This window comes from Squalius cephalus (genome assembly GCF_949319135.1).
Source record: "Squalius cephalus genome assembly, chromosome: 3".
Lineage (NCBI taxonomy): Eukaryota > Metazoa > Chordata > Actinopteri > Cypriniformes > Leuciscidae > Squalius > Squalius cephalus.
In genome coordinates, this window is record NC_137124.1 from 28,035,022 (window position 1) to 28,098,200 (window position 63,179).

Genomic DNA, 63,179 nt, shown 5'->3' on the forward strand with positions numbered 1-63,179 from the left:
AAGAGGGGAAAAAAATCATTCATCCATAATTCATTGTGTGTGTCCCACCCCCCTTCCGGCACGACAGCCCATCCTAGTAACAGGAACCTAGCAACAGCAACAACTCGCCACTCGGCTTTCAGCCTATGGGGAACTTTCAAATCTCATCAAATTCAACCAATAGGGTGAGAGAGGAGAGGAGAGGAGTGAAGAGGAGAATATGTTTTTTCTAGACAACTGCTACACAGTCAGGGTGTGTTCCAATCGTCCAATAGTGCCCTGAAAAGTGAATTTCAAGAGGGATTCATCTTAAGTAAACTTCATTTATTTACGTACTGAACATTGCAACATTTTCACCAAATAAAAGGTTTCAAGCAAGTTGATTTATATTTACTGATTTATAATGTTTTATTAGACTGGGTAAACCCAGCCCGATCTGCCGGCATTTGATTTCGCCCTGCAGCTCAGACTGGAAACCTGTACATTCTTCTATCCTGCTTCCGTTACAAATTTGCGGGGACCAATCACAAACTGGCTTATCCACCTGGCGTGCTATTGGCAGGTTTAATCCAATCCAATTCCTTTTAACCTCTCGACGATACTCAATGGCTTCTTTAGTTTAGGAAACAAATTGATCGAGTGGGTGTAAATACCACTCACTTTCGTGTTTTTTTTGCACAACCTGCAAAAATCGCTCGATGCCATTGCTGCTTTTGCAAATCGCTGATCAGTGCTACAAACCAACATGTTTGTTGACACGTTTCCTGCCTGGAGTTTTCGCTGCAAAGTACGTCACCTGGATCGTTGGTCTGATTGGTTGAAGGACTATCCAATTGCATACAGAGTCATTTGAACTATGCCCGTTGATCACGCCTCTTGTGCAGTAGAAAATACAGAGCAGACTCCCCAGACTAATGTTCAATCTTAAAAGATTGAGCTTGGTCTGGTGATAGCCAGACTAGTGTTTTATGTTTTAAATTGTAAATTATATACATATTAATGTAATTACTATGTTATTATATCAATGCCATTTATATAATTATATATAATATTTATATAATAATTGTATGCATAGTATATAATGGTTATTTGCAGTACATAATGTCATCATACTCAAAACAATTAATCTGTAGCATTTCCAGTGTTTGATGACTTTGCAGGACATTCCAAACTAAAGGCTAAAAACATTTGAAAAAGAAAAATATCTACTGTATTTTGTGAAATTTACCTCTGGAAGCAAACCTAAAGTTATAAGTAAGACATAAAGTTCATCTTTGGGTTGATAGGACCAATATAAATATGTTAGTATTTTCACCCCAAAAAATGGTTTTAAGCCAGTTATTTGTATCTTTTGCTGTAGTGTGTCATTAGGAAATATCAGTTTACATTTCCAAACATTCATTTTGTCATTAATTGTAATAATCCAGTGAAAATTTTGTATGCACAAGAAGCCGGTATCCTCCACACAGAAATCTGATCTCACCATCATCAAGTCCATCTGGGATTACAAGAAGAAACAGAAAAAATTGAGACAGACTAAATCCAGAAGAACTGTGGAAACGTCTCCAAGACACTTGAAGAAACCTTCCTGCAAATCTACAGTACTGTGAAAAGTTTTAGACACTTGTGTAAAATGCGTGAGGATGATTTCAAAACTAATGTCATAAGTAGATTTTTATTGATTGATTAGCTTCTATTAACTAAATCAAATGAATATTTGGTGTGACCACCCTTTGCGTTTAAAACAGCTTTTGTCCAGGTACACTTGTACATTTTTGCAGGTCGGTTTCTTCAAACGTCTTGGAGACAAGGCCGCAGTTCCTCTGGATTTAGTCTGTGTCAGTTTTTTTCTGTTTCTTCATGTAATCATAGATGGACTCGATGATGGTGAGATCAGATCTCCTTGTGGATACAAAAAAAAAATTGGTTTTCAGACTCTTTGTGCATACACAAATCTCACTGGATTATTACAATTAATGGCAAAAGGAATGTTTGGAAATGTAAATTGGTATTTCCTACTTACACACTACAGTAAACTATATAAATAACTGGCTTAAAACCATTTTTTTGTGAAAATACTAAAATGCCTAAGACTTTTGCACAGTACTGTATGTATTTTTTTTATAAATACTGGTTGAAATATTATATCATCTTATTGTAGGACTATTTAAGATCTTACAGGAACACACAACGCTAGTACAGAATAATGAATTCTGATAATTTATATTTTTCTGGACCACTTGACCTGTTAAAAATATGTCATTAACCATATGACAAGAATACCAGAACAACGCACATCAGCAATTTCCCTCTCCAATGAAAATTAAAGCACTGCATTTGTTAACTGAATGTGAATATTTCTGAAGACCCCGAAATGCAGGCCTCTTCTGATCAGCCAGACAGCAGGGGAAAAACAATGATAAATGCAAATATCAAAAGGCATTAATTATAAAAGGATTATAAATGTGTACAGTATCTTGACAAATGAGGTTCCATGCAGTCACACCCATCCTGTCTATCCGCAGGTGGTAAAGTTGAGGTGTACAGATGTTACAGTGTACACTAGTCCATCAGCCAGGACATTAATAAAGAATCTTGGTCAGTTGATATTTTTCAGAGGCAACCACACATCTAAACAGCAGGGAGAGTTTGTTCACTATATTGGGTTCCAGCCAGTGTAACTTTGATCAGATTTTATCTATGGTGTTTTTGGCAACCAGCTGTCGCAACTGGTGCTAGCCAAGCAGTTGCATGCAGTCATTACTGTCCCTGTCTTACAAGAGATATTTTACACCATGAAATGTGGAGCTGGCCTGAGGATTTTGTGGATTATAGACTATTGTAGCCTATTTATTTTGGTCATGTTCTCTCTGTGCAGTAAAAATCCAGATTTCTGTAAGAAAATAAAATGTTAGCTTTAGTCATTGTGGCGAGGACCACCAAGAAGGTCTAATTTTTAAAGGTGACCCTCCAGGTTATCTTTTTACACAACATCAGTTTGATCCTTTTCAATCCTGGCAAGTTGTATTGTCCTGGTACAGTATAATGTACAATGGAAAGCTGATTGTACAGTGGAGAAAATAATTATTTGATCCCCTGCTTATTTTGTAAGTTTGCCCACTTACAAAGAAATGAAGGGTCTATAATTTTTATGGTAGGTTTATTTTAACGGACAGAGACAGAATATCAACCAAAAAATCCAGAAAAATCACATTATATATACTTTATTAATTGATTTGCATTTCAGTGAGTGAAATAAGTATTTGATCCCCAAGCAAAACATAATTTAGAACTTGGTGGAGAAACCCTTGTTGGCAAGCACAGAGGTAAGATGTTTCTTGTTGTTGGTCACCAGGTTTGCACACATCTCTGGAGGGATTTTGGTCCATTCCTCTTTACAGATCCTGTCTGAATCCTTAAGGTTTCTTGGCTGTCGCTTTGCAACTCGAAGTTTCAGCTCCCTCCACAGGTTTTCTATAGGATCAAGATCTGGAGACTGGCTAGGCCACTCTAAGACCTTAATGTGCTTCTTCTTGAGCCTCTCCTTTGTTGCCTTGGCAGTATGTTTTGGGTCATTGTCATTCTAGAAGACCCATCCACAACCCATCTTCAGTGTTCTGGCTGAGGGAAGGAGGTTCTCGTCCAAGATTTTACGGTACTTGGCCTCTGTCCATCAGCCTCAATGACGAAGTCGTCCTGTACCCTTAGCAGAGAAACAGCCCCAGATCATAATGTTTCCACCTCCGTGCTTGACTGTAGGGATGGTGTTCTTGGGGTCATAGACGAGTTGAGTTGATGCCAAAGAGCTACATTTTTGGTCTCATCTGACCACAGCACTTTCTCCCAAGCCTTCTCGGAATCATTTAGATATTCATTGGAAAACTTCAGACGGGCCTGTACATGTGCCTTCTTGACCAGGTGCTCAAGTGCACCTTGCGGGCGCTGCAGGATTTCAATCCATTGCGGAGTAGTGTGTTGCCAATGGTTTGCTTGGTGACTGTGGTCCCAACTGCCTTGAGATCATTAACAAGCTCCTCCCGTGTAGTTCTGGGTTGATCCCTCACCTTTCTCATGATCATCCGTACCCCATGAGGTGAGATCTTGCATGGAGCTCCAGACCGAGGGCGAATGATGGTTTTTTTGTATATCTTCCATTTCCGAATAATGGCACCAACAGTTGTCTCCTTCTCACCAAGCCTCTTGCTGATGGTCTTGTAGCCCATTCCAGCCTTGTGCAGGTCTACAATCTTGTCCCTGATGTCCTTTGACAGCTCTTTGGTCTTGCCCATGGTGGTGGAGAGGTTGGAATGGAAGATACAGATTCTGTGGACAGGTTTCTTTTATACACATTAACGAGCTGACATTAGGAGTACTTTCTTAAAGTGACAGGGCTAATCTGTGTTTCACATGGGCACATAACCAATCTGTGGGAGGCAGAATTCTTGCTGGTTAGAAGGGGATCAAATACTTATTTCACTCAATCAAATGCTAATCAATTTATAACCTTTATATAATGTTTTTGGTTGATATTCTGTATCTATCCATTAAAATAAACCTACCATAAAAATGATTAACCCTTCATTTCTTTGTAAGTAGGCAAACTTACAAAATCAGCAGGGGATCAAATAAGTATTTTCCCCACTGTATTTTAAATGAAATAAAACTAGCTGAAAGACTTGCAAACAATATTCAAAAACATTTATGCTAATGATGAACAAAGATTTACTATTAATGTGCTGTTCATGAGAGACTTGGAAAAACAGAGAAGCAATGAATCACATTTTAAACTAATGTATTTTGATAATTCCATTAGAAAAATTTCCTCAAATGCATGAAACTCTATAGATTACTGGAAAGGTATTCATGGTCTGGACGCACATCAAGGATTTGACACTTTCAGCGAGATACAGACAGTTTTAAACTGTGTTCTATAATAAAGCATATGGAGAGTGCATTTACAAGACTCAAAAAACGATGGAATCGGGACAGTCAACCACCAAAGAGCTTAAAAAACGTTAAATCACAAGTAAAGCAGTGACGTACTAAAAGCAGTGCTTCAATCATAGTAAAAAAAAAAATGTAAAAGACGTTGTGACAAATGGCAGTCCTACAACGAATGTCATTTTATATAAAAAAAAAAAACATTTTGTTGAATTCCAGTGTATTATAAAAATTATTATTATTATTATTATTATTATTATGTTAATTGTCAATGATTTCAGATTTACTGACCCCAGCTAGTAAGAGCTGTGTGAGTAAAAAAAAAAAAACTCACTCCCCTGATCTCAAGAGGCGCTCTACCAACTGATGCTAGAAACTGTGGTTTTTAGCCTCCTGAGCGCCCACCTCCCACGGCGGACCTCCCAGATCTGGCTTCGAGGCCCGCACAGAGCAAGGCAAGTAGGACCCTGAGGGGTTATGTGAATTTTACAAAAAAGTTGGTTGTCCTTTAAAAATATTTCAGCTGCTCTGTTCTAAGTATATGGACCACAGCTGAATACGGTTGTCACTCCTCTTAACTGAGTTCTGATCACAGATATTTCAGTAATTCACAGCAGTGAACTGCAATCTACAACTGAGTTTACTCCCGAAAAGTCAGGTATAGTGACAGCATAAGTTATTTATTATGATGTTTGCATAAAACCTGCGTTGTTATGTGTACAGAATTAAATTGAACTAAACACCTAGTTGCTGCAGTGACGTGACTGCTTTGGACCTCATTCTCATTTGTAGTTTATGGTGGCTGTGAGAACTCAAAGCGTTGCTATGGTTATCATGTCAATTATCGCAATTTCGTGAGTGACTACTGTTTCATACAATAATTGAGTCTATGCATGATCACTTTTGCTTTTATCCCCAGTGGCAACTGCAACTTCCCCACAATTGTGAGAGAATTAAGCACAAAATGAAATTGTTAGGAAGTGTCACACAACAGGACAAAGCGATATTGATATATGCTGAAGGTTTTTAAAGCTTTTGGAACTCATTATGTTATGTTTTAATATAATATGGTTGGTTGTTTGTGATCATTGCGCTATTTTAGAAAAGTAAAATAGCAGACACAACTTTTATGTATTTGATCAAATCATTTGAATCAATTTTGCATATTGGTTTCCTAAACAAATTAAAAGGAAATCTATGAAATAGTGTAAGTTATAGAAAGAAAAAACTCCTGTCAACTTTGAACCTTCTGGTCATCGGACAAGATCTTTCACTCCTTCTAATGCTGTAACACACAACAGAGTTCCCCAATCCTGCATAATGCGCTAAATGTTTAAAATCCTTTTAGGTTACACTTTATTTTGATGGTCCAATTTAGACATTCTACTAACTATACGTAACTTTGCAACTACTGTACATGTCATCTAACTCTCATCAGAGTATTAGTAGACTGTAGTAGACTGTTAGGTTAGGGATAGGTGTTAGGGTTCAGGTTACCCTGGTGAAAAAAATATATATACTAAGTATACTTGCAGCCAGACTAATTATCAGTATACTTCAAGTGTGTTAATGATTAGTTAACTTGAAGTGTGCTATTTTGAAACAACTAATTTTGTACTAAGTATATTTTAATTGTAATTAAATTGTAGTAAAGCATAACTGTGTATTTAGTGTACTTTTGTATACTAAATTTGACCAACTTCGAGTATACTTAGCATACTTTAAGTATATGCCTGTGTAGGGACTAATTACATGATTAGTGATATTAAAGTATACTTTATTCATTAGACACTCATTTCGAGTGTCTTCGAAACATACAAGCAATATACCATAAGTGTATATATATATATATATATATATGTATTTTTTTTATGTTTGGCGTTTTCGTTTTTAGTAGGATAGGACAGTAGCTAGACAGGAAGTGAGGTAGGTGAGAGAGAGAGAGAGAGAGAGAGAGAGAGAGAGAGAGAGAGAGAGAGAGAGAGAGAGAGAGAGAGAGAGAGAGAGAGAGAGAGAGGAGGAGGGACAGGATCAGGGAAGGTCCACGGATCTCGAACTCAAGTCTCCTGAAAGTTGTATTGTGAAAATAGGTAAAAGCATGATCGTAATATACTTTTAATATATTTAAAGATAGTACAAGTATATTTGCAATGTACTATTGAAAAAGGGAATATATTTCAAATACAATAAAGTATACTTTTTTTCACTAGGGTAGTAAATAAGTTGACATGTAGTTGCAAAGTTACTTAGTCAGTAGAATGTCTGGAAGGGCATCAAAATAAAGTGTTAGCAGATATTAAGCAGAGACAGTTTACGAATACTCAATGAGAGTTAGTTGACATGTAGTTGAAAAGTTATAGTTAGAATGTCTGAAGTGGACCAAAATAAAGTGTTACCTCATTTTATCTTTTAAGATAGCATTTAATCTTCAAATATTTTATTTCCCTGAAGCATACTGAGAAATGTTGAGTCACAGATCAGACTTCCTATAGCAGTGTAGCACTTTAGCTGTTCCTCCACATCGTGAATTGAGCTGTGGCCACGGCAGGCCGTTTCCCCTTGGATACATAAAACAGCAAGCTAATTACTGTGTTAAACCCATTCATAAATCATGTCTGCTCATATTGAACTAATGCCTCATGAGATGCTGTGTCAACGTTTTCTTTTGCACGAGTGTGTTAACTACGAGACATGCAAAAACAAATTAATGCAATGCTTGCTATTAAGGATCAGTAAATAAAAGCGTAACTGAAGGCACAAGCACAGATAACACTATTTAGGGAGTTTTTAGGGCCTTTGTTTCATGAGTTGGCTTAATGGCTTAATGAAGATGAACATTATAATGTGGTAATTTGGGTACAATCTTAACACTGGTTAAGGGAAAATGACTTTACAGACTTTAAGCCTGTATTTTTGCTGACTTCGTTTTGAATACTGTATGTGCTAAAGAAATTACATTTAATTTATTTATATTTTTCTTCAGCTAAAGTGACAATATTAATTAATGATTTTCTCATCTGTGTGTGTGTGTGTGTGTGTGTGTGCACATATCATCTGTCTTTCTTATTGGTTGTTCATTTTGGGTAAAAGAAAAATGTGTGCATCCAGTGAAATCTTTAAAGGAACACTCCAGCGTTTTTTTAAATAGGGCTTATTCACTGTCTTTCCTACATTTAGATAGGTGGGCAAACGCATTTTTGTCTCAGTGCATGCACTGTTTTAGTTTGGCAGCGCCGCCGCTAGCTTAGCTTGGCATAATGAATGGAATCCTTTGTTGCCAGCTAGCATGTCGTGAGTAAAAGTGATAAAAAAATAATTACTTCTTGTGGCCTGCGTATTCACAAATAGCAATGCAGATTAAGACTCTGTGATTTCCTAGGCAGATATTGACTTGGGACTATATTGGGGTGAAGCACAGGTGAAGCACTGCTACATGGGCACAGAAATATCACGCAACACCTGAAATCCCCCCACGTTGAGAATGGTCATCTATGGCAGTACCTTGTCCCACTCGCCACAGCACAGACACTCTATTTCAGTCGGCATAGGTTGGCATATTCCCCCACACTCACATCACCAGTCAGGCGCGCTGGAAGCTGTTTCATGCGAGGGGGGCTGAGGGCTGGGTTGAAAAATATGTGACGTCATTATGTTGTGGCTGACGACAAGACATGAAATTTCTCTGTACTGTATACATGTTGTAGCCATTAAAGAAAACATTTTTAGTTTCACATTTATGTTTAAATATTATAGGCTAATGTTATTTTTTAATTTAATAAATGTTGATTATGAAAGTGAGCATGCAGCATGAGAAAGATAATAATACATCATGAGATGCGCAATATGTCTGGAGACATGGAGTGGGTAAGACATGATTTTGACCACTTCATTGAGTTTTGCTTTGTAGAAAGACTATTTTTAAAAGATTTTCGTTTTGTATAAATTGTATCTTAATTTTGATCAATGTTTTATCAACCAATTGCCTGTATTTAATAAATAAGAAGCAAATATGTAGCAGACAATGTAATAAGGCGCAGGCACGATCACTTGCATTGCACGTGAACTGGAGAGCGCCGAAACTCAGCTTGTGCCTCACAGATTTGTGAAATATAGGCTATCTTATAGAAGGCTTGAAATGTCTACTTTTAAGCGAAACTATTCAAAACGAAAAGAAATAGGCTACTCTCTGATTATGTAATCCATATGAAATGTGCATTTCTCTCTGGCGTTCATGGCGAGTCCGCATCGTCAACTTCATCTTTGCAGCGACACAGAAAACACCAGTTTATTAATAAACAATTAAATGTCTCCTTGCTATTTTTGACACATTCATACTTTTGCCGGTTCTTTGTGGCAAGCTTTATGCGTGCAGTTGTGCGCCTGAGTGCGGCTATATTATGTACACGCTCATTATCCTGTATATAGCCTATTTAAGCAATTAAATTAATATAAAGGGGCGATTTGTCCACTAATGGCTTAAATGAACAACTACTAGTCGACTAGAAAAAAACTTCAGTCGGAGGCAGCCCTTATTCCACATATTTTCGAACTAGCAGGCCATTCTGGGTTGAGCGAGCGGAGCGGAATATTCAGAAATGCGCTCGATCTCCGCTCACATGCTCCGATCGGAACAAAGCATGACAAATTCAAACTTTATTTCATTTTCTCCGTAGCTTGAACACTCACTACATTAGGCATAAGAGTGTTAGTTAACACTGTCCTTTTTTTTATTTATTTTTTTACGTTTTTAAGTACAATATTATGTTAGTCCACAGCCCCCCACCAGGGGGTGCTGATGCTATGACGAGGGGGGCTGCAGCACTGTCACCAGTTCGTGTTGGCTCTCATCCTCACGTCCTCAGACTGTTGAGCGATCGCAACGTCCTCTTCCTGTCGTTCTATTTCCAAAGCACGCAGCTCCTCTTCTGAAAACTCTGGTTCATAGAGGTATGGTTCTGGATCTTGAGTGTCAAAGAAGTCACCCTCTTCATCTCTCACAAAATCCGCCATGTTCATCGCCATTCACTAAATAGCCAGCTACTATTCACGCCTGTATGTTGACGGAAGTTGGGGGGGATTTCAGGTGTTGCGTGATATCTCTGCGCCCAAGTAGCAGTGCTTCGTCTGTGCTTCACCCCAATATAGTCCCATGAAAATATCTGCCTAGGAAATCGCCTAGTCTTAATCTGCATTGGTATTTGTACTCGTTGTGAATACGCAGGCCACAAGAAGTAATTTTTTTTATTTAATTTTTTATCACTTTTACTCACGACATTCTAACTGGCAACAAAGGATTCCATTCATTATGCTAAGCTAAGCTAGCGGCGGCGCTGCCAAACTAAAACAATGCATGCACTGAGACAAAAGCAAAAGCACTGTTGTCCACCTATCTAAATGTAGGAAAGACGGTGAATAAGCCCTATTTCAAAAAACGGTGGGGTGTTCCTTTAAGATATAATATTTGGGTAGGTACAAGGAAGCATCTGGACCACTGATCTATATAATGACTGGATAGCTCATGACGTTCTAAACTGCCAGTAGGCAGTGAAGCCACCGGAAGTGTTCGAGCGGCCATCTTACGATTCCATACCAGCAGAGGGCTCCAATGCCCATTATACAGAGATTGGTAGCTCTGACGGCACTTTTAAGATGACCCGCTGTTCACAAAAGGATGTAGAAAAACTGCCCACAGGTTGTAATTCAAGCCCTATAAGTAGTAATTTATATGCAAAATTGTCGCTATGCCCGTGTTGTTTTCTCCGAGGCAAGAGTATGCTGCTGCTTCTTCAAAAAACAACGATAAAACAGTAAACAGTAGCCTATAAGAAACCTCAGAGCAGCAATAATCACAATTAAGTGTCCAATAGCGACACCATTTGACAGCTTCAAAAGAGCTTTGTGCAGAGTCCGTTTACCGTTACATTAACCCATACAATTTGTATTATGCATTTCCTGAACATGTACTTGCTAATCAAACACTTTATATGAACAAACTACTAATCTATAAAACACAATCGGTCTTCCGACCTTTTACTATTGTGTCAATTGATGTTGATAGGCAGTGAGAGTGCGCGCGCGCAGCCGGGGCTCTCTCTCTCTCTCTGCTTGTGCTTATGCGCCCTGTCCACTGATCTAAATAATTACGACGACTTATTTGTTCCCTAGTTTTAATAAATCGTGGACACGTTGAACTAATTCCCTCCCTCATTTTGATTTAACGAATTACAACATGGCCACAATATAGTAAAACGAGGGAACAAATTAGTATAACGACTAGTGTTCTGTACAGCTTTTTATTCCTTTTGCAAAGAAATTGCCGTTTTTTAATAAGCAGGAAAAAATTCCGACTTTAAACAAATACCCATTTAAATGCTTAGGATGTTTGTGTTGTGAGAATGTACAGGGAGACTTTAGATTTAAAAACTGTGTCTGGTTAGGCAATGTTTTTTCAGTCAAATCATAAAAATTCCTATTGATTCAATAGAACGCGTGAGCTCACTAATACCAATATAGCGGCGCGGTGGCTTCACTTTTTATGACGTCATGAGCTATCCAGTCATTCTATAGACCTTATGCGCCAGAGAAACAAGGGCGCCGCCATCTTTAGAATATTGTCTCTGAACTTCCGTTTTTGCGGTCGCTCTGTATATTCCTTTACTGGTATATTCCTATGGCATTGCTGTCCAGGAGTAATTAGCTTTTGAAGTGGATTTACTTCATGTAAAGTTAACAAAAGTTATCATGAGGACTGTAATGTTTAAAGCAGATGACTTAACAAATGTCAGTCGACCGGGAAGATTTTAAAACGAGCCGTTCATTAATAAACACACAAAATCGCTGTGAAAATACAGACCGGAAGTCAAAAGACAATGAGCGCAGTGCTGAAAAGGGGCGGGGTTACATAAGGTCTATATAGATCAGTGATCTGGAGCTGGACACTGGTATAAGTGTAGCTCAGACCTGTTACAGTGTGATTAAAACTATACAGAGACTGTTTCTTTTAAAAGAGGTTTCACATGGAAAACATCATGTGTGTCTCTATGCTAAAGAGATCTGAAGATGGTTGAAACCAATTGGGGTTATAGTGTAGAAGCATATTATCCTCAGGCATAGACAAAAGAAAGGTGGGGAGAAAAGAGACTAAGCAAAAGAAAAGAAAAAAGACTCTGGAGGATAGGAGAGAATGGAAGCAAACAGGAGTAAGAGAGAAAGATCTCACCGGAGAGCTGTGTGTTAGAGCATTGTTTACCTGAGATGGGTCGATGTGTGGGAGGTGAGGGGGCAGACTACTCTCTGTATCTGTCTTTCCCTCATTCTCCATCTCACAAAGGCAATGTTTTTTTTAAACACTGTAAGCCTACGGCAGTTATTGCTATCCGCTGACCAGACTGTCTTAGTCATCGCCCAGTTTACAACAGGAGATCATTCTAAATCAGAATTTAGATTATGCCAAATGCCTGTTGGTATACTTTAAGTGGAGCACAATGTTTGTCAATAGTGTACAGAAAACATTTGCAAAAACTTTTACTCTTACATTTTAATTATCGTGCTGTGGTACCAAATGCTGCAACTGACCATCCAGAATCATGTATTTAAGAGAGCTGTAAGTCATGAGAGGCAGTGTTTAATTAATTTAGTCTGGAGAAAATATTCTTTCTTGAAGAAGCTGTTCAACTGTTCAGCTGTAAAACATGAAACCACCAGAGGGTCTTATTTTAGGTAGTGTCAGTAATCATAAATTCATGAAATAAACGCTATATGAAAACTTAGGTATATACAAACTTATTAACCCTATAGCCCATATAGACCTTACCTTAAATATGTCATGTCAGTAGTATTAAACCAAGTACTATATATGTTGTAAAATACTGAACCAGAATACTGCAGGTAACCCTGAGAAATATCAGCAAAATGCTTTGAACAAAAAGTGAACAAATTAATTAAGATTAGGATTAAGATTATGATTAAGATTAAGATTATGATTATGATTATGATTAAGATTAAGATTAGGATTAAGATAAGGATTAGGATTAAGATTAGTATTAATATTAGAATTAGGAATAAGATTATTATTAGGATTAAGATTATGATTAAGATAAGGATTAAGATTAAAATTTGGATTAAGATTAGGATTAGGATTAATATTAGGATTAGGAATAAGATTATTATTAGGATTAAGATTAGGATTAAGATTGAGATTAGGATTAAGATTAAGATTAAGATTAGGATTAAGATTAAGGTTAGGATTAGGATTAGGATTAGGATTAAGATTAAGATTAGGATTAAGATTTCAAGATGATCAATCAAGTCATCAATTCGTGGGGTAGGATAGGAGTCAAATTTGGACACAGAAATTCAGGGGCCATATGTATGAAGCCACTCAGAGTAAAATTTTAGTCTTAAGTCTGTCAAAATTCTAAGAATGACATAATTTTACTCTTATTCCTAGACTTAAGAATAAGTGTGATTCATAAAGGTTCCTAAGTGATAAGACTAGGGGCTCGTTCTTCGTACGTTGCTTATTACATCCGAGATCAAATGACACATCCAAGATGATATCATCGCGCTAATCATGATCTGGCTAATTCGGTTCTTCAAACGCACCTGTTGTTGATGATTAGTATGGCTGGATTGAGTTAAAGGGGCTATGTATCGATAGTAGAGTAACTGATCAGGAACGCTGCTATTGGCTGCTCACAATGGCCAAAGAGCGCGCTCAGTTTTTCTCTGCGGCAGAACAAGAGCTTTTGCTGGAAGGCTATGCAGAATTCCAAACCTTCATTAAAACGCCAGGGAACAGCTCGAAAGCTGCAAAAGCCAGGAGAAATGGCTGGTAAAAAGTTGCGGACAAATTAAATGCGTAAATACTGACTATATTACATGTTTTTATCATGTTATTAAAGTATATATTATGTACACTTTAAAAATTGAATAACTACTTTATCATCTCTGATAGAGCCACCAGGACCCACTAGAACATGGGAACAAGTAAAAGTAAAATACAAAAACATTCTACAAAATGGTAATCTTTACTACTCTACTACTGTTCCTAGTCTCTTTCAAAAAGGGACTCTTTAAATAATGTGTCTGCACTACAGATAGAGTTGCTACAAAAGGAACTTCGGAGTAAGTACTAATACACTTTCACACAGAACACTATTGTTGACCTTGCATAACTATGGGCCCTATCTTACACCCAGCGCAATGCAGTGCCATGCATGACGCAAGTGTTTTTTGCTAGTTTCAGTCCGACGCAGTTATCATTTTCACGTCCTGCGCCACGTTGTTTAAATAGCAAATGCATTTGCGCCCATTTGTGCGCCCATGCTGGTCTGAAAACGAGGTGTGTTCTGCCGCATTGTTGGCGCGTTGCTATTTTGAGGTAACATGCTCTTTAAATAACAAATAAAATACTACGCCATTGACTTTAGACCAGGTTTCAGTTGGTCAATGGCGTAGTATTTTATTTGTTATTTAAAGGGCATGTTAGTAATGTGAGCCTATAGGAGGGTCCACAACGCGTGAACACTCTGCTTATTACACACACAGGGACCCGCAGAAGCACACAAACCAAATATTTAAAATAAAAGGATTACACTGTAAAAGATTATTATTGTGTACATAAAGATATGATGGAATCCGGCTTGTCCCGTAGATGGTCTGCTTGCGCACTTTTACCTTGCGCACGAGCAGTTCCGTTTGCACTCTGGAGACGCGTTCGGTCTTTCCACTATCAAATTCCGTCATGTAAATAGCAAATCTGCCATGGCGCAAGCACAACTGGCATTTAAAGGGAATGGGAGATGAGACTCTGATTGGTTTAACGCACGTAAAAGTGCTGGAGAGGTCTTCTAATCTAGTTAGGAGTAACAAGATGGCAGCATAGAGGAGGCGGCCACGCACTTTTCAACGGAAATATGATGTACTGGAGTTAAATGATGACGGAGTTGATCAAACGATAAAAGTTTGATCATCAAGGAATTCTTTTTGAAACTAACCTTTAAGACATTTTATAGCAATGAAATGAAATGAAAGTAAGAATACATTTTTGTCGACTGGAAGAATGCAGCAGTGCAACAGTGATGACTTGAGCTCATCATCATTTCACAGTATGGAGGGTCTGAAACAGCACTATTGTGAGTGATACTGACAACACTAAACATACAGTAGTGGCCAAAAGTGATGTGCAGAGGTTTTGTGTTTTTTTTTTAATGACCCTACAAGTTTGCTTGAACCATCAAATTACAGGAAAATATTTTTACATTATATATTTTAAATATTTTAAAATATGAGGTAAGAACAAAACACTAAACTTAGTGAAGGTACATAGGTACTTAGTGGCACATAGTCTTAGAGCTCAAACATGACAATCTGGGGCTCAGGTCAGGAAGCAGACAGACTGGCTAAACCGACTGTCTGCTAGCGGCCTCGCGTCACCCAGGTCAGATAAATCCCATCACATAGAGCCTCTTTCACCTAGCTATCATCATATAGAGACTGTGTCTGTTCCCCGAATTTGGAAATCCAAAAACCGTTTAAACCCATCTAAGGTTAAAAATTTAATTGATGTTCAACAAATAAAAAACAGCTATAATACAGATGAGCAAATGCTAAAGCTTGGGTTGCTGAATATTCGATCGCTTACTTCAAAAGCACTCATTGTTAATGATATGATTTCAGATAATAACCTAGATGTGCTGTGTTTGACAGAAACCTGGCTAAAACCAAACGATTACATTACTTTAAATGAGTCCACCCCGCAAGATTACTGTTATAAACATGAGCCTCGTCTGAAACGCAAAGGGGGAGGAGTTGCTGTAATTTATAGTAATATTTTCAAAACCACTAAGAAATCAAGTTTTAAATATAATTCTTTTGAAGTGTTAGTACTTAATGTAAAAATATAGTATAAATGATAAATCACGTTTGAGATTTGTGCTGGCTACTGTATACAGGCCACCAGGGCAGTTAGTATTGGCTGCAGATAAAGTACTAATTGTTGGTGATTTTAATATACACATAGATAATGAAAAAGATGCATTGGGTTTGGCATTTAAAGACATTGTAAACTCTATTGGAGTTAGACAACACGTGTCAGGACCTACTCATTGTCGTAATCATACTCTAGATCTAATATTATCACATGGAATAGATGTTGATGCCGTTGAAATTCTGCAGCAGAGCGATGACATCTCAGATCATTATCTAGTCTCGTGTAAACTTCATTTAGCCAAGGCTGCAAAGCCGACTCCGTGTTTCAAATATGTTAGACCTATCACTTCTGCCACTAAAGATTGCTTTATTAATAATCTTCCTAATCAGTTTCATCATCTCAGCATCCCGGATAGCTTAGAAGAACTCGATATTGCAACAGAAACTTTTAACTCTCTCTTTTCCAGCACTTTAGACACAGTTGCTCCGTTGCGCTTAAAGAAGATTAAAGAAAATAGTTCAACGCCGTGGTACAACGAGCACACTCGGGCCCTTAAGAGAGCAGCCAGAAAAATGGAGCGCAACTGGAAGAAAACAAAACTAGAGGTATTTCGCATTTCATGGAAAGAGAGCTTGATTGCTTACAGAGAGGCCTTAAAAGCTGCTAGATCTGCTTATTTTTCAAACCTATTAGAAGAAAATAAACATAATCCTAGGTATTTATTTGAAACGGTGGCTAAACTAACTAAAAAGAAAGCTTCAAGCACCGACGTTTCCAAGCAGCACAGCAGTAATGACTTTATGAACTTCTTCACTTATAAGATTGATAATATCAGGGAGAAAATTATAACTATGCAACCGTCTACTACAGTATCGCATCAGGCAGTGCATTGTAGTCTCCCTGAGGAAAAATTTGATTCATTCGTTGCTATAGGAGAGGAAGAATTTACTATACTCGTTAAATCATCTAAATCTACAACATGTATGTTAGACCCTATACCGACTAAGCTACTGAAAGAAATACTTCCAGAGGTCATAGATCCTCTTCTTAATATCATTAATTCATCTTTGTCTCTAGGATACGTACCAAAAACCTTTAAGCTGGCTATGATTAAACCGCTTGTTAAAAAAACGCAACTTGATCCTACAGAATTAGTCAATTACAGGCCGATCTCAAATCTACCTTATTTGTCAAAGATATTAGAAAAAGCAGTGTCTTCACAACTGTGTTCCTTTCTTGAAAGAAATGATATCTGCGAGGATTTTCAGTCCGGATATAGACCGTACCATAGCACTGAGACAGCTCTCATTAGAGTCACAAATGATTTGCTCTTATCATCCGATCGTGGTTGTATCTCGCTATTAGTGTTACTTGATCTTAGTGCTGCATTTGATACTATTGACCACAACATTCTTTTAAATAGACTCGAACATTATGTTGGCATTAGTGGAATTGCATTAGCATGGTTTAATACTTATCTGACCGTTATCAGTTTGTAGCAGTAAATGAAGAGATGTCTTATCTATCATAAGTTCAGTATGGCGTACCACAAGGCTCAGTACTAGGACCGCTGCTGTTCACTCTGTACATGCTAGCTTTCATTGTTATGCCGACGATACTCAGCTGTATATTTCTTCAAAACCAAACGAAACCTACCAATTCACAAAATTAACGGAATGCATAGCTGATATAAAAAATTGGATGACTCGTAATTTCCTACTTCTAAATTCTGAAAAAAACAGAGATTCTAATTATTGGACAAAAAACTCCAACAACGTAATAACCTAGAATACTGTCTAACACTTGATGGCTGCTCTGTTAAGTCTTCGTCGTCGGTTAGGAACCTGGGTGTGCTCTTTGATACCAATCTTTCATTTGAAAGTCATGTGTCTAGTATCTGTAAAACTGCATTTTTCCATCTTAAAAATATATCTAAATTACGTCATATGCTCTCATTGACAAATGCGGAACAATTAGTTCATGCGTTCATGACCTCAAGGCTAGATTATTGTAATGCTCTACTGGGTGGTTGCCCTGCACGCTTAATAAACAAACTACAGCTAGTTCAAAACGCAGCAGCTCGAGTTCTTACCAGAACCAGGAAGTATGACCATATTAGCCCGGTTCTGTCAAAACTGCACTGGCTCCCTATTAAACATCGCATCAATTTTAAAATATTGCTGATCACTTACAAAGCACTAAATGGTTTAGGTCCGCAGTACTTGAGCGAGCTCTTAACGCATTATAGTCCTTCACGTCTATTGCGATCTCAAAATTCCGGCCAGTTGGTAATACCTAGAATATCAAAATCGACTGCTGGCGGTAGATCCTTCTCCTATTTAGCACCAAAACTTTGGAACAGTCTTCCTACCATTGTCCGGGAAGCAGACACACTCTGTCAGTTCAAAGCTAGACTAAAGACACATCTCTTTGATCTAGCATTCACATAATACATTATAGACTTCTATAATTCAGTGTTAGGCTGCATAGATTAGGTCAGCTGGAACCGGGAACACTTCCCATAAATCCTGATGTACTCGTTACATCATAAGAAGAATGGCATCTACGCTAATTTTAGTGTATTTTGTTTATCCCGAGGTTTTCCCGCAGCCTGCCGGATCCAGGCCGTATCCAGATCTGATGAAGGACCTGCGCCTGGACCCGATGACAACGCTGTGCTGAAGTGCCAACTAGTCTCTCCCTATGGAGGATCCCTTTACCACTCTACAGATAAAGCGTCGTCGGGAAACTCAATTCGCGTATCTACCCCGAATTGATAAAATAAAATAAAATTCTGTATCAAAAATTATAAGGAAACACCAGTACTTTGTTTAGGCTTGGTTTGTAGGGAATTCCAAACCTGCGCACATATATTCAAACGCACATAACTATAGAACCAATTCTTAATGCGCATGTGACCGCCATCAGCGTTTCTCACAGGTTCGCGTTTAAAATCTGTGTAGAGAGAATGGTGTCGTCTTAGCTGCCCCTAATTTAATAACAAATGATTGTTGCGACGGAAGCGAATCAATCAAAACTAACTTTAGCTGGAAAATAACTTTATTAAAGAACCGCTATAAAGCCAAAACAATCTCTGTTACCTTAAATTATACGTTTATCTCTGTAAAGCTGCTTTGAAACAATCTACATTGTTAAAAGCGCTATATAAATGAAGATGACTTGACTTGACTTGAAGGTATTTATCTGACAAAATTATTTCAATTCAAGTCACGTATTTTCTACAGCGCTTTTTACAATACAGATTGTTTCACATGAGATTTACATTGATTACAGGAAAATAACGCAACAAAGTTAGTTTTGGCTGTACAGCAGCTCTAGAAGAAAATAGTGTCATTGTCCAACTTAAGTAGGTTCAGTGTTTTTAATTTCCATTGTAAAAATCATTAGTTATATATTTATATATTTTTTCTATACAGCCACTCTAGAGAAAACAGTGATGTCATCGTCCAGCTCAGTTTAGTTCTCAAATAATAGTCAACGCTGGCAGATCAATAATATTGTTGAATATTAAGTGACAAAAAAGGGCAAACTACAGCTACAGGTTTTAGGAAAAGTAAAAAGCTCACAGGAGAAAAAAAAAACATACATTGTCTACAACATAGTCATTTATTAATATTTAATTTTCTTCTCTTGTTTTTTTCATGTGTTCTTAATTTCTTTGTATGACAGCCTGGCTAAAAATTATGTCTGTACAATTTGGAATGTTTGTGTTATCACAAATAAACAATTGACTCTAGGCACAACTACACAATATGCTTACAAAATCTTTAACACATTTTGAATACTATTTAATAAAGGGTGAATCTGACAATTTTCCTTTGCCTCACTTTTCCACAGGGGATTCCACAGCATCAATACTAATTTGTGATAATTTTGCACAATGCAATTTTTTTTTTTAAATATTAAAGTTTCGGTGTCTTAATTAAATGATTTTATTATAATACATTAAATGATTGGTGTCATGCTGCAGTGACCTCACCCTTGCGGTGTTTGGTGTTTTAAGCCCCCAACGGCGCCTTCCAGGCAGCGAGGGGATGGGTAGGTTTAAGGTTGAGGGTAGGGTTAGCTGCCTCTAAGGAGCCATTGGGGGCTTAAAACACCATCGAGCCACCCTTGCAGGCTCACTATTGGCTTATTCAGTGGTTGAGGGCGGCCATTTTGGGTTGACATCATTGTAGTCCTTAGTTTGCAGCACTTAAGTCCAACTTCAGTCAGCACTTAAGATTCAGTCTTAGACTTTGTAGACTTTGTTTCTTAGAAAGTTGCTTTTAGTTTATTTATAAAAGTCTCCTACTCTTAGGGCGTTTTCACACCTGAAAGTCCACACCAAGGTCCGAACCAAAGTTCATGTTTTGATACATTGTATACATTCGGTTAGTTTTGGTTTGGTTTCACATTGCAATTATGCGAGAGCACTAAAGAACTTTACATGACATACTTGCGTCCTGTCGTCATCATCTATATGGGCTGCATCTTGACATTGATTGGTTTGTAAACGGACGTGCGTCTGACGTCAGTGTGTTGTCAATTCGCCGGGTAACTTTGACAAGAATGAATGAACAGACGCATATCGTTGCCACTATACTTTTATTATTATGGCATTACTCCCTGCAGCACCAACTATACTCGAGGCTAGTTCAAATTCACCAAATGAACGTCCTCGTTGTGCAAACATTTATCGTCGCCGGCAGGACGCTGGACAAATGTGTGTGTGTGTGTGTGTGTGTGTGTGTGTGTGTGTATGTACTAAGAATTTTTTGACACTTAAGTCAAAGCTTAAGACTATTCTTAAGAGCATTTCTTAGAAGTTTTATATATACGGGCCCAGATATCTGAAGTCCACACAAAAGCGTAGACTTCCATCTTTTTTGGAAGCGTCATTGTCTTGTACTTCTTCCTGAGCCTGCCTATATGGGACCAATCACTGAATCCTCTTGCTGCAACATCCCAATCACCCGATGGATTTCTACTGGGCCCATACACTCTTCTACAAGAGATTCATCACCATGTGCTGCTGCAAAACTGAGTTTCTCTAAGTTTCCTAGGCTTACCTGGCTGAGCTTCCAAATCTGCCCCAAAGTAAGGTAACATACTCAGGTCCTGAACATCTGCCTTTTGTTTCTGAGCCGTAGCCCGGGTCAGAGCTACACTGCGTTCCTTACCAATGCTTTCATTGCCATCAGTGAGTAGATCTACTAAAACAGGTAAGTCTTTGCCCAAAATCATTGGATATGGGAAACCATCCACTACACCTACCTACACCTACCGCCTGCCCCTGTACATTAACCTCAATACTTGCAGTGAGGTACTGCCTTTCCTCTCCATGAACACAACATATCTGTTCTACAGATGTATGACTCCTCAAAACTACAGGTACCAAGTCAGCTGCAATGCACCAGTGATTGCTTACTTCCTGTGTCTACAAGTGCCCTAACCTTTTGTCCATTAAGAACTAAATCAACATAAAACCTAGCTAACTAAATCAGCTAGGTCTTGGAACGGTGCACACATTGGCCTTAGTAGAAGACTTTAAACCAGGGCTTTGTTTGACAGAACCAACCTTATCACTCACAGACTTGCCTTCATTGATGGCTCGATCTGTAGTCGGGAAGGAGTGCTGGAGCTTGTTTGGGTCTTTACTCTCCTTCCACCTCTTGAATGTCCATAGCTGAGTCTTGAGTCGAGCTGCTACAAAGGTGTCTGCTAAGCTTGCAGCTTAAGCAGCAGGGCCAGGATCTCATTCCCTAATCCAGACTTGAAGATCAGGTGCCAGCGTGCGCAAAAGCTGCTCCAAAACAATTCTCTCTCCAATCTCCTCCTTAGTATGATGTTGTGGCTGCACCCACTTGGAATAATGTTCTTTAGGTCTGGCATACAACTCCTTTGGAGTTTCATCCTCCTTCAGCTCTGTAGAGTGGAACTGAAGACAATAAGTCTCTGAGTTGATATCATACTTAGCAAGAATGGCTGCCTTGACCTTTTCATAATCAAGGGAGTCTACCATGTCCATGTCCACATATGCAGCCCTAGCTTTGCCCTAGCTAGACACTAACCTAACTGCCCAGTTGGTTGTTGGTCACCGACACGCCATAGCGATTCTTTTAAATGTAGCTAAATAATGCTCTATATCGTCTGTCTCACTCAGTCGTTGCAGGTGTGGCTCCCTCTCAATTCTTAGCTGACTTTGATGGCCTTGCTGCTGGTGATGCCATCTGTCTGCTGATTGGACCATCCTGTAAAACTGAGGGTACTCGCTGGACTGTTGGTTGTAATGGAAGGCCATATTGGATACCACTGCCAGGCCGTGGATCTGGTGTCATTCTCACGTGCACTTCCTACTGTAGTAGAGAGAACTGATTCTGCATTGCTCTCCATCAAGCTTTCTGTTGGCCAGCCTCTTGCTCAATGCAGTGCTCTCGAGCCTGGTGCAGTGCAAGATGGGATCGGAACATGTCTCTTAGCTCCGCTAGTAAGACATCCTCAGTGATGCTCCCAAATTCACCATCATCTCCCTCCATCTCAGCTCTAGCAGGTGTCTCAACCTCTTCTCGCACCGACCGCACCTTTTTAGGAGTCATTCTGGGCCAACACTGTTGCCTGCAGTGGAGAGTAAAAAAATCAAAACTACAACGAAAATATTATGACATTTTTTTTTTTTTTGCACTCTTCTGACCATCCCACTTCCGACACCATTTGTAATAGAAACACAATAATGAATGAATACAAAAAGTTTCAAGTATTAATTAATATTTATTCAAACTTGCAAAAACATGAAAAATCCTAACCCAAAAATATAACATTAATGGAATAATTAAACAAAATAATTGCTAGTTGGCAATAATGCCAAATACAAACTTTCCGAAAATAACTTCCTCAAAAAATACCAAAAAGAACACCAAAAAAAGAAAAGTCAACAAAGTACAAAATACCTGCAGCACTCAGGCCACACTCTCCACTGCAGCAGCCAACAGAGACTAACTCCATTAAACAAAGACAAGCAAATTTATTCTGGCAGCCAACACCATTACCCCATGGGGAGGGACAAACTCAAATACAACACGTTACACATTTTCCCATAAATATAGAGTTTAGAAGAAACATTTTGTCATAATGTTCAAAATAAATAATATACTCTCTTATGCAACAGACGATATAATTTACAATACATTGAACAGGAAATAACAGATGCAACTCTGCCGCATTGTCCCTGAAACAGCCACGCTCAATTAATAAATAGTAGAATTCCAGCCTTAGTGGAACCAAAGATTCCTGCCACCATTTCCCCATTGGAGCTCTAAAATTATGGGACAGACAATACTGCATAAAGACAACAGGGGGTGCTTCTCAATCAAGGGGGTAATCCAGCACCCGGAAAGCGTACCTTCTATGGGGGCATCCATTGGCTAACAAGCCATCACCTGCTGTTAGCATTCCATTGACTCCCATTCATTTTGGCATCACTTTGACAGCGAATAACTTTACATTTGAGGCGTTTAAAGGGGTGGTATAATGCCCTTTTCACAAGATGTAAAATATGTCTTTGATGTCCCCAGAGTGTGTATGTGAAATTTTAGCTCAAAATACCCCACAGATATTTTTATATAGCATGTTAAAGTTGTCACTTTTTGAGGGTGAGCAAAAACGCACCATTTTTGTGTGTGTTCCTTTAAATGCAAATGAGTTGCTGCTCCCAGCACAGAGGGTGGAGCTTCAAGAGCTTGTGTCCTTTTACCCAAGCGGCAACATTCTGATCTGAAAAATGAAGCCTACCCGGAAGTGCGAAAAACTGCAATACATCGAAAATCCGCTAGAGGGAGGTCCCAAAAGGGAGCAAATGTCCATAGCCCCCATGTTAAAATGTCCGTTTTCACAGCATAAATTCATGTTTTTACAAGTTGGTCCCATGGACTTTTATTGTATTTTTCGATAGGTTCCGAGTGCCTGACAACTGTGAGGGGGGTGAATTTTTTTCTAACTCGTTAGTTTAGATCGTATTTAGTTATAAAATATATGACAATAAGGGCGTGGTTAACTTTGATTGACAGCTTGATTGACAGCTGACAAGGCAGCGCCACGGAGAATGACAACATAAGCAGCGCCATTTTTAAATACAGTTGACATATAATACTACTGTTTCTGTATCATGAAATGTAGTTTTAAGAGTTTTTCAGGCGAGAATGTAGTTGTTTAAAGCTCAAATCTGTGGTTTATTTAAAGATTTATGAAAATTTTATCCAGTTGATCCAGCGATGACCGGGTGCTCGGCGCGATGTACCCCGCCTGGAACAGTCTTACATCGGCTTGACGTTCTGGCGTTTGCCGCCAATGCCGCGGACTCTGGCGTCTCTGTAGTGGTTAAACATGAGATATAATTCATCTTGTGTATATCTAATGGGCGATTTTTGGTCTCGTGAATCTATATTTTTTCCCTGGGCAATCGTTTTGGCTGAGGGGAAGTTTCATAACTTTATAAGCTATTTAACTTTACCGATGTATGGTTAGACTCGCGCTGACTTTGTATGTTTGACTGAATTGTGTTTGCTTTATTTGTATAGCTTCTTATACCTTTTACTTATACTTTTATAATGGCTAACATTGATAAAACTGAAATTTAACAAAAAGAGACTGGGTTGAGTTTTTGTCATTTTAAATTTTAATACAACGAAGATGATATGTTTACTGCAAAATCTGTTGTTTTGTACAAATGCACATTGCCTGGACCATAAAATGTTTAATATTTTTATATTATATTTAAAATGAAAAGAGGCAGGTTTGTGTTTTATATATATATATTTTTTCATAAATAGGCAAACGTTATGTGCAGTTGAATATAATCAATATGCGTTGCCTGAACCACATTTGTGTGCCTATAATGTTTAAGATTTCTTTAAATGAAAACGAAAAGAGTTAGTATGGTGTTTTATAACATATTTCGTTGCCTGAAATATACACAGAGATAACCGGAGTAGCAGAGCGAGCTGAGTGACGTACGCTGCGTTAGAAGGTGGGCGGGGTTAGGATTTCCCAAGATTTTCCAAGATGGCGCCGCCCATACCCCCCATAAACGGCTTCAAACCCGTTCTTCAGAAAGTCTATGGGTGACGTCACAGACGCTTTGTCCATATTTTTTACAGTCTATGCTTTTACCTCACACACACATGCAATGGAAATTTCAAAAACTTTTAGCCTTTTCATGTTCAAACCGGAATCAGAAAGATGGAGACTCAAGAAGAAGTGACAACATGTAGACAACATTTCTGAATGGTTAGTTGGTGAATTTATGTAGATTATGTGTAGTTATCTTTTTGTCATTGATTAGCATATTCTGTCTTGATAATCTATAAATCATGTTGCGGGGGCAGGGTTTATGTAAATTTTAGGTTTAGTGATGTCACTAACTCGGGAGGAAGCTCGTGTAGTTCTTACCAGCCGTTTGTTGTAGTCCTTAAAAAGCGATTTCTTTAAAAGCAAATATCTCCCTTTGCTTTGAACTTTGAGCGTTGTAAATTTGCAGATGTTGTTTGTGCTCAAACAGCAACATTACACACTAACTAAAGTTAGAAAAGTGAAATCATATTCAACCACCCCTTTAAAGACTCCATTTGTCCGTATAAAAGGCTCCATTACCTTGTATCTTACACTATGGCCCCGTAGAAGCCGTTTTTGTAAAAACTGTTGCACAGTAGAGAAATTACCGTATAGACACGAGGAGAAGCTCGCAGGCAATCGGGGGGACATGGAGGCATAAAGTCCGATAAAGTCAAGGGAGAAGCCCATAGAGAGTTGTGAATGAATTTTAATTGATCAACGTTAATTAATCAACTAACATTTGTTTTTCTTGCAGGAATAACATTCATATGCTTTTAATGTGTCAAAACTCTTTGGGGAAAAACTTGTGACTTTGAGTAGTGTCTATGGGTAAAAATAACATAGTTTTGGGAAGTTAAACTAGACAGTCTGTTAGAACAAATGAAGTCATCATTAAAACCTTGTGATAAGTAATCACAAGATCAGAGTTTGCTTTACCTAGTAACAGAGGGGTTTGCATATGAAGAACCAATCAAATAGTGGGGAAATTATGTAATGCAGCATGAAATTTATGCCATACCCTGATTCTATAAAAACTGTTGTATATGTATTTTTCGGTGGGATTCTCAATGGAATTTGTCTGAGATCCTCCGGCCTTGCTTCTTGGGAGAGATTCCCTGAGAACTGCTCGGGAAGATCTCCTGGCCGTGATTAAAGCATTTAGAGGACAATTGCCAGAGTCTGTTTGTCAATTTATTCCTGCGCAGGAAGCTAGTTTAGGGAAGCAAGTTAGTTAGAAACTCGGCCAGTTGTCGACTGAAGATGCAAAAGCTAGAGTTTAAGGTATTGGTGTCGAGTGTAGACGCCAGAGATATTAAGGCAGGTGTCGAGTGTAGACGCCCCGGATATTAAGGCAGGTGTCGAGTGTAGACGCCCCGGATATTAAGGCAGGTGTCGAGTGCAGACGCCCCAGATAGTTAGGTTTAGGGAAAAATCCACGACAGAGTCATAAAGTTGCTCCTGCTCCTAGCTCATGGACAGCTCCTACTCACGCTCTCCGTTTCTGCAAGATTCGGAAGGGAATGATTCAGATTTCTTTTGGCACAGCTACTAGAAGACTTACAACTGTCAGACAGGTTGCTCACGTCACATCTACGTCGTCAAGCTCAGTTTGAGGCTGCGCAGTACGCTCAGCCATCAGAAAGTGAGTGCTTCTAATTGACTTCACTCATCTCCGTTGAAGTCCATGGGGTCGCTGTGTCCATTTCTTTTACTATGTTCTCAATATCCCTCCTCGTTTCTTCGCTCCTCCGTCCTCCATCCTATGACCCGGAAACCGATCGAGCTCAGCCATCTTGAAGGACATCTCAATTCTCTAATTGCACCATGAGGAGGCGAGGAACGAGGAGTGAGGAAGCTTCCAGAGTTATGAGCAAGGTGTATCCTTGAAAGGTGAAAGTCTTTCTTGTCGAGAAACCTGACGCACATATAAATTCTCCTCCCTCTTCACATCTGAAATAATTTTCATTTATGCTTTACCTTTGCAGTTTAAATACATCATATATCACACATATATCAACAGGGCATCTCACTTTATCTTTATTATTTATTAATTTCTTAAATAACCAAACTTTAACAACATAAGGGCAGATCCTTTGAGAGCAGCTGATGATGCAGTGAAGTGATGCTCGAGTGCAATATTCCCATATACAAATAAGCTTTCATTCGATCCCTCCATCCTCATTTTCTTTCCTTGCAGCCTTCCCTCGCATTCTACAGGGCGTGGAGCTGAGACGTGAGGAAAGGAAACGAGGATGCACAAATAAGAATTCAGAAGCACCCATGTATTTCATTCACTCATTTCGATTAATAAGTGTGTGTGTGTGTGTGTGTGTGTGTGTGTGTGTGTGTGTGTGTGTGTGTGTGTGTGTGTATTGATAAACTCAAGTCCATGTTAAATGTCTGGTCAATCCGTGACCATCACAAACACCCACTTCAAAGGTCCATGCATGGTACATTTATGACCAGTACATTTGATTTCTTTCAATCAGTAAGAACCACCTGAATCTGAAGCATTCCTTCCCATCAGGATCTATATTAATCTGAGTTGAGACAGCTTGCAAATTGAAAGCAATGGAAGGTGGGCCACTGATATAGCTGGTGCTGTGCTATAATTAAGCCCTGTGAGACTTCAGTCAACCAAACCAGACCCAAATTACTCTACAGGTCATGTGCGCATACCTTTCCATGAATAATACTGCACTCCACAAGCTGCTTTAATACAGTGGCAATTATAAATCTTCTGTAATACACAAAAATTTAGATTTTTTTTTTGTTGTTGTTGTAAATTAGTGTTCATACATTTACAGAACATACAAAAATTGTGCAACTTTAAGCTTTATTTGTGTATGTTAAAAAAGGAAATAACCAGACACACACGCATCTGAAATAAGCCTTTTCTGTCAACGTTACAAAGTAAAACCTTCACAGCTGTAAGTAAACAGCAAGCCATTTTCTAGTATGGTTAAAATGTTTTGTGTTGAGCGTTTTTTCCCCTAAACACAATTTATTAGTTATTTCTGTACAGCATGAACAGACATTCATGGCTTTGAAAATGAAACAGCATTTGATTAAAACAAAGTGCTTCAGTTCACACCAATACCAATTAACAGCATAAATATGTATCAACAAATAATACATATTAATTAGGCATCAGCAAAAATGTACTATAACACATCAGAGTAGAAGCTTTTCAATGTATTACTAAAAGTGTGTCTATGTAGCTCTTCATCTCTTTAATTTGTTTTTTATATGGGAACTATGCTTTTGCACAGATTTGGGTTTCTGTTTCATATTGAAAAACAAAGCGAAACACACATGCAGTAGTCAGAGTAAAATTAAAGCCATGCTCCCAGTTCTGGTAGGACATACCACATCTGGAGTATTTTCTGAAATATTCATACAGTGCTTAAGACTGGATCAAAAGGCAGACTGGTGAAAACGTGTTCTCTCACATTGGTAAATTAATAATTTAAAAATCCTTTCCCCCTATTTTTCTCCCTTGTCCTGCTCACTTTCCTTCCTCAGTACCCTAGTCCGACCTGTTCTACCTTCTCTCATCATCCTGCCTCTTTTTGTCAATTCCATGGTTACTTTTTCAAGCATCTTTTACACATGTCAATCCTGAGCTTGTACTCCGTCATTTAATACAAAATGCATAATTCACCAGCAAACACACAAACTTTAAAGTGCCTCACTTTTATGTTTATAATGAACTATTTTCTTCATCAAAAATATATCAAAGTGCTGAAAACAGACTTGCAAGTAACTTGAACATACTTTTACAGAATAATGAAGAGATCTGTTTAATGTTTAAAAAGTTGGGTTTAATTATTTAATGAGTGAAGTGTTTAGGCCCCTTCATGAACGGACTGTTTTCAACACCACAACGATGGAGGGGGATGCCCTACAATATGCTTAAAAACCATGAATAAAGTAAGTACAAAAGTGAGTGTGATTGCTTTTTATACATCAGATCAGGATAATGAAAGATTGGGAAAATCATGAGTTGGTGAAATGCAACTTGGCTTGTTCCAAATTCGGGGCATTGCTAAAAAACACAATAGAAAAGGTTACAATAATTACACTAAGCAGATGTGATTACGGGCCATACAGACTTTGACAACACAACATGAATGCAACATGTCAAAGCAGAACATTTAGAAAGAAGCTTTCTATGTGGGCTACTTAAAAAGAATAATTTGAATAATTTGTGTGACAGTATTTAATAGGCATGTCTTTAAATCCCCTAATTTTTTTTTTAGAAAATGAACAGTAAAGACAACACACACAAAATATACTGTATATTGTAAAAATTGTTAGAACCACACCCCAATCCGAGGAGCCAGTCTTGGCATCCGCTTCTTTTTGGTGTCAGACTCCTTCAGCAATAGTTTCTTTCTCCTAGTGTCAAAAAAACCTATAGAAATGAAATTTAGTTACTATGAGGGAATCTGATGAGCTTTGACTTTTATTAAGTCCACAAAACAACAACACAAAATGAATAAAAACAACTTGACTAATACTTGAAAACATATTAACCGTGGCTCTAGGAAACAGAAGGGAAGAATTCAATTACTTTAAATCAATAACTGGAACATCTTTGTAACCTTAAAATTCTTTTCCAGATACTGTTGAGAGCTTAAAGCAGTCAAAAGCAAGTTGTATTGGCTAAAAAAATTGCCTGCTGAAATACATTTCATCATGAGTAAGCGCCGCCTCCACCACAGCTGGGACACAAACCTTTAGCAAGTCCCAGATTCTGCAGGCCTCTGTCCTCCTCTTTCTCCTCCTCTGAAGGGTTCTGGGCCACATTTCGGAGGTAACGGTTGTGTGGGGCGGTGCTAGAGAGAGCATTCTGTCTGCGGCTTTCCTCCAATACATTGTCATCAGAAATACCTGTGAGCAAGACCAGACACAGTTCAGATGAATTTGCATTAAATGTTGATTGCCTATTTATGTTCTTTATTATTATTATTATTTACATGCTTTAAATGCATGCAAACTGGGACATACCTAATATTATTTATAATGTAGTCATTATAATTACAAGAATTCTTCTCTCAGTAAAGTTGCCAAAGGCTATTTAAGTCATCGAAAGTCATAGTACTTCAAGTACTTAAAATGAAAATGTGTTACAGATAACACCTCAGAAAAAAACATAATACTGAGATCAGTAAAGATCAATATGTGGTTTACAAGCAGATGTCCTGTAGGAGTTCTGTGGCTGGTTAATAGTACAAGCAAACCCAAACAAGCTCGGTGTTGTGTTTGCTGAAATGCAGTTTTTATGTAAGCACAGGCTCCGCTGTGATCTCTGGGCAGTTATTTATTTCTCTAAAATCTGACATCATTCGATTTACTTCAGGGCGTCAATTCCTTCTCATATTTTTCTGCATTGTTTATGAACAAAAGTAGACAGAGGGCTTAAACCCGAATAGAAAAACAAAAATTTTATATGACATCAGTGTAACAACACACACAACAAGACTAAACTATTCATTGTCTACTCCATCATAATTTGAGATGATAATATTCAATACACAATCAATCATTTAGTCAACCTTCATGAATTATGTTAATTTAATCACTGCAACTTACTGTACCGAATAAAACTGACAAATGATATGGAACATTAGCAGTTTATAATAAATACATTGGGTTTAATGTTTCATTCATGTGAAAAATCTGTCAGTGCTCACCTAGAGTCATAAAACAAACATGATCAAGTAAATTATTATTGAATTCCTGAGATGTCCAAAAAGCATACAAATCAGAAATATTGCTTGTTTCAGAAAGGCATAATCAGTTTTATCTATATCAGATCATGCCTTGCATGTGTTAGTCATTATGATACATGCAAGGCTTTACTCTCATTGAATCATTCCTCTCTGTGCCAAACCACCTCCATTTATTATACTGAACTGATTCCATTACGTGCTTCAAGGCAAAAGTTGTGAGATGCAAAATAAGTAAATCTGACAGTAAATAATTAATAAAAAACTTCTTAAATTTCATCTGTCACCTGCTTAGTCCCTCAAATTAAGTTTTTGAAACAAGTTATGGTTGTTTGTTATAATACAGTATTGAGTTTGTTTTATATTGGATTTGTTTTATATTTTGATTTTTTGACGGAGAAGTTTTCTGCTTCTGTTCAAAGTTACCAAAATGTGTTTATCATTTTACTGACAATATTCTGTGTGGTTGTACTGTGCTGCTTTATTTTAACACAATCCTCATTTTCAGTCAGTTTGTTCTTTTTTTGACTATCATTATAAAGTCTGATCATGTCACATTATTCTGGCAGAGAACCACCTGACAGTCCATCTGACAAATAAAGTGATCAACACCATTTATTTAGCTTTTATCTACCATTTAGAAACGGGTAAATCTGACACAGATGATACCATAACAGTATTTAATATATATAGGATGATCAAAATTTCCATCATTCTAAAAAATAAGTACTGATAATTTCACAGGCAGTTTTATTAATTGCCTCAAACTAACTCTGAATGTATTTTATAGATTTGAATCCATGAACATCAAATAATTCTACTAATCCAATCATTAGTTGTTCTTCTTGTAGCCCAGTACCTCAGATATCAGTTCAACCATGAAGTTTGGAGAAAATTGTATCTTCTTTTTCTTTCAATTTATTAATTTTGCAGTTTAGCAAGGAGTAACGCTGGTAACACTATCTGCCACTGACAAAAATATTGAAGACTCTTTTTTGTATAATTATTTAATCCATCATGATCCTAAGTTAAGGTTATATTCACCAGACTTTGTATTCACTATTGCAAGTGTTGTCTCCAATGATACTAATAACACAGTCTTGTACATTTTTCATATCACACTTAAACTGCCTTTTACAGACACTCCACAAACACAAAAGTGTGTGAGAAAACTGTGTAAAAAGAAAGAAAAAAAAAGTTTTTTGTTTTTTTTTACAGCTCCTTAAGTGCTCCTTGCCTGACACCCACAACCCCCTTTTCCCCTTAATCGAGATGCATTCATTCATATTTCATGTGGAACGCGTTTATTGTGATTAGTCATGTAAATAGATTGAGATTTCTTTATTCTTTTCGCGTGTTAATTTACATTTATATTGAATTAGCGTACGGAATAGGGGCTCGGAAGAGAGAAAAGAGAGGCTGATTATGTGTGCAGATTATGGGCACATCTCGTGGCTATTGTGTTGTGTAATTAAAGGGGAGAGAGGAGAAGAAAAGGGACAGATGCTGCTTCTCAAACTACCAAACCGTTTTTCATCTCCGGAAAAGGCCTGCGTCTGCTGCAACACCCTCCTCTACCAACCAACAATCCCCCAAAGAAAAGATGAAAAATAGAATACATTTAGAGGACAAGCCACACGCTTTTACCACATCTCTTGTTGTCTGGCGGACTCTTGTATTTGAGCTTGGAGTAGGGGATCACTGTGACCCGGGCCACAACAGCAGCTGCCTAAGGTGACACTGGGAAATGTCATTGTTTGTAGTATATGGATATTATAAAAGCTTTTAGCATAAACAAGTTCATTCGTTTAAGTAATAACACACTCAGAACTATGTTAAATGGATAGTTCACTCAAAAATGAAAATTCTGCCATTCTAAACCTGTTGGACTTTCTTCCGAGGAACATAAAAGAAGATATTTGAAGAAAGTTGCTAACAAACCCTTTTGGTGAACATTGAGTTTACTGGGACATTTCTCAAAATATCTTCTTTTGTGTTCAGTCGAAATAAGAAAGTAATACAGGTTAGGAGCGAAATGCTGGTGAAATGATGACAGAACTTTCATAACTATCCCTTTAAAGTTTTTTTTTTAAACAAGATGCGCATGAGAGCCCCTTCGAATCGTAATTACGACTGGGAACATCAGAGACCATTTTGATATTCCAGTGGATGAAAACCTTCAACATGGCACAAAAGAGGACAGTTTCAGTAGTGAATGGTTGCTAATGATTAAATATTGTAAATATAGCTACCTTGTTAGCTGTTGCAGTTTCGGTCATATACATTTATGTATATGTGTTAATGAATGTCTGTTGCACACTGTTGCACAAAACAAGTACATGTATTCGACAATATACTCAGGAAATAGGAAACTGGCCATCTTGCTATCACATAAAATGTGATATACTTCTAAATGCAACTTGGGATGTAGGAACAAGCATGTGAGGGCAGCAAAAGACCTCTAATCAAAAGCCTACTAATCAAAACCAATAGAAATTTGCTCATGTATCTCTAAAAAGAAAACAAATGAAGGCTCAGTAGAGGGGAAAATGGCAAAAGAGAGTGACACATGAAATGAAAGATAAAGGTAGTGATATAAATGAGAGAACGTGACAGTGAGAAAAGTATAGAGGCCCAAATGTCAGCACAAAGCGTAATGAGTGTATGGTAAAACAGAGAGACAAAAGCAGTCTCAATGTCCACGCAAATGATTGGATGGATGTGTTATTACCCGGGGTCGTCGTAAAATCAGTCTGTTACCGAAGGCGCATGTCCCTGCAAACATGTGCATTCACGCAAATCAAGGCGCACTGTCTAAATCCCAGTCAGGGACTGTACATGGAAAATAAGTGTCCCGTTCACTAGCTCTCAGTGGAGTAAAAACCCTTGGCGTTAAGGTTTCTCATCCTCGTCGAGCTTTGAATAACAAGCAGTGTTTATTCGTCCATGAAAGGCAGCGGGAGAGATCATATCTAGCTTTTTAAATATGGAGGGGAAATAAAAAAGGAAATAGAGAGGCTTTCGCAAGCCTGGTGTATTCAAGAAGCAGGAGTATTCAAGGTGGTGTTTTTATTGTTTGAAAGCGTCCTTGCTTTCAGATCAGTATATTATGGTGGTTACTGGTTATCCCTGTGGTAATCCATTATCATTTAATTACGCTGTGTGGTGAAATAAATATTTTTGGCGGGAACAATTAATTAACTACAAGCTTTTAATACCAATTTAGTAAAGATATGTTTTCTCTGTTCAAATCCTTTTTTTTTTTTTCATTACATGGCTTGTTTCAAAGAAGATATGCTTTGTTGTTTGAGCTGCAATTGGCACACTACCATGCGTTGGGGTTTGATAAAGTTACCCATGAAGTCTAAAATAATTCTGTTAGTTTTCTTAAAGGAACACTCCAGCGTTTTTTGAAATAGGGCTTATTCACCTTCTTTCCTACATTTAGATAGGTGGGAAAATGTATTTTTGTCTCAGTGCATGCATTGTTTTAGTTTGACAGGGTCGGCGCGAGCTTAGCTTAGCTTAATGAATGGAATCCTTTGTTGCCAGCTAGCATGTCCTGAGTAAAAGTGATTAATTTTTTTTTTTTAAAACACCTAATTACTTCTTGTGGCCTGCGTATTCACAACGAGTACAGATAGCGATGCAGATTAACACTAGGCGATTTCTTAGGCAGATATTGACTTGGGACTATATTAGGGTGAAGGACAGGCGAAGGACTGCTACTTGGGCGCAGAGATATCAAGCAACACATGAAATCCCACGACTTCCGTCAACATACAGGCGTGAATAGTAGCTGGCTATTTTTCCTACAGTACATGAATAGCGATGAACATGGCTGATTTTGTGAGAGACGAAGAGGGTGACTTCTCAGACAGTCAAGATCCAGAACCATACCTCTATGAACCAGAGTTTTCAGAAGAGGAGCTGCGTGCTTTGGAAATAGAACGACAGGAGGAGGAGGAGGAGGTTGCGATCACTCAACAGCCTGAGGACGTGAGGATGAGAGCCAGCACGAACTGGTGGTGTTAATGTGGGGGAATATGCCAATCTATGCCGACTGAAATAGAGTGTCTATGCTGTGGCGAGTGGGACAAGTTACTGCCATCGATGACCATGCTCAACGCGTCAGATCAAGATGAGCGTGATGTGTTGCGTGATATCTCTGCGCCCAAGTAGCAGTGCTTCGCCTGTGCTTCCCCCTAATATAGTCCCAAGTCAATATCTGCCTAGGAAATCGCCTAGTGTTAATCTGCATCGCTATTTGTACTCGTGAATACGCAGGCCACAAGAAGTAATTAGGTGGGTTTTTTTTGGGGTTTTTTTATCACTTTTACTCAGGACATGCTAGCTGGCAACAAAGGATTCCATTCATTAAGCTAAGCTAAGCTCGCGCCGACCCTGTCAAACTAAAACAATGCATGCACTGAGACAAAAATGCATTTTCCCACCTATCTAAATGTAGGAAAGAAGGTGAATAAGCCCTATTTCAAAAAACGCTGGAGTGTTCCTTTAAATGTGCAGTCAAGTGTTTTTCCTCATTAAGGTTTTACACATTAAGAAATTGGTAGTATTTTTAAAGAAAAATGTGTTTAAAATAAAAGTTTGTGTGTGTATACGCATGGATGAAGACTCCAGTCATTTGAGTAGCAAAAGCTGTACTATTTTACATGGATCAGGTCCCCTTATGGGGACTGCCATGTTGAGGTCACATGACCAGCTGAAAACTACTCATATTTTGAGGTGTGTGAGCACAGCTCTGTCTCCTCTTTGGATGAGAGGTATTTTGTATTGTATAGTATTGTATAGACGAATATCAGAACATATAAATATTCTGGAAATATGTGCAGTGTTCATGGCTCTAAGGTATTTCTTGCCAGACACCTCGACAGTGTTCCATTTGAACCACCAGGATGGCACGAAGTCCCGCTCTTCTTCCCAGCTTATTTATGAGATCATGACTTTACTGGAGGCGCCTCATATTTTGGGAACATGCAACCAAACAGCGGATGCTCTTTCCAGGCATGCTTACATCCAGGAAAATGGAGGCTTCATTCTCATTGCAAGCACAGGGTCATGGCACCAGAATGGCCACCCAGACCATGGTTTGATTTGTGACTTCTGACACAGGTAATCTTAGGAAGCTTCCCCCCAGGAAGGTCCTCCTGTCCCAGTTGGAGGGCAGAAATCTGGTACCCAGATGCAGCTCGTCTACAGCTTTGGGTCTGGTCACTGACCATTCACTAGAGCATTGTGATCCTGCAATTATGACATGGATGTCCTTGAAAACTGCTTTTGTGTTGGTTGTTGCTTCTGCAAATCAAATCAGTGAGTGCACGCACAATCGGTTAGCGAGTTAAGCTTCCTTGGTTGTTGGATGGCTTCGGGATGGTCCTCAGTTAAACCAGCACATTGAGCTGGCCTCTTTTCAGACATCTTCAGGGTTTGATTCGAGTGCTCAACTTTTATGTCCCGTTCATGCCCTGAGGTGTTTTGTGGAGACTAATGCTCAAGTCAGACCAGCTATTTGTCTGCTATGGTGGTGTGAAGAAAGCTGCTTCTGTGTCGAAGCAGAGGATGTCTAACTGGATACTGGAGAGGATTACACTGGCTTACAAAGCAGCAGGGAACCATTGCCCTGGGGTCTAACTTGTCATTCCACTAGGCCCATCACTTCTTCATGGGCTGCCTTTAGAAGAGTTTCATTGACGGACATCTGCACTGTCACTATTTGTGCTTCTCTGTACATTTTTGCCAGGTTTTATAAGGTCAGTTTTGCTGCTCATCATGCTGTGAGTCAGGAGCAGCCTTAAAGGGTTTTTTTTTTTTTTCAGATGGGTGGCATCCCTCATGACTGTGTTGGTATTTGTCATCCATGACCATGGGTCAGTATGAAACAGAATGCTAATTACGTTTGTCTTCAATGGCTGAAAAACTTCTGCAGGATTATGCATCCATATTAGCCAGTGCAACAAAAGCAAAAAATTACACCTTTTTAAGTGATATGAAAAACAAACAAAAAATAAATGGCGGTCACAGAGAAATTAGACTGGATCTCTGCGGTAAAGCTTAGCACTCTTCCATCCATTCTGCAATACCAAAAATCATTCACACAGCCAGGAAAGCAACTACCACCATCTTTAAATGAGACCACAGTCAACAACCACTTCCCACTGTTCTGACATTCTGATAGCATCACAGCAGGCACTAACAGAAACCCAGAGCTAACCTTATGTTTTTCTCTTCTATCACTCCTATCTTTACCATCTTTAATAAACATTGGGAGGACAGCAGTAAAACACGAGGGGAAACATTCTTCATCAGGCTTTGGATGCTTTTAGCTTCCGGTTTCACAGCTGTGGATCTTTTTGATCAAATTTGGATAATGCATCAAAGAAAGAGGCAAGGAAAAAATGAAGGAAGGAAATGAACATCTATTTTTGTCTACATAGATTTGTCTCTCTATATATATTTGTGGCTTTCATTTGAACTACAGTATGGTGATTTTTGGTTTATATCTATATACATATACTATAACTATATATATATTGTACTAATAACATTGCACTCTAAATACATTAATATGGAGTTGGCCCACCATTTGCAGCTACAACAACCACTCTTCTGAGAAGGTTTTCCACAAGATTTTGGAGTGCTTCTGTAGGATTTTTTTGCCAATTCATCTAGTAGAGCGTTTGTGAGGTCAGGCACTGATGTTGGACCAGAGGGCCTGGCTCATAATCTCTGTTCTAATTCATCCCAAATGTGTTAAATAGGGTTGAGGCCAGGGCTCTGTGCGGACCAATCAAGTTCTTCCAAGCCAAACTCATCCAACCATGTCTTTATGGACCTTGCTTTGTGCACTGGAAAATAGTCATGCTGGAATAGAAAAGGGCCTTCCCCAATCTATTCCCACAAAGTTGGAAGCATATAGCACTGTCCAAAATGTCTTCATAGGCTGAAGCATTAGGATTTCCCTTCGCTGGAAGTATGGGGCCATGACCAACCCCTGAAAAACAGCCCCAGACCGATTATCCCTCCACCAAACTTTACAGTTGGTACAATGTAGTCAAACAGGTAACGTTATCCTGGCATCCGCCAAACACAGACTCAGCCATCAGGCTGCCAAACAGAAAAGCGTGATTTGTCATGCCACAAAAAATGTTTTCACGGCTCCAGAGTCCAGTGCTTTACATCACTCCATTCGACACTTGGCATTGTGACTTTACGTGGTCTTTCGCTTCATGGCTGAGTTACTGCTGTTCCTAAACACTTCCACTTTCCAATTATACAGCATACAGTTGACGGTGGAATATCTTGCAGGGATGAAATTTCACAAACTGACTTATTGCAAAGGTGGCAGCATCCTATCACAGTACCATGCTTGAATTCACTGAGCTCTTCAGAACGTCCCATTTTTTTCACAAATGTTTGAAAATGCAGACTCCATGGCTAGGTGCTTGATTTTATACACCTTTGGTAATGGGTCTGATTGAAACACTTATAGTATATATAAAATAATATACTATAAAAGCTAAACAAATATTATAATTTTTTCCATTAAGGGCATTAAACATTACAATATACGTTAGGGTTTGCAGACAGGGTTTGTAAAGTAACTGCAACCAGGGTAGTGAGTTCATGAAAAGCTAATAATTCATTAAGTCTCATAAAAAATTTCTAATTATAATAAGTAATAAAAAACAAATCAACATCAGATACTAAAAAGATTAAATACTTTATTTGTTTAACTGCATGTCATAAGACAATTAATCAGAGAACCATGAATATCCAAATGTGTTGTTAAATTAGGTCAAAAGAGGTTTGGCTGACAAAAATGTTTGGAAACACCTGCATTTCATGAAAATATGAAATTTGATAAGCTTTTTTTTTTTTTAAAGAGAAATGTAAAAAAGTAGTAGAAGCGTAATGGTTTTATACTGTACAAACTGTTCTATCCCCTAAACCTACCCATCAAAGAAAACTTCCTGCATTTTTACATTTTCAAAAAAAAACATAATTTATTTTTATAATCTTATAATTATTATGTTTATTTAGCCATTTCCCTCGTAGGCTGCTCCCCGCAATGTGATCTCGGGTTTTAGGCTACTCCCCACAATGAAATATAAAGCTGTAGGCCTACACACCGGTACACACGCACACGCACACACACACGGTCAGTCATTTCTGCCACACCTTGTCTGTTAAAAGGTTTCAGTTAAATTCATCTTTCTAACCCTGTTATAAACAGACTTTCTGAATACGTTACGATATCACTGAAGAAATGGCGCCCTCTAGTGCTGTCACTACTGATTCGACAAGGGCTGGGTAACTCTGGCCCTCAAGATCCACATTCCTGCAATTTAGCTCCAACCCTGATTAAACTCACCTGCCTGTAATTTTATAGTGATCCTGAAGATCTTGAATAGCTTGTACAGTTGTGTTTGATTACGGTTTCAGTTCAATTTTGCAGGAAAGATCTCGAAAGTGGGCTTTTTAGGGTGCTTCTCAATACTACTGATGCTTCCTCGTTTCCTCGCTCCTCTGTCCTCCAGCCCGTGACCAATCGAATTCAGCCATCTTGAAGGGCATCTCTAGCGAGTTTGCTTCCTGAAGGGTCACTCACGAGCGAGGATAGACAGGTGAAGCTAAGACGCGAGGAAAGGAAACGAGGATGCACAATTAAGAAACGAGAAGCACCCCTGGAGGGTTAGACTACATTTTCCTTTCAGCTGACAGTATGTGGTGAAAACTACACCATCCCAAAAAAGGACATTCATAATTAGAAAATCCAATCTATTTAGCTTACTTTTACTAAAGGACAAGGCAAGACTGAGGGATGGAAAGGCATGTTAGTGTAACATGTAGATAACAGGGGGCGCCAGTGGACCACAAACAAACTACTCAGCACAGCTTTCAGCTTCATCCGCTTCCTGTCGGACAGTGCTCTCACTGAAATCCTTTCAAAAGTTTGGGGTCAGTAAGATTTTTTTGAAAGAAATTACTATTTTTTATTTAGTAAGGATGGTGTTAATGCTGTTCTATTGAACTTTAAATTAATTGAAGAATCCTAAAAAATAAAAGATCTAGCACAGTTTTAAGCGGCACATCTGTTTTCGACATTGATAATATTGATAAATGTTTCTTGAGCACCAAATCAGCATAAAATATTTTTCTGACCTGAAGGATCACGTGGCAGTAAAGATTGGAGTAATGACTGCTGAAAATTCAGCTTTAGCTATCATCACAGGAATACATTTAATTTTAAAACATACAAAACTGTTATTGTAATAATATTTTGTAACAGTACTGTTTTCACTATAATTTAGATCAAATTAATGCAGCCATGCTTTCAAAAACACTTTACAATAATGTTCCATTTGTTAACATTACTTAACATTAACATCAATGAAAATCACTAAGCATTTATGTTAAATGCTATTTATGTTATGTTAATTATTAAAATCAAAAGTTGCCTCAGTTCATGTTAGCTCAGGTCCATATTAACAAAGAATGAACAGTTGTATTTTTATTAACTAACCTTAACAAAGATCAATAAATACTGTAATTCTATAATTCTACAGAGAAACATTACATCAAAATACAAAGGAAAGGAAGATGGCGTTTGCATGAATAGTTATCTGCTCATGTTCAACACAACAGTTCTTTCCAGCTTACCTTAATGAGTATAAAAATCACCACATACACACACACGTTGGGTTTCCGTGTTTTATGGGGACATACCATAGATTTTTATACTGTACAAACTGTACAGTTTGAAATGGTATATTCTATCCCCTATATAATAATATATATATTATTATATTATTATATAATAATATTCTATCCCCATATAAAATGTATAAGCTTTTTTAATCATGGGGACCAACATTTTGAAGGGAATACCTGGAAGTCGGTTTTCATGATATGTCATTATTTTAGTAAGGACATTTGGTCCACACAAGTATAGCTTAACTGTAATATGTCAGAAGAATCATTTTTAACTATTAACTTAATCAACAAAATAATGAGGTTTGATCAAGCACATATTTATCTACAACTTCAGATCTTGAAGAAATTGTTCCTTTGAGTGTAGTTATGGATTTAGAGTAAATCATTTATATTTATGATTCTCCATTGTTCTCATACTGTAATGCCATGCACTATGTGTATGAGCTAGTCATAAAGTGAGCCTAGTTTCTAAAGACAATCTTTACATCTAGAAAAGAGTTCCGTTTTATTATGATAGCTAGCTTCTTCATTCATAATTTTGATGATTATTCAGGTTAATTACATCAATATGAAGGGACAAGGTTTGGATTAACATCTGCTGATGTGTTGAGCTTTTCATGGCTGTTAAAGTGTGCAGAAGCACTTAATATTTACATATACTTGTAGTTAATCAAAGATGAAATCTTGTATTTGTGTGCATTAATTTGCACGTAACAGAAGAAACCAAATAAAACCAGTGAAGTACAGTATGTGCACATGCATGTGTGGATATTTTGGAGGCTAGTAGTAATAAAGTGATGTGAAAGACAATGTTTTACTCTTTTTAATTTTGTGAGTGCTGGGATGAGACATGCACACGCCAAGCAAAAGGACACACACCTACATACAAATTAGAGACGAGTCTGTGTTTCTTGAAGCCACAGCAAAGAAACTGAGTGCAACATTCCAAACATGTGAAAGTGAGATTTATTGAACCTGAAACTTTATCCATCTTTGCTTTTTTCTTACAAAGAACAAAATTTCCAGCATATATAAATAAGTCACACAATATTCTTTTTAATGGAAAGGTCTCAGGTTATGCAACAGTTAGTTGTGAAGCAAAATAAGAAAAGTAATTTGTCAAGAGCCTAATATTATCAACAAATGGTAGCTATATGAAATTGGTTAGATCATATTAAATATTTTAGAGTGGAGAGGTTAAGACTTCATTGGAACAGTTGAATGGCTCAACAGCAGAAAGCAGATACAACGTGTTACGCTCCAGTTTCAATCAGACAATAAGCCCTTATGGATGAAAGAACAGCCATCAGCTGACAGAAAGGAATGAATTGCGCTCATTCAAACTGAGGTCTCCAGGTTTTGTGAGGAATAAATGGTCCCCAAGAAAAAAGAAAAAAAAGAATGCTCACGTTGGAATGAGTGTTTAACCCTGTTTATGTCTGCAATTCACTGCAAGGAGGGTAACAGCAACACATCGCTTGGATGCGTCACATGTGACCTACTCTTGGTTTGCTGACTAGTGGAGAGCAGATGCTTTGGTAGCCATCAGCCTGGTCGTGAGGGTTGCTTATCTTTAGGAATGTTTGGGTTTAAACTTTCTGAATGTTCATCTGCAGAGTTCAGAGATCACTTGTTGTCCCGTTGTAGAAGCTACTCCTTACCATTGACTGTGAGAGATTTGAGCTGACCGTCCTCCTCTACCTCCACTCTCTCTTGACCGTTCTCTACAATACTGTAATGACACAAAAGTTAGCTGTACAGTGAGATCACATTAACTGTGAGATTATAATTACCATATCTAGTGGTAAAGGCTTAGTCAAATAAGCAACGATTTATGAGCAATTTGCATAGATATGTGGTAACTGAATAACTTTATGCAAAAGTGTACTGCGTAACATGCTTGAAGTTATGAGTCACTATTAGAGACCATTACAGAATGTTCTTTGGTACCGTTTGGTGGTGATCCTCCTTCCATTGATGAATTTGGTGGATGTTGAGACAGAGCGGAAGTTTCCCATTCCACCTCCACCACCACCACCAAAAGAAGAGGAGGAAAATGAGGTGAAACCACCCCCACCCCCACCCATTGGGCCGAACGGGGTGAATCCTACAGAAAAGATGATGATGATGATGATGATGTTCAATATACAAAAAAAAGTATGGCAATCTTACACAGAAGTACTTTTAAATTTTCACTGGCTACACACAGATTAACATACCAGTGTTAAACCCAGAAAAGGCAGGACCAAATGGAGAAAATCCAGGAAAGAATGAATCTGTCGTCCTGCTCCTGCTCACACCCCTGTGACGCCGCCCACCACCAAAGAAATCTTCAAAGGGGTCATCAGCTAAATCAAAAGAAAAAGTGAAATACTGTCATGACTGTAAATGTAAGAAATGTTACAATAAAGTGGTTTCAAATGAACAATTAATCAAGAACTACTGAACAACAGATTCACATGCTTGATAGATATCAAAGACCACTGAAACATTCGCCAACAGCACAATAATGTTTTACAGAACCTCTTTACAGCATCTAAATACGGACACAGTGAGGAAAATCACTTTTCTGAATTCTGCCATTCAAAAACAGGACAAAAAAACAAAGTAAAGAAAATGAATTCCTGATTATTTATTGATGAACAGGATAACCAGAGGGACGAGGCTGACAGGTGGCCTCAGCAAACTTCCAAGGGGACCACAGCGTGACTTACAATTGTTTAATTAAAAAAAAATAATAAAAAAAAATAATAATAATAAATATAGCTGCAAGCAGCAATTATCGGGGCCAAGCGCAAGACGACGACAAGACATGCCAACATGGCTGGGAGTGTCAGACCAACTGCAGCAAGGAGCAGTTAAATAAATTTTAAGAGGATTCTGGGCAAATGGCTGAAAAATCATAAACCATTGAATCATCTTATAAGTTACTGTATATCACTTTCGCCCAATAGGTGGCGCAGTTACGAAATCGATGTGATGTGGCCAGAGTGAAGTGACAATGACACATACAAAGTTTGGTGTCAATATGTCAAGGCATTGCAGAAATAGCCTGAAAAGTCATTTTGGCATCATGCCTCAACTTTGCTCTTAAGGTATACGAAAAAGATTTTGTCTATCAACACAAAATCCATAACTTTTAGTCAGCACAGTCTGGAGATGATACGATTCGATTTTGGTGAAGATCGGACAAACGGTCTAGGAGGAGTTCGAAAAAGTAGGTATTGAATAAAAATCAAGATGGTGGACAGGAAGTTTGGCCAAATAAGGTAAACTTGGTATCTATGTTCTCGGCGTGACCCAAGGAAACTATAGAGACAGAGCGCAACGCGTCATAATCTGAAGACCACGCCCACCAAGGGGAAAAACAATCCAACCGTCTCCATTGACTTTGCATTGCGAGAGGCTAACAGAAGACAGAAAAATGCCTAAAAGCTGCTGTGTGACAAGGTGTACAGCAAACAAGCTAAGAAACCCAGAAATAAGTTTTCATAAGCTGTCGACCCCAAAAAACGAGCGTTTGAGGACATAAAAGTGGATACAGGCTGGAACGAATGGGTAAATTGTGGGATCCTGACACTCAGTATGCATTAAAAATACACTACGTGTGCAATAAGTTAAACATTTGGTCACTGGTGAGTCAAATATCCTAATGTCAGTTTTATATATTATATTTCTGTAAGATAAACTATCCTGTGTTGCCGATTACGGTCTTCTCCAGTGGGCGTACGTTAGTTCTCAGAGTAATGAGACGCGTGACGCTCTGTCTCAACTGCCTGTATCCACTTTTATGTCCTAAACACTCTTTTTTTGGGGTCGAGAGCTAATAAAAACTTATTTCTGTTTTTTTTTTTTAGCTTGTTTGCTGTACACCTTGTCAGACAGCAGCTTTTAGGCATTTTTCTGTCTTCTGTTAGAAGCAAGAAATGACAAGGAGGCAGCCTCTCGCAATGCAAAGTCAATGGAGACGGTTGGATTGTTTTCCCCCCCGGTGTGGGCGTGGCCTAAATACGCTCTGTCTCTATTAAGACCAGTGTTATTACAAAAGGCAGATTCATTCAAAAGTTATTAGCATTTTTGGAAATTGTTATAACTTTTTTACCACAAGGTGGCGCTGCCCTGAAACTTTTTGAGTCGACAACAGTTTGACGAATCAACATGAATTCCATAACTTTTGTCATGCAAATCGGACAAACCGTCTAGGACGAGTTCAAAAAAGTAGTTTTTTTTTGGACAATTCAAAATGGTGGACATATTTTGATGACAGAAAATGACGTCATAGGATGCAATCGAATCGTCATGAGAAATTTGTTGATAGGCCTTACGGTTCAAAAGTTATTAGCATAAATATGAGTGAAACTTTGAACAGGTGGTGGCGCTAGAGGGAATGAGTTAGACACACCAAAATTGGTGTATTTAATGTTGGGACTGTCCTCTATCAGAATGTCAAACCATTACAACTTTCCTGCAAGCGGTTCTATGGGCTGCCAAAGATTCCCAGTCGTAAACAGAATAATAATAAGAATGGGAACGGATACAATAGTGCCTCCGCACCTTTGGTGCTTGGCCCCTAACAATAATCAAGATGTAAACTGAAATGATATATTAATGCAATGTAGAGATACAGTATGCCAGCTGAAACATGCCCAAATCAAAGTTTCTCCATTTTCAGGCACTCAGCACCTTCACATGAACTTTTCCCAGCTCCTTCAAGCAGTTTGATTTGGCAGGCAGAACCATGCCTGATATCTTCTCCAACACATGCACAGCACACACAGTTATTCTAACCCACCCCCAACTTTGTCATGGCTACATAAACACAAGTAAACACCATTGACCTATCATAAAGGATGGTGTTCCTGAAACATTCACATGTATACCCACATCTATTTGACTGCTGTATAGAAATAATCCTAAGTAGTTTGACATTTTGACAAACACATTAATGTTGTTGAACACAACTCGTTCCCACTCTCTGTAGCGGCCTAGAGCTATAAGCATTCCCTTTCTCTTGCTGCTCTTTTATTCAGAAGCTATTTCTGAGAACATTCCTAGTGGATGATGCACAGTCTCTTCTCGTCCCACTGGTCTGAGCACCCTCGCCATATTTAGAGTGCCTGTATGTTTTACACATATGCCGTTGAGCAGGGCTCGACATTAACGCTTGTCCGGAACGAGTGAATTTTTTGAAAGGACAAGTAAAAGAGAATTTTACTTGCCTGACCGGACAAGTAGCCTGATTAGAACGTTTATAAGAAAATAACTAGGAAATCACTAAAACGAGAGAATTATTCTGATTTTATTACATTTATTGTAAGTTGTGATCGATAGTGGATAATAAATGTATTAGGCCTACTGACAGTAACATGGTTGCGCTGTTGAGGCTCGCACAGCCTCTTGAGGAGAAATGGAAACAAATGAGCGAAGCACAAGAAACTCAGTTAACAACATACTGTCGATAAATGTTTTTGTTTTTTTTAAATCGAAATGTGGAGTTTTTATATGTTTAACATATGATACAGTTGACGAGTAGAACTGTATGATACAATTGACCTCACACGACTTGCTGTTTTCCTGAATACCATCACGATTGAAAATGCGACATTGATTTCATACAACAGTTCAATAAACAGTTCAAATTAAGCCACTTAAATTTTAGATGAAATATTGACGCAAAATTTTAGATGCAATCTGTTTCAGCAGCGAAAATAGTTCCAAACAAAGATCACAGCAGAACCATAACGCATCTCACAGCAACACTCAAACATGTTATCATTACTGAATGATTCAGCGTTTTGAACGAATCGGTTGAGTCAAAGATTAAATGACCCATTCATAAACATCTGTCTCATTCTTGAATGAATCAGTCGTTTGAACGAATCGTTTGAATGAACAAATCAATGACTCGCTCATTAAGACGGTCGCCTGCCACCTCCTATTGGGGGTTTAGTGTTACGTTTAAAAGTATTATTCTTTCAACGTTTCTTATTTGTATATTTAAAACAATCTCATAACATTATTTAATGAAATTCTAATTTTTCATTTAATTTGATCAGCCCTATCATATTTACAGCCCTAAATAATTTAATTTACTGATCAAATTTAAGAATTTAAAATGAAAGATGAAGCATACTGTACATTTAATAAGATTTAGGGGGGGGGGGGGCTTTAAAAGTGCACATTTAAGTATATAAAAGCTGATTGAACACTGATGAGAATATTGCTTCAGAATAAATTATATTTTCACAAGCACGTGAAAAGGCTTAATGTCGAACCCTGCGTTGAGCCATGTGTTCCCAGCAGTAGAGTCAGTGGGCATGGGATAGCACTTCAGTATTAAATGGATAACTGAAGTGTGTTATCTATGATCAGCCCAACAACACGATTTTTTACTAGTTCATCAATACCTATATCAGCATTTATGCTTTTTAAGAAGTTATTCAACAACATATCAAATCATAGTGACTACGGACTCAAGATATTTATATGATGCATTATGCCATTATTCTTGGATAATCCTCAGAAGACTTGGAATGTAGCACACAAGTCGTGCTTTCATGGGGCTTTTATGTCCTTTTCTAAGCTTGACAGTCTGTGATTAACTGTTGTATAGACAAAAAAAGAAAAGTGTCAAAATTGAGATTCTTTGTGTTGTTTTATAGCAAAAAGCTAAACAAAAAATTAAACAGCATACTTGTGTGAAATGACAAAATAAAAATATATTTTATGTATAAAAGGTTTAAAAAAAAAAGCTTTTAATAAAGTGAATAAAATTGTTCCCATAATACACCCATGTTAAGAGCTAATTTTTGTGAATATTTTTAGTGAGCAATATAATTATGGTAGATTAACAGAAAGCTAATTGACTAATGAACCAAAGCTCCGATAAGTTCATGCAAAACCTAATTACCTAATTATAACTCAAACCATGTTATTACTTTCACAGAGACACTGTGAAAGATCAAATGACCTTCTTTTCCTCTCTTTGGGAATTTTGTTCTCATTTTTCACTGACAATAACCTATTTATTCTGGAAATATGCAGGTTAAATGTGTTTTTGCCATTGAAAACTGAAATAGAGAAATTATTGGTAACACTTTCTATGAAGTCCATGCTTATGATTTATAGCCCCATTTATACTTATGAGTATTACTCTTCTATAAATATATTTGTAAAGACTCATTAAGACCTATACTGCATTATAAGAACAGTTATAGTTATAGTTACATTTTTATTATTTTTTATAATTACTTATAAATCAGTGTATAATGGATTATGAGCATGTGCATTGAAAAAGCAAATGCATGACTTATAAGTATTAATTAGCCAGTCAAATGGTTCCATGAATGGTAATTTTGATTACTTAAAATCTATATCTCCTCAGCCATATGAATGGTATTGCTTATAGCAGTTTGAAATTATACTTTAAAAAATATTGTTGCAGTGTTTGCTCGTATGTAACATTAAAAAACTTTTTTTTTTTTTTAAATCTGTTTGTATTAAAGATTTCTGTGTTGTTGGTTTTTTAAATTAGTTTATTACAGGAATTATTGTTCATTGGTTACATTTACAAATAAACAACTTAATGATTTCTTAACATTTGCTTTAGGAAAATTGCATCCTATGTTTTCACTTTACTTAAAGCCATCAATGATGCATTTATAGAGGTTAGTAACTGTATTATTCATCACAATAAGTATTTATAAGAAAACAACACTGCTATTAATAACAATATATTCACTTTTTTGACAGAAATAAATCTGAATTACTAAAAGTAATTGTAACTATAATATAATAACATTATAGCAATGTAGGTTGCATCTTTATAAATACATTCATGGAACTATACGACTGGCTAATTAACATTTCTAAATCAGTGTATAATGGATTATGAGCATGCGCATTGAAAAACCAAATGCATGACTTATAAATGTAACTATAACTGTTCGTATAATGCAGTATTGGTCTTAATGAGTCTAAATATATTTATAGAATAGTAATACTAAATTATAAATAAGTATAAAATGGAGCTATAATTCATTATAAGCATGGGCTTCATAGAAATTGTTACCAAATTATTCTATGTACTCTTTTTCTATTCCACCTTTATTTTTCGCTTCATTAAATCAATATAAATTATTAAGCATGCACCTACCAAAGAAATCTGCAAAATCTGCAAATGGATCTCGACCTCCAAAGAATTCCCTGAAGACATCATCTGGATTACGGAATGTGAATCCGCCCATGAAATCCTCGTCATAATGGCCACCTTTCCCAACAAGAAATAATTACAGGAAAACCACATTTCCAAAAACAGGTAAAAATGTGAACCGACAACAAAGGAATAACTTCACTTACCTCTATTAGACAGGCCTTCTTTACCATATCTATCATACTGTCTCCGTTTGCTTTCTGTATGAAAGAAAAATGCTGCTTTTAGTTTCACACAAAACAGACACAGATTAATAGGGTTTATAATAATTACACACTCCTCCCACCACACCTTCACAACATCAGAGCCAGTAAAGGGTGCCAAAACTATGGTTTATAACATAATGTAAGTTGATTGTTACTACAAGCAATGATCTATGCTTAGGCAAACATTTATACCTACATGAACAACAAATGCAATCTCCTCACAAGGAACTTCAGTCTATAAATAATGCAACATATGCAGCCTTCAACACACCCATGTAAATACACACACGTATTACCTTTACCTCAGAAAGGCACACTGTTACCATTTGCAAGCTTACGGAAACCTATTTTAGCTGATTCTAATACTCGTGAGACAATCCATACCATGCACGTTTAAATACAGCTTTTTTTACAGGGCTTAAAAAAGGAAAGATGACATATCTATCTATAAATCACCTGCATTCAGCTAGGACACAACTAATAATATTCAATAAAAAGGTCAGAAGCAGATGTGCAAGGACAACCACTCAAGGAAGGACAAATGAAACTGGCCATTTTCAAACGGTTCAGAAATGTTGGCTTGTACAGTCAAGATTTAATCCTGGGCATTTTGACTCTCCGGTTTTGCTCCAAACTCCTTCCTATTCTGAGGACGTGGCCATACAACATGTTTAAAAAACTCATGAATCAAACATTTCAACTACTGACTGCCTTATTAGACTATCACAGCTCATTCTGGATACAGCCGTTTTTATCAGCATAAAGGGACTGTCTAATGGGCATTCTTTCTACAACAATTCAATGTCTCAAGTCACCCATTTATGTTAGTAAATTAAAACATTCATTCTCAAATAAAAATGAACAGGGCATCATATTTTAAAAATATCAATTTAAAAAAAGAAAAGTAACACTTTAATTTACAGTGTCCTTGTTACGCGTTACATCTAGTTACTGTAGTGATAACAATCAATTATACATAATTACATGCAAACCAAACCCTAATCCAACCCTATAGTAAGTACATGTAGTTAATTATAATTACTCAATGCTTAAATGAGTTAGAAGTAGAATTACACTGTAACATGGACACCTTAAAAGAAAGTGCAGCCAAACATATAAATAGCCAATACCATCTGACAGGACTTCATATGCTTCTGAGATCTCTTTAAACTTGATCTCTGCCTCTTCTTTTATTTCTGGGTTTTTGTCTGGATGCCACTTTAGTGCTTGTTTTTTGTACCTGTAAAACACACACACACACACACTCATTAAAACAAGTCATGTTAAGAGTGAACAACAGCAACACGAAAGACTGCTTCATTCTTAGTATATCTAAAATTACAACAACATTGCTTAACATTTAGAAGTACAGCAAATTTGAGGGTCATTAAATAAAACCAGCTCTGACATATTCAGTTTAAGGTCCTTTGCCAATTAAAATCTAAAAATAAACATATACATAAAGTAGTTGGAGTTAAATATTTTTGGATGCTGCTAATTCATTTATTATTATTACGCATGCAACTTTTAGGAACTATTAACAGACCATTTAAAATGCACTAGTGAAGACAATTAAAAATCATGGGAGGTTGTAAAAGAAATAATGACCAGTAACCAAAATTCTTGATGCTGACTTTGTTATCTAACAATGATTGATTGATGCCACACAATGATTCATTTTACACACACATGTATATTATGGTCTTAAATGACACACATTTGTTAGGGGTTTAAAATAACAGTTATAAGACATAATATTTATACATAACAGTTCAAGGACACAAATTGTTCATTGTAAAGTACTGCACTGTCCTCATTTATGATGCTAGCACATCACTGCATTACAAAGTCATGCACCACTTAACAACCACTTTCAATACAGGTCATGCTGCACAATACAACTTCGGTAGGTGTGACAACAGGTCAGCATCTCTGCACACTAAGCCTGAGTCAGCGATACACACCCAACCAGCAGGACACAGCAGGGTCAATGGCCTAAACCAAACACTCCATACACCGGGGGATTTGTCCTTTGCACATCTTTTAATAGTGTTTGCCCTCTGTAGCTCTGTGCTTTGAATTTGCTGATGGTTATCAGGGGAATTTCTAAAGACCTACAGAATCAGGATTCAATAGATGCTTGCTTACCTGAAAAACAAAGGACTAAACACCCTTTTCTAGGAAGGTAGTAGATGAATAAGGCACGGGGCATAAGCAAGGACACAACATGTCTGAATACTGAATGCTGTGTTCGCTCCTCATCTATCCATATACCCCATTCCCTTTCTCTGTGTCCTTTTTTTATTTAAATTTTAAAGTACTTTACTGGCATGACTGTTTAGATACATACAACACAGCCAAAGCATTATGCACAAAACAAGTAATGAGAAGAGAAAGAAATATACAATATAACAAACAATAAAACAAATATTAATAAAAATAATATGGATATAATAATAATTATTATTAACACATTTATCAAGACATCAAAATGTATAAAATAAAAAAAACACTATAATATGTATAGATGGTCTTTTTATTAATAGAAAAAAATACGATGAAAATAAATAAAAAAATAATAATAAATGGTTTCTGATGGTGTGCAGCTGAAAAATTAATTTTGCAGCAATTAATGGGTAGCCGTCTTCCCCCAATAACATCTGCATTTGATCAGTTTCTGAAGAACTATAAAACTGTGGCATGAGGTTAGCGAGTTTGTCAAAGTATTTCTCTCTCCCCTCTTTATATAAACCTCGACCTCAACAGTGTCACAGAGAGCACAAACTCGTTCTTCTTTTGGCAGTCATGTCTGTGTCTGCCTTTTTCTATTGCCAAACTGCATCAGTGCTATTATTACGAAGTGCTGATTTTTATTTACAGAGAACATTAGAAGCGATGGATTGAGACAAACACACATTAATAACGCAAGCAGCAAAGAGGTCTCACATGGATGGTATCAACTAACCCCTGCTGTGTTGCACAGTCACTGTTATCATTACTGCACTACGTGTACAAAAATAGATGGCCATGACAGGACACAGAGTACTTACGCTTTCTTTATATCGTCATGGGATGCATTTTTCGTCACACCCAGGATCTCATAATAATCCCCCATGGCTCAGGTTTTGTTTTTTTCTCTCCACTGGATGACAAATTTTCAGCAGTGGCCCTGGAAAGAGGGAGAAAAAATCTAGTTGAAGAAGACATCCAACAAACAGAGGGTGTGTTTTGGTAGCTATGTGGGTGTGTGGCTACTGTGAGGGACAACCTCAAACAAACCAACATGTCATGTGAAAGCATGGTTCTACATTACACCTCTTACATAAAAAGCATTTATAAGGAACCGACTGATTCATGATTATTTGTTATTCACTCTTGGCTCCTGTGTAAGATTTTAGTTTCCTTTGGGAAATCCTATTATCTTCTAATCTACATGGCCATACTCCAGCTTGGTTTAACCCTTATAAGATATGAACATAGTACATATAATATATTATATAAATAAATCATTTTCATATAGCAGTTTACAGATGTTCTTACGGCATTTACTGTATATAACCCATATAACTCCTAAAACCTACAAACCATTTTTAAAACCGCTTTGAGTCATCTCAAATCTAAACTTCTAATGAAGAACAAAATGTCAACTGCTTTCAAACAAACAGGGGCCTAATACCCAGTTCCAATAGCTTTCCAGCTGGATCTCATTGGTTATTTATATCTGCAGTGTCCTTCAGGACAGGCCCAGAGGTGATGGCACAGCACTGGCTTTCCTCGGCGTTGTCCAAGTAAAGGCTGGAATACACTACTCAACTTTTAACAACTGAACAGATTTTAAAACACTAGGCATCACACACTTGCCAACTTTGTAAATGGTCAGAAAAACTGGCCATCATATACCAAACAAATGAGGATCACGCACTAACAGACTGTAAAGTCGTTCCAAACACAGACTCACACAGAAAGACGTGCCTCGTTGCCAAGACATGCACGACAAATGAAAACAAAATGTGTTCCAAAATAGGCTCAAAATATCAATCAAACATACATGATATCCTCCGACTGCATGAAATCATACTATGAAGCTAAAACAAGTCTGTGCCAAATCATACACTACACAATATTCTGTGAAAATATGTCAACTCAAGGCTGGACAAATCTGCAGACTGGTTCTGATTTTCACCAGCATAGACTCCTCCAGACTGCAAATTGGGGCAAAAATGTTCACTGGACGTGTGAAAACCAATGACTGTCTAATGGGCACAAGTTCATTCTTGTGTTTCATGGCACATTTGAGCTTCCTCTAGAACCAATGAGCTTTGTTTTCACACATCAAGCAGGTTCAGTTGAGCTTCTGTTTATGTTCACTGATCAATGTTTATATGTGAATAAAAGTTAATTAAATCTGTTCATCATATAATGCGATCGAGTCTCTTCAGAAAATTTGGACTAAACCGCTCAATTGATTTGGATTAGTTTTACGATCTCTTTATGAACTTTTTGAAGCATCAAAGTGTCAGTTGTGTAGCTGTCAATGAGGGACAGAAAGCTCTCAGCTTTCATAAAAAAGATCTTTATTCGTATCCCGATCATGAACAAAAGTCTTACGAATTTGGAACGACATGAGGGCGAGTATTTAATTAAATCATTTTAATTTTTAGGTGAATTATCCCTTTAATATTAATTAATATGTACAACAAATATAACCTAGTTTTTGATTTCTTTATTTTGGGTTTGCATTAATTTCCCTTTAAGGAAATTAAATACAATATTACAATCTTAAAATTAGTTCAAAATTGGTACAGATAAAATGGCTAAATAAGGGTTACCCAGGTTGATGCAGCCACAGAAAAAACACAACATGATTTGTATTGGCAACATTTAAACCTTGGAACTTGGATTCCATTTAAGTTAACATTTAAACTTTTGTCCCATAGAGAGAAAGATTATATCACCTGCAGACCACCCCAGCATCCTCAAATTTCACAACAATGTTTGGCAATGCTTAGTCAGTAAGATCTACTAGTGTAATTATATACTTCATAAAAATGGTACACAAACACAAAAACGAATTAATACTGAACATTAATGGCCACAACCATTAAGACAAAATAAGGTTGAAAATCTGTTAAAATTTTTTTTTAAAAATTCACAAAATACTTAATAGTTTTTCTGTGGCGGTGTTAGGGCATAATCCGAGGAATTCTGTGGAATGGATTTAAATACGACAAACTGGGTTCAAGCAGCGGAGAGTTTTTAGCTGAAAGCACAATCAAAATTAGAAAAAAAAAATTTACTAAATTACAAGACAAGTGTGAAAGATATTAAGAACTTTGACTGATGATCCACACTTTCTGCAGATGCAAATTCTCTAAATACTCACAACACACACACACACTATTTCAAGTCCTCTCTTCACCCACTTTTGGATCTTTAAGTGCATTTCTTTAAAACCACACCTACTGCACAACAGCCAACATTCCTGACTCATGTTACAGTCAATCTTTTCCACCTTTTTGAGACAGCCTTTTCATGGACATATACTTTTAAGCAGCAGTGCCCATTTCTTCACCCTCGTCTTTCCTCTGCCATATCTTCCTCCAAAATCTGTTGCACATTCCTTTGCTACTTGTCATGAAACAGCAGTCAGGGCATGCTCACAAATGTGTGAACAGATGTGAAATGGCTGCGGAATTCTCTGGAGGTTGTTTTCTGGCTTCTCATAGTGGCACTAAGAGGAGGCTGTCAGCTCAGCTCAAAGCAGATCACTTGACTGCAATAACTCCAGCCACACTTGCACCAAATGACCACAGCCTAGTCAGTTTTAATTAGTGAAAACCGGTTTAGTGTTTTAAAAAGCTAAATTAGACTTCTACACGTGAAAGGCAAAGAGTTACACAACATGAACAGTCCTAAAATAAGTCAGTATGATAGTATGGGGATGTGTCGATGTACAGTGTTGATGAAGGATTAGTTCGACAAACCGAATAGCTGGATATGTTGACCAGATGTTGCCATAATAATTACAAGACATTTTGTCCATGTGGCCATTTGTTTTCTCTTCTTTTTCTTTCTTTGCAAATTTAAGAAAGAGAGAGTATTTGACTTGTCAATGCGATTAACAGATGAGCCATTGCTATCTAGGGCAATAAAAGTCATTATTTGGCAAGAGTGTGTGACAGACTGAACCAGAGGACAGATTGATGCTTCCAGTGTTTGAGGTTTATGGCCAACTGAACCAAGTTTCTGACTGATACAATTAGAAAAGACAACTAAATTAAGTTTATATTTCTATCTTTGAACAAGTTCAGCGACATTCATTTGTGTTCATCTACAGTACAGTACAAAGACACACTTATAGTAACTTCCTGCATCAACCAAAGACTCGAGTAACTTGTTTGTCCAAAAGAGGGACTGTAACAAATAAGGCTGAGGCTATATGAACTTCCTGTAAAATCTTACATTTGATCATTCTGGCAGAACATTAAAATCTGCAATACACTAACTATATTATGGACTAAACCAATGTGTTTATGATAATAATGATGATATAATATACTAAATATTGTCTGTCAGACTCAGCCGCAAAACAAACAGCCTAATTAAGTAATTTTTACAACTAAAATCAATGGAAGTGGATGACCGGAAGCCTTGCACAAAAAGTTTAAAACCAACTGAGGCTGTTCTTGCGTTTAAATCAAGGTGGATAGAGTTACGGCTTATAGATAGACAAAGTGAAATGAACACTGGCACCTCTTCAAAGTAAGAACTACACCGATGAGTACCTTTAATAGCATTAATCTCAAAACACTGGGATACATTGACAAAGCACATGCAGAGAATTAAAGGGGAATTTGGTCGGTCCACTTGAAGATGAAGGCTGTCAGATTATGCCATTTCAAAACTTTGTCAAACTGGCTTGTTATGTTACTAACCTTATGCATTGCATCCCTGATGAAAATATTTGAACAATTTAAAGTGATGCAATTCACTTCAAAATGAAAGTGAAGCCAGACCATTAACAAACACCACTTGGACTACTCTCCATTCTACTGACGTAAGACGTATGCTGTCAACTCTGATCTCAAATAAAAATGAGACAGAAATATTAACCATACCGTGAATAAATATGAAAATGTCAGTTTGAAATTGCAGACCAACACTTAAACTACATCTCACAAAATAATCAACAATGCATTTAATTAACATCATCAACATGTAATTAATTCTCTCAATGTAATAAGAATGCTAGTATCACTTCCACATCCATAGCAGATGTAAACGGAAGCCTGAGAAAGAGAAACGCTGATACTTTCTATAAAAAAGAAAACCGAAAGAAAAACTTTCTGCCAAACATGCATGAGCAATCTTCAACTCCTTTTCTAGATTTTTCCGTCCTAATGTTGTTCTACAAGAATAAAAGTACTTGAAGAGCAACCTGGTGTCTTAAATAGTTCAACTCTTTGAACACTATCAAAACTAATCGTGGAAATAATCTCAAGCACGTCTCGACTCAGGTTCATATATGACCTTTTAATGCAGCATGTTTACAGGTGTGAGAAGACATGGAATGTACTGGAAAGTCAAGAACATTCTACCGAATTCCGGTGACTTATCGTTTCACCTACATACGTCAGTTATTTACACACATAAAATAACCTAGGCTATTTGACATTTACATGCAACACTATCTTACCATTCTGTTGTTATTGGTAGTCAATTGGGCGAAATGAAAGCAGTAGACTTAAAAAAAAAAACAGAACAAAACTATAGGCTACTTAAACCATTAAAGGCTACTATTTAACACTAACGTAAAATCGTTTAGAATTGTATCGGAAATCTGATCAAAACTTTTAGATGTCAAGATAAATTATGTGGCTGCTGGTTACAGTGTGGTTAAAACGTTTGTCTTTTGTAAAATTATTAGTATTAAACATTTATTTATTTCTGCCTACCATTTTCATTAAAAACTCTGCTGCTGTTGATCTCTGTTGTTTTTGAAAAGGCGCTCCAGTGATCCCCGAAGACACTGTGTCCGTGTCTCATATCATATGAGCTGCCTGCCTAAACATTTGGGCATCATAGGCGCGAAACTAGGTTTTGACATACACCGCACATGTTTTTCATCTCGTTTTCATAGCAAACCGAAAAAAACATCAACAAATCTCAAGGTTAAACTCACAAACCTTATGTGTCCTTATCCCGGTGCTTTATTTGGACCTCCGATCAGTGTATTGCAATGATGAGGTCGAGTTTCTTTATTTGAAATACTATTCCTGCGGTAATTAGCCTCTGTTTGGTCCGAGGTCTGTCCGTTTATAAAATAGTCTCAGGTGATCGGAGTAACTTCCCTATATGAAAGACAGAGATGAGCGGACGAATATATGAACCTTTATCAATGAAATTGGGCTGCCACTAATGTTCTCCAACCATCCGCCGACCTCTATAAAGCGACATGATTCTTGTGCAATTTCGTCACTTCCTGTTACCCAAACAGCTGAAGGAGATTGCTCAGTAAGTGTGATGTGACAGGTAGCCTAATGGTGTTGTAATATGGGGAATCCAAAGACTTCTTGAGGGAAAATGATTCATCTTCATATCTCAAACATTGAGATTGAGAACATATCATAATGTCTCTTCTTAGGAGCAGATAATATGCTTTAGTGGTTCTCAAACTTTGAAAATACAGTAGCGTAGTAAGTTTAACTATTCAGCTACAGTTATGCACAGCTCAAAAATGAGGCAGTTTTATTTCTAATAAGAATATTTATTATTGTCATCCACTTTAAACATTGTAAAAACACAGTTTGAATATTAACACTGCACTGTGCTGCTTACAGGTAAATAAAAAACTCAAATAATGATTAATTTAAAATGTATTGCACCTAAAAGTGAAATAAAAACTGTACTGTACTTATTAACATATTAAGTTTAAAAAGTACTGTACTTAATAAAACAAACATAGCCGCCTACTACTACATTTAAAATATTCTGGCTGACCCCGTGAGTTTCTGCTTTTATTTCCATTTTTATTCAAAATATTCACTAATTTGTTAGCTATCGCATGAAATATCTGATGTTAAGATTGTCAAATTTGTCCAGGCATTTTAAGCCAAAATGGGGGGTCAACTGTGAACAAATTGCAACAGAAGCAAATGTTACCGGCCTCAGACCTAGGGGAATCTGGGCAGGTACAAAACCACAGGCTGGATAGCACTGTGGGTTGGAAAGAAGTGGAGATACAAAAATTATGTCTTTCTCAAGCGCTGGATGTTTATTTCTTTTCTCTCTTTTGGATCAAATATCTCAATAATACTATGAGATCATAAACTGTAACTTCAGCCATTACGTGGACCATATAATATAGAAATGGTCTATAATACTGAATACAATAAACAAACCAATATGAAAAGCATTGGTATATATCAGATAAAATACAAAACCCATTAATAACATATTGTGAAATAGATACCAGTCTTACTGTAACGTTATAATATATCAAATATACATCAACAAATGACACTATATATAATATTATATCTTGAAACAATTGCTTTAGCACATTCAAATATGTAGACATTACACCATACACTTTAAACATACCGATGTTCACTTGACACTACTGTTTACAGTCAGTACAAAAAGACGAGAGAACGGAACCTTCACTAACGGTGACAGTTCAACTAGCTCGCCAGCTAAAGCGGCAAGCCAATACATACAGTATAAACACAGCATAATAACCTTTCTACACGGAACATGACAACATACATCACCTAAACAACCGTACTGGTTATATACTCTTTCGATAACTTTTGACAGAGATTGGAAAGGTTTAAAAAATACCTGTGGGTTGGAAAGAAGTGGAGATACAAAAATTATGTCTTTCTCAAGCGCTGGATGTTTATTTCTGAGCGCTTGAGCTACCGTCTCCACGGCAACCCAACTGAAACAGTGTAACGGCTTTTTTTTTTTTTAAAAAGTAACAAAACAGAAGAAGGTTTTTTTCCAATTAAACTAATATATGTGGTCATTTTCTCTACCCATTACACTCTCCCCTACTTTAAGAGATGTCTCCCGACATCCAGTACTAAACTGAACTACTGGCTACAGTGGTACTCTCAAACTATCGGTCAGGACCTCAGGTATGGTCTTCAGGAGTCATCCAACTGAACAGGAAGTAAGTCTGCAGTATGTCAATCACAGATAAGTAGTATGAAGGTAAGATTGTATGTCGATATCAATGTCTTTCATGTCCTGGTCCATGTCAATTCTACTGTATGTCCATACAGCAGGGGGAGGATAGTAGCATCTCTCATGAAACACTGGGTAGGCCAGCATGGAAGAAGGGGTACAGTACATGGCATTAGTTCCCATTCTCCAGGGCTGGTAGGAAGGTTCTCCTGGCTGGTCATACATGAAGATGTTTCTGGATTTGACTGGTCGAGTGGACCTCCGCAGTTGCTGATCTACCTCTCTTACTGGCTGAGGAACAGGCACAGCATCTATCTCAGGATCCTGAGGGCTTTCACTCTCCATAGCATCATCCCTGTGTTGATCCGGTCCTTCCACAGCAGGGGACGGATCTACCCCTCTTGGTACCGGCATTGGCTCTGCTGTCACCAAAGGGTCAGATGGTCCTGGCTGCCATACATTCTCAGACTCAGGTGCACGGCTCAACGGTTGATATTCGGGAGCCCCAGCCCTTAGCTCACTGTGTAGCTCGGGTTGATGTGTGTGGTATCTGACAGCCCTCCTCTCATACACAGGCAAGGGTCTAAGGTTGTAGGAGCACTCCCCCTCATCATCTGAGGTGCCGACATCAGACTTAGTTGCTTCTCTGGTTGGCATATGACGTCTCTGTCCTTGGGGCTTTCGCTCCACACCAGTGTCACGTTCCTCATGGTTGACTGGCAAGTCACTGACAGGCAAGAGGAGGTTGCGGTGGAGCACCCGGAGAGTCTGGTCACCTGTTTCAGCTTGGATTCGATATACAGGTCCATCTCCCAGCCTCTCTATGACACGGTGGATCTTCTGTTCCCAGTAAGATCGAAGTTTGCCTGGGCCACCTCTCTCCGACAGGTTCTTGACAAGCACACGATCACCTGGTTGCAGCAAGGCTCCTCTGGCACCTCGGTCGTAGTGCCTTTTCCCTTTCTCAGAAGACTTCTTGCTGTTCTGAGAGGCAATCCGGTATGCATCCTGCATCCGGGAAGCCCAGGTCTGTGCATACTCCTGCCGTGTCTGTACCAGCCGATCTGGGTCGAGATTGAATATAAGGTCAATGGGCAGCTGTGGATGTCTTCCAAAGAGGAGGAAGAATGGTGAGTAGCCTGTAGACTCATGCTTCGTGCAGTTGTAGGCATGTACTATGCTGGGGAGATGGTCTTTCCACTCTGCCTTCTTTTCCTCATGGAGTGTTCTGAGAGGAGTGTCCTGTTCAGGCGTTCAACAGGATTCCCCTGCGGATGGTAAGGAGTAGTTCGGGAGTGAGATATTCCTGCCAGCTGCTGAAGTCTCTGGAACAGGGTGTTCTCGAATTCCCGACCCTGGTCATGGTGGAGCTTTTGAGGGTACCCGAAGCGTTGAATGAAGTCGTAGAAGATCTTTTCGGCCGCTGTTTTGCCAGACTTGTTTCGAGTTGCGTAGGCCTGAGCAAAACGGGTGAAGTGATCTACTACCACAAGGATGTACTCGTAGCCTCCTTTACTGGGATCAAGGTGAAGGTAATCAACAGAGAGCAGTTCAAAAGGTGCGCTAGTTGTGATTGAGCCCATTGGTGCTTTCTCATGGACAGCAGGTCGTTTTTGTTTGATGCATGGGCATTGGCGGATGACATAGTCTTCGATGTCGCGCTGCATTAAAGGCCAGTAGAACCGTTGCCTTGCGAGGTGGGTGACTTTATCAGCGCCAACGTGTCCCATGTCATCGTGCAGGTGTTTGAGCACGGTTGACTTGAGTGCTTTGGGGAGGACCAGTTGTTGATTTTGTCCTGCATGCCTGTACAGAATACCATTATCCAGTTTGAGCCTGTTCCACTCATGTATAAGTCGTCGAGTTCCTGGTTGTATTGGACTCCAGTCTTTGTCTCTCGGATTCCATCCTCTCCCTTTCAACCGAATCACCTCGGAAATGGGCTCATCTCCTTTCTGGGCGGCTCTGATATCTTCTGGGGTGAACATGGGCGCACTCATCGGGGGAGAGTCGTCATCAAAGGCGGAGATCTGAAGGGCGGCAGCCCAGGACACATCCTCATCTCTCTGAGCTTTATTCCCCTGCCAGATGGCAGATACAACCTCAGGTGGCATTGTCTCGGTGTACTCCTTCAGGTTGTCTTGGAGTTTCACTGGAAACCTGGACAGGGTATCTGCATCCACATTCACCTTGCCTGGCCTGTACTTGATGTTGAAGTGGAAGTCGGCTAATTCACCAACCCAGCGATGTCCAACAGCGTTCAGCTTGGCCGTGCTCAGGACGTAGGTGAGGGGATTGTTATCTGTATATACAGTGAATGTCGTTGCGTAATACAGATAATCACGGAATTTATCGCATATGGCCCACTTCAGAGCGAGAAACTCAAGCTTACTGGAATGGAGGTGGTAATTCTTTTCAGCAGGCGTGAGTGACCTGGACCCATAAGCAATAACCCGGAGTTTGCTGTTCTGTTCCTGGTAGAGCACCGCCCCCAACCCTTCATTGGATGCATCAGTGTGTAGGATGAATGGCAAATCGAAGTCGGGGTATGCCAAGATGGGGGGTTTGATCAGCATGTCCACAAGGCGGGACACAACAGCACTGTGTTCGGGGGACCACTGAACTGGTGTCCGGGATGGTAACTGACCATTGCTCTGGCCTTTTTGGGTGGACTTGGCTGCAATCCGGCTGTTGTTGGACAAGGCAGGATGTTCTTGAAGCTTAAACAGTGGCCGGGCTATTCTGGAAAAATCCTGGATGAATGAGCGATAGTAGCCCAGGAAACCAAGTAGAGCTCGGACCTCTCCAACGTTCTTTGGCTCTCTCTCCTTCATCTGCAACACAGCTTCTAGGTCTTTGGGATCTACCTGAACACCCTCACTCGTGACCAGGCATCCAACATATCTCACTTGGCGTTTGAACAGCTCACATTTTTTCGGGCGCAGCTTCACACCATGCTCCCTTAAGCGACACAGAACTTGTCTTAAGTCCTCAACATGGCCCTGGAAAGTCTTGGAAAAGCAGAGCACATCATCCAGGTAAGGAGAACAGCATTCATCTCTTAGACCGGCCAGCACTCCCTCCATGCAGCGTTGGAATGCTGCCGGAGCGTTGGTGAGGCCAAATGGGAGGCGTATCCACTCGTAAAACCCCCAGGGTGTGCTAAAAGCTGTCAGGTGCCGGCAGCTCTCTTCAACAAAGCCTTGGTGGTAAGCACTGCCCTGGTCAAGTATGGAAAACCATGAGTTGCCTCCTAAATTGTCAAGCAGGTCCTGGATGCGTGGAAGGGGGTGGCGGTCCTGGATGGTTTTGCTGTTCAGCCCCCGGAAGTCAACACAGAGACGTAGGCTTTTGTCCTTTTTTCTCACACAGACCACAGGAGAAGAGTATGATGAGGTGGATTTTCTGATCCAACCACGGTCAAGCAAGTTCTGAACATAGTCTTTTACCTCTTGATACAAGGGCTTTGGGATGGAATTGTAAGACTTTTGGACAGGTGTTTCATCTGTAAGATTGACTCTAAGTTGGAGGTCAGGAATACAACCAATGTCAGCATCGTCTTTGGCGAACACTTCAGACTGCTCGAACAACATTTCCTTAACTAACCTCTGTTCATCCTCAGCTAGATGTGATACGTCAACAGGAGGGTGCCACTTGTCTTTAGCTTTAGACCTGATCTGTCTGTCCTGCTCGTTGTTCATGTAAGCCGTTGGATCTGTACTTAATTGAGCTGCAAAGGTTTGGACAACGTCATTCGGCATGTGCTCAAGAGTCGGGACAGGTTTAACGTCAGCCACTTCCTCAAGAGTGCCGAGAGTGATTCTTGGGGTCAAATAAATGGCATGTCGGGTTGCATTTTGAATAGGAATTTTAATGCATTTTGAGGGTCCACAAGGAATGTCAACTAATGCAGGAAACAGTTCTAGGCCCTCAGGGCAGGTGTTTTCTATAAGAGGCTGGAACAGTACTGTACAATTCCCTGGCAACCCCCTAACCCGGCACCTGACTTCATAGACTCTACCAGCAGGGATAGTGACACCTTTCTTGCCTGTGTGTACAGTACACAGGGCTGTCTCGACAGTGGTAGTTATCTGAAGGGCAGAGACCAAAGCCTCAACTGTGTTCTCAGGGACACT

General features: G+C 38.3%; 1 protein-coding gene across 3 annotated transcripts; it reads right to left on the reverse strand.

Moving 5' to 3' along the window:
* Positions 1–27,781: 27,781 nt before the first annotated feature.
* dnajb6b (DnaJ heat shock protein family (Hsp40) member B6b) lies at positions 27,782–57,323 on the reverse strand. Of its 3 annotated transcripts, none has more exons than XM_079865735.1 (11): positions 57,039–57,323; positions 51,903–52,021; positions 49,983–50,092; positions 48,793–48,846; positions 48,590–48,703; positions 42,654–42,782; positions 42,385–42,541; positions 42,096–42,166; positions 29,705–29,860; positions 29,293–29,381; positions 27,782–29,012 (listed from the first exon to the last, which is right to left on the reverse strand). In XM_079865735.1, exons 2-11 carry the CDS (start codon positions 51,965–51,967, stop codon positions 28,869–28,871), a joined length of 1,089 nt encoding a protein of 362 aa, XP_079721861.1. In that variant the 5' UTR covers positions 51,968–52,021; positions 57,039–57,323; the 3' UTR covers positions 27,782–28,868. The 3 variants fall into 3 exon arrangements, with proteins under 3 accessions (XP_079721861.1, XP_079721862.1, XP_079721863.1); XM_079865736.1 differs by lacking the exon at positions 57,039–57,323 and adding an exon at positions 56,808–56,893 and having other exon boundaries at positions 27,786–29,012; XM_079865737.1 differs by lacking the exon at positions 27,782–29,012 and having other exon boundaries at positions 29,138–29,381.
* Between the last annotated feature and the right edge of the window lie 5,856 nt (positions 57,324–63,179).

Excerpts from the sequence above, each read along its gene's own strand:
- dnajb6b (XM_079865735.1), bottom strand. The coding sequence starts at position 51,967 with ATGGGGGATTATTATGAGATCCTGGGTGTGACGAAAAATGCATCCCAT. Across the intron at positions 42,783-48,589 it reads AGATTTTGCAGATTTCTTTG|CTGATGACCCCTTTGAAGAT; the intron begins GTAGGTGCATGC and ends CTTTTGATTTAG. Across the intron at positions 42,167-42,384 it reads AGGAGGATCACCACCAAACG|TATTGTAGAGAACGGTCAAG; the intron begins GTACCAAAGAAC and ends GTGTCATTACAG.